Here is a 72,089-nt window from a genome sequence, read left to right as displayed (position 1 = left end):
CCCTTTCCAGAATTTATTGTTTGTAGATTTTTTGATGATGGCCATTGTGACCAGTGTGAGGTGATACTTCATTGTAGTTTTGATTTGCATTTCTCTAATAATTCGTGATGCTGAGCATCTTTCCATGTGCCTCTTGGCCATCTGTATGTCTTCTTTGGTGAAATGTCTATGTAGGTCTTCCAGCCATTTTTAAATTGAACTATTTGGTTTTTTGATACTGAGCTCCATAGGCTGTTTTGTATATTTTGGAGATTAATCCTTTGTCCGTTGTTTCATTTGCTAATATTTTATCCCATTCATAAGGTTGTCTTTTTGTCTTATTTATGGTTTCTTTTGCTGTGCAAAAACTTTTAAGTTTAATTAGGTCTCATTTGTTTATTTTTGTTTTTATTTCCATTACTCTAGGAAGTGAGTCATAAAAGATTTTGCTGTGGTTCACAAATATTCTTAAAAAGAGAAGTAAAATCTATAAATGCAAATGATAGAGGTACTAATAATTTCTTATTCTGGGAGCAAATAACATATATATATATATACATACATATATACCTGTTTACATAAAAATATGACATCATATGTATCATTCTGGAGCTTGCTTTTATCATCTAAAAATATTATATGCAGTTATATCCATTCAAGTAAGTATAGATCACCATCATTATTTTAAATGGTGCACAGATTACATATTATGTGTAACATAGTTTAGCCATGCTCCACTATGGACATTTAACTTGTTCTCGGAATTTCATCATTACAAACATAACTATATATATGCCTCCTTATAGGTTTCTCTAGGGTAAATATTGAAACATAGAAAGAGAATGTTTTTGGCATCCACAATTTTTATTTTTAATAAACAATGCCTAATTGCCCTTCTAAGTGGTTTTACCAATTTTTTCACTGACATCAAGCAGTGGATGGAGTTCTTATAAACCTACACTCTCACCAATATTAGCACTTCAACAATTAACAATCATATGGGTGAAAATTACATAATTTAAGTATGTATTTTTCTGATAACTAGTGAGTTTGAACATCTTTTTTGTTTATTTAATACTACTCATATTTTCTATCATTTAAAAGACCTTTTCATTACCTTTGCTAATTTAGCTGATGGAGATTTAATTCTTTTTGCTGCTGTTCTGTAGATATTCTTTGCACATTCTGTATAATAATCTGCATCAATCTGTTTTTCTTAACAAACGTGAGAACAAAGCTAAAATATAATTAAGCAAAATGGTAACTTACTGGAAGGATATCATAGATGATAATCTACTGGAGGAGCAGGCCTTGAAAGTAGACCAAAAACAGAGGAGCACTGGAAGGCCTGCCAGCAGTAACCAGAGCAAAATTCCAGGAGCAGGACAGACTGTTCCTTAGCTTCTATTATTGCTGCTGCAACAATTATGAACTCCAGATATCTCTATACCCTTGCATCACTCACAACAGATTCAAATTCCTTAGAAAGTATGTACAAATGGCCAAAAACAAATGTAACATGTCTACTTTACTTTGTGCTGTGCTGGGTCACAAAGAGGGAGACTCTTGCCTTTCAGCTTCTACAGTTTCAGTCAGAACTACTGCAGTTTCAGGCAGCTCATAAAGACTATACATATTGTTGAATGTCTCCAACTAGAAATGAGAATCCTATCAAGAAGGTACGGTTGGGAGGAGATGTTGGAGAAAGTATAAAAAAAATCCTACCAACAAAAATAACCTCCTGTACCAATATGAGAGGGGGAGATGGAATTTATTATTGAGTAAGCAATAACAGATTTACATGAATGGAAGGGAGCATGAAAGTGACTGCAAAATATAGATAACATTTAATACAAATTTATGCAATAAAGTGAAAGGAAGATTAAAACCTCTCTTACTTTCTTGAGAACAAATAGATGTACCTTGTATGAAAATTTTACATTAATTTCAGAAGTATAGGTTTACAGTTCCAAAGGTTAGAAAGCCTGTAAACATGCATTTCAAAATCAAAAGTTTAAAATTCACATAGGGCTTATCATATTTTCAATGAGATTCCCTAAGAAAAGTGGAAAGGGGAAAATGGTATATTTTCCCTTTATAAATAAAGGAAATCATTTTAATTTACTCTTAAAGATGGCAGCCAAAAATGTAATAAATATTCACTATATACCCCTTTGTTCTTTTCCCTCCCAGCCTTCTATTATGGATGGATGTTTTTAATCACATATATGGCTTTAATGTTGAAATTCTCAAATTTATTGATCTTTTAATTTTTGTATTTTTCTTTTATTTGTTTTCTCTTTGTATCTAGTTTATGTGGCCTTCTCTATTTCAAGACCAAAAATATATTTCTGATATTTTAAAAAATACTTTTAAAATTTTATAATTTATATTCCATTGCCATATACTATATTCTTAATATTTATTAATGATGATTTATATTATTTTGCAGATAGTGTTATGCAGAATTTATATTAAAATATTTAACAATTTCTTCTTCATCTCCTTCTTCTGTTTCCTTTCTCTTTCTGAACTATTTAATCCTAAAGGTTTTAGGTGGAGCATAGAGAAGCAAAGAGAAGGCACTGGCAGCAAAGGAATATATGGTTATATACAAAGAGACTGATCAAATTAATAAATGTTTTAAGCATAATGAAAATAGGTTTCTTGCTGTTAGGGAAAGGAGTTACAAATGTGGAAAGAGATAAAATTACAATAACTCTGTGTTGTTGAATTGGATTTTGAGGTATCGATGTAAGCTCATATTTTTCAAGATGAATGATGATAGATGATAGATAGATAGATAGATAAATAGATAGATAGATGATAGATAGGCAGACAGATGTTAGATGTGAATGTGTAGACATATACATACATCTATTACTAGATCTGTCCTCTGAGAGGGCCTAAATGTTGTGACCTCCAATAGCAATAAGCACACGTCATGCTCAAATTTCAGTTTCTAAATAGCATTCTCCAGTAAAAGGTAACTAAGTTCCTTGAAGAAGTGGTTGATTCCAAGGTTGGGGCAGGGAAATACAAGATCAGCCTTGCCTGGAGCATCTTGTAGTGACACAAAGCAGGAAAGTGCTCAAAGGAGGATGGGGACTTAACAAAGGAACAATGAAACCAACTTTGAGCACCCACTAGCCATATCTGAAATAATTTGAGCATAAAATGAATATTAGTAGTAATGGATTATAATGTATCAAATAAAATAGGAAGCATGTATACATACTGATATAAATAAATGAATGAATAACTTGAAGTTTTGATGAGGAATAGGGTATTTACATAGTCTAAAATTATTTCCCAACAAAATAACTTTGCGGTTGAGAAGCCTGGCACACACCACCTTAAGTGATCAAGTGAATATTATCAGTTGTGGGACAAATTGAAATCATGTACTCCCAATAGGATGAGATGAGATGAATACAACATAATTTTTGTGATAGTCTTACCAATGAAGCATAAACAGAATCTAATCATGTTTACATGTCAGACATAGTCAAATTGAGGAACGTTCTACAAAATAACTGGCCTTTACTCTTTAAAAACATCAAGATCATAAAAGTCAAGGAAACACTGAGCAATTTTTCCAGTTTGAAAGAATCTAAAGAAACAAACTGAAAACAACACATGGGAAAACTTGAATGGTGTCTGATTTTTTGTTTTAAAAATTTGAAAATTAATAATATTGAACTATTATTATGGCATAGGTATTGTCGACTTAAAAACTGCACAACAAGAGAGTTGTGAGTCAAGTTTTATTTGGGGCAAAATGAGGGCTATCGCCGAGCAGACAGCATTTCAGATAGCTCTGAGAAACTGCTCCAAAGAGGCAGGGGTAAGGTCAGTATATATGTGATTTTGGTGGAGTACATACAGTCAAGCATATATATATATATATATATATATATATATATATATATATATATATATATTTTGCAGAAGGTTTCTGCTAGTCATGAGGTACAGTCATCACCGTGAAGGATTTTAGTGCTTTTCTAGATATGAGGAGATACAAGAATTGGGCTCATAAAATCGGCTTCTGAAAATAACTATCTGAAGACCTTTTCTGCCAGTTTTTCTCCGAGCAGAGTGCCTCATTTCTGCTCTTCACCCTGAACTCCTTTAAGGGGGTGTTGAAAATCAGCAGCACATGATTTAATCCTTTTAGAGGTAGTTGGCAAGTGCCAATTTGTAGTTGACAGTATGGACCCATCAGAATGGACACTGAATGTTAGCAACCAGTTCATGCCCAAAATATATTAGGTCTGGTGTGAGATAGTAATCCATTTTACTGTTCTCTGAATGCACACCCAATTATCCTAATTTCATTAAATAAATAGCCCATCTTTTCCCAATTATGTGAAATGTCATCTTTAGCATATACTAAATATTCATATACATACGTTTATTTATGGATTATCTATTCTGTTCCATTAATGTACTTGTTCATTTGTACACAAGCTGTGTAATCTAGTACCCTGCTTTACTTACTATATGTTCACATATATTCACACAATATATTGCTGTCTGGTTGGCAAGTCTTCCCTCTATTCCTGCTTGTCAAAATTATCTAGACTATCTTTATTTTTTGTTTTTTTTTTTTTTGACAAGTCTTTTTTTTTTTTTTGCGTACGCGGGCCTCTCACTGCTGTGGCCTCTCCCATTGCGGAGCACAGGCTCCGGATGCGCAGGCTCAGCGGCCATGGCTCACGGGCCCAGCCGCTCCGCGGCATGTGGGATCTTCCCGGACTGGGGCACGAACCCGTGTCCCCTGCATCTGCAGGCGGACTCTCAACCACTGCGCCACCAGGGAAGCCCATAGACTATCTTTGAATAATGACTCTTTCTTATAAATTTTAGAATCAGTGTTCAAGGTACATGAAAAATTCTGCAAGTATTTTAATTAGGATTACATTGAAAGTCATATATTTTGCATCCAAATTAAAATGATATTATTTTCTTCCTTGGTGCAGGCATTGCAGGGTGAATCACCTTCTCTTCGATTTCAAGGGGTTGTTTCCACAGGCCTCTTCAATGAGTTTCGAGGTTATGAAATTTTTAATGGTTTTCTTCCAACCTCTGTTATGCAAGTGTCACAATAATAGATGGATAGAAAAACCCATTCTGTGAGGTTTTGCCAATTTTCTCTTAAGTCATCTCAGTGCTTGCTTAGTAGAATGAATGAACATAGCAGCAGTTATGAGAGGTTATGTATAGGCTCACTCAACAGCTTTCCCCTTCTTATTCCTTTGGAGAGGCTTACTGTCACTAATCTCCAGACACAGTGACTTTTACTTGAATATGCCAAAATTATTTCCACCTCTGGGTCTTTGCACTAGCACTCCCTTTGACTGAAATGTTATTTTCTGTTATTGTCATGGTTAACTACTTTTTGTCATTCTGATCTTAGCTAAAATGTCACTTCCTCAAAGAATATTTCCCTGAGCACCCCATTTGAAATAGCCACACAGTTACTCTTATCACATCATCTAATTTATTTGCATAGATTTATCCATTTAATTTTCTATCTTTTCTCAGCTGTAATGCAAGGTCCACGAGATCGTTCTGCTATATTAATTATTTTATGCTCATCACTAAAAAGCAAAAAGCAGATGGTAAGCACTCAGTTATTATTTTTGAAATAAGTGGAGGGAGATACACCTATATCATTTCTTTAGAAAAAGGGAAAGGTGAGGTGTGTGCTTTCACTTGCAGTTGCTAATCAAAGCTTATCAACTGATCATGAACATTTTCTTGGTCTGGAATCTTTTCTTGATCTAACTTTTTGTCTCAAAATCAAAGATAAGTGTTCTCCATAAGAACCTAAAAGGAAAGTGAGAAATTTCAGCACCACTCTGTTTTCCCCTAGTTTCCACAGTGACTCAGATGCTGTGCTTACCTTCCATACCTATAGACTTCAATCTCATCTACTGTATTAGAAAAATAATATAGCATAATTTCAAATAAAATGTTAATAATTGTTAATGACTTTGAGTGTTAACACTACCAGGGGTACTTAAGTTTTAATGAAGGCCTCTTGAAGAACATATAGGCATTAAGATTTATTGTAATGGATCACAACCCATTTATTTTCTGGTTTAGAATGTGCTACCAATTTGTATTCTCAATCAGATTATAGTGAAGGCCTTCTGAAAAGTCCAAACTTTTTGAAAATTATTTTTATGAAAAAGAACTACTTAGAGGCTAATATACATTGAATAACATCCCCTAAATTGTTATCATGTTTGCCCCCAAAGCTTTTATAATCAACTAATATTAACCTATAGTATCTATATAAAGCACTAACTAAAGAGCATGTGTGCAGAATCAAATATTAAATTCACATTTCTGTGGTAAAAAAATCTCTTCTTCTTACTCTATTGCTTCAGATTTCACATCTGGAAAATTAACATGGAGTTAAGACACTGGGTTTCATTCTCTATTCTATCAGTGTTATTTTAACCATGATAAAAGCACTTTACTTCTCTAAATATCATACACTATGTGGCTTAAACAACAAATATTTATTTGACACAGTTCTGGACATTGGGAAGACTAAGATCAAGGCACAGGCAGATTCAGTGTCTGGTGAAAGTCAGCTTCATGGCTCATAACTGTCTTATCTTGTGTCCTCGCATAGTGGAAGGAATGAGGGGGTTTAACAGGGTCTCTTTTATAAGGGCACTAATTCCATTCATGAGCACTCTGCACTCATGACCTAATCATCTCCTACAGGCCCCATCTCCAAATAACATCACTTTAGGAATGGCATTTCAAAATATGAATTTTGGAGGAAGGACCCAAATATTCAGTCTATGGTATTTGATCCCAGGTGTCCCAAAACTGATGTTTTTATTCATGCAAAATTAATTAATTCCATTTCAACAGCTGAAAAAGTCTGAAATTGTTCCAGCACCAACTCAAAAGTCTAAAGTCCAAAGTTGCATTTAAATATCATCTAAATCAGATATGGGTAAAACTCAAGGTACAATTCATCTGAGCAAAACTTCTCTCCAGCTGTGAACCTGTGAAACTATGTAAGTATGTGTTTTCAAAATACAATAGTGAGACAAGCATAAGAAATACATTACCATTCCAAAGGGTTAAATAAGAAAGACTAAGGAGTGACAGATCCCAGGCAAGTCCAAACCAAACGGGACAAACATTAGATCTTAAATAATAATCCTCTTTGGCTCAATGCTCTATCTTCCAGTACTATTGGGCTGGCAACTTCACCCCCAAGGCTTAGAGGAAAGTTCCTGCACAGACTTTCTTCTTGCACCCCACCTCTGCAGGGGTTCTCTTCCTGGATCCTATGTCTCCCCCAGGTTGGGGTCCTGAGCCCATGGGCTCTGTTTTGTAGTCTGGTCCTTTGAAATCTAGGTGAAGGCAGCCATGTCCCAAGGCCTATGCACTCTGGGTACACTTTGTTGACTGCACCCTCCAGAGCAGTGGTCACAAAGGCCTACACTGCACCAGGGTTCACTCGAGCTGCATCTGGGGTAGATGAGGAATGTGATGCTAAAGTATGGAGAGAGGAGCCTGCAATATGAGATAGCACTAGGCAGTGTGTGCCTAAGTCTCACAGGTGGCAGTGGTCTCTCCTTTGAAGCCACTCTGCCCTCCAGGCCCTTGTACTCTGGGTCTGTGATGGGCGGGCAGCCCTGATGATCTCTGAACCAACTACAGGGTCATTCTTTCATTGTCTTAAACAATGAGAAAATTGATCCATACTAATCTCCTTATCAAACAGTTGTTTGGCCACACACTTTGTGTTCACTGCTGAACAGGATTTCTCATTTTTTGAAATATGGATAGCCTTAGAAATTTCCACATCTTCGAGTTCTGCTTCCTTTATGCTTATCAATTCCATCTTAAAGTCATTGCTCTCTCCTTGCTTTCAGTCAGGAACAGCCAAACTATATCTTTAGCACTTTACTTAGAAATAGATTCAGCTAAATATCCAATTTCATCACTCAAAAGTTCTACCTACCACAAAACACTATAACATGAACACAGCTTAACCAAGTTCTTAGCCACTTTATGACAGGATTGCCATTCCTCTAGCGTACAATAACGTATTCTTCATTTCTGTCTGAGACCTCATTAGAATGGACATTACCATTCATATTTCTGTCAACATTCTCTTCAGGATTACTTAGGTATTCTCTAAGAAGACTGAGCCATTTTCTACAGTTTTCTATACTTTCTGAGCACTCACCAAAATTGCCCAGTTCCAAAGTCACTTCCATATTTTTAGACATTTGTTAAAAAAGCATCCTCCTTCTCAGCACCAATTTGTGTCTTAGTCAGCTTGGGCAGTTGTAACAAAAACTCCATAGAATCTGCGGTATTTAAAAAACAAACATTTATTTCTTATAATTCCAGAAGCTGAGAAGTTCAATATCAAGGTGCCAGCATATCCTACGTCTGGTGAGAGACCACTTACTGGTTAATAGAGTTGTCTTTTCACTGTGTCCTCACATGATGGAAGGGGCAAGGGAGCTCAGTGGGGTTTCTTTTATAAAGGCTCTTAGCTCATTCGTGATAGCTCCATCCTCATGAACTAATTCCATCCCAAAGGCTCCATATCCAAATACCATTACATTGGGAATGAGGCTTCAACATATGAATTGTGGGGAGACACAAATATTCGGACTATGGTTCTGTTTCTTCTTTTGTATTGATTGGCCAAAAAGTTCCTTCAGTATTTTTAGTTTTTAAACATCTTTATTGGAGTATAATTGCTTTATATTGGTGTGTTAGTTTCTGCTTTATAACAAAGTGAATCAGCTATACAAATACATATGCCCCCCATAGCTCTTCTCTCTTGCAACTCCCTCCCTCCAAAACTCCCTAACCCACCACTCTAGGTGCTCAAAGAGCACCGAGATGATCTCTCTGTGCTATGAGGCTACTTCCCACTAGCTATCTATTTTACATTTGCTAGTGTATATATGTCCATGCCACTCTCTCACTTTGCCCCAGTTTACCCTTCCCCCTCCCTGTACCTTCAAGCCCATTCTCTAGTAGGTCTGTGCCTTTATTCCTATGTTGCCCAGAGGTTCTTCATGACCATTTTTTCTTTCTTTTTTTTTTAGATTCCATATATATGTGTTAGCATACGGTATTTGTTTTTCTCTTTCTGACTTACTTCACTCTGTATGACAGACTCTAGACCCATCCACCTCACTACAAATAACTCAATATTTTTCCATTTTATGGCTGAGTAATATTCCATTGTAAATATGTGCCACATCTTCTTTATCCATTCATCTGTTGATGGACACTTAAGTTGCTTCCATGTCCTGGCTACTGTAAATAGAGCTGGAAAGAACATTTTGGTACATGATTTTTTTGAATTATGGTTTTCTCAAGGTATATGCCCAGTAGTGGAATTGCTGGGTCCTATGGTAGTTCTATTACTAGTTTCATAAGGAATCTCCATACTGTTCTCCATAGTGACTGTATCAATTTACATTCCCACTAACAGTGAAAGAAGGTTCCCTTTTCTCCACACCCTCTCAAGCATTTACTGTTTGTAGATTTTTTGATGATGGACCAGATGGCTTCACAGGCCAATTCTATCAAACATTTAGAGAAAAGCTAACACCTATCCTTCTCAAACTCTTCCAAAATACAGCAGAGGGAGGAACACTCCCAAACTCATTCTACAAGGCAACCATCACCCTGATACCAAAACCAGACAAAGATGTCACAAAGAAAGAAAACTACATGTCAATATCACTGATGAACATAGATGCAAAAATCCTCAACAAAATAATAGCAAACAGAATCCAACAGCACATTAAAAGGATCATACACCATGATCAACTGGGGTTTATCTCAGGAATGCAAGGATTCTTCAATATATGAAAATCAATCAATGTGATACACCATATTAAAAAATTGAAGGAGAAAAACCATATGGTCAGATCAATAGATGCAAAGAAAACTTTCAACAAAATTCAACACCAATTTAGGATAAAAACCCTCCAGAAAGTGGACATAGAGGGAACTTTCCCCAATATAATAAAGGACATATATGACAAACCCACAGACAACATCGTCCTCAATGGTGAAAAACTGAAACCGTTTCTTCTAACATCAAGAACAAGACAAGGTTGTCCACTCTCACCAGTATTATTCAACAGAGTTTTGGAAGTTTTAGCCACAGCAATCAGAGAATAAAAAGAAATAAAAGGAATCCAAATCAGAAAAGAAAAAATAAAGTTGTCACTGTTTGCAGGTGACATGATACTGTACATAGAGAAACCTAAAGTTGCTACCAGAAAACTACTAGAGCTAATCAATGAATTTGGTAAAGTAGCTGGATACAAAGTTAAGGCACAGAAATCTCTTGCATTCCTCTACACTAATGATGAAAAATCTGAAAGTGAAATTAAGAAAACACTCCCATTTACCAGTGCAACAAAAGAATAAAATTTCTAGGAATAAACCTACCGAAGGAGACAAAAGACCTGTATGCAGAAAAGTATAAGACACTGATGAAAGAAATTAAAGATGATACAAATAGATGGAGAGATATACCATGTTCTTGGATTGGAAGAATCAACATTGTGAAAATGATTCTACTACCCAAAGCAACCTACAGATTCAATGCAGTCCCTCTCAAACGACCACTGACATTTTTCACAGAACTAGAACAAAAAAATTCACAATCTGTATGGAAACACAGAAGATCCCGAATAGCCAAAGCAATCTTGAAAAAGAAAAATGGAGCTGGAGGAATCAGGCTCCCTGACTTAAGACTATACTACAAAGCTACAGTAATTAAGAGAGTATGGTACTGACACAAAAACAGAAATATAGATCAATGGAACAGGATAGAAAGCTCAGAGATAAGCCCACACACATATGGTCACCTTATCTTTGATAAAAGAGGCAAGAATATAAAGTGGAGAAAAGACAGCCTCTTCAATAAGTCGTGCTGGGAAAACTGAACAGGTACACGTAAAAGTATGAAATTAGAACACTCCCTTATTCCATACACAAAACTAAACTCAAAATGGATTAAAGGCATAAATGTAAGGCCAGACACTATCAAACTCTTAGAGTAAAACATAGGCAGAACACTATGGCATAAATTATACCAAGATCCTTTTTGACCCACATCCTAGAGAAATGGAAATAAAACCAGAAATAAACAAATGGGACCTAATGAAACTTAAAAGCTTTTGACAGGAAAGGAAACCATAAATAAGATGAAAAGACCACCCTCAGAATGGGAGAAAATGTTTGCAAATGAAGCAGCTGGCAAAGGATTAATCTCCAAAATTTACAAGCAGCTCCTGCAGCTCAGTATCAAAAAACAAAAAAACAACCCAATCCAAAAATGGGCAGAATACCTATATAGATATTTCTCCAAAGAAGATATACAGACTGCCAACAAACACATGAAAGAATGCTCAACATCATTAATCATTAGAGCAATGTAAATCAAAACTACAATGAGATATCATCTCACACCGGTCAGAATGACCTTCAGTTTCTATGTAACAATAAAAGACACAGGGCTTCCCTAGTGGCACAGTGGTTGAGAGTCTGCCTGCCGATGCAGGGGACATGGGTTCATGCCCCGGTCCTGGAAGATCCCACATGCCACGGAGCAGCTGGCCCCTTGAGCCATGGCCACTAAGCCTCTGTGTCTGGAGCCTGTACTCCTCAACGGGAGAGGCCACAACAGTGAGAGGCCTGCGTACCTCAAAAAAAAAAAAAAAAAGGTCACATTTTTCATTTTCACCAAGAACTTTATAGAACAACATATTTGAAATTTTGTTCCACTACCTTCTGCTATTTTTCACGCAGCTTCATAATTCCATCTTCCCAAAACTTTTTATCTTTTTGTGAAAGAACTATTCCAGGTGCCTTTTACAGTCTTCCAGGGAATTGAAATTTTTTCTATTAAGATAATTTTGTAAGGACAGAAATAAATGGAAATCTGAAGGTGCAATATCTGGTGAATACAGTGGATGAATCAGAACTTCAGCCAAGCCGTAACAGTTTTTGCTTGGTCATCAAAGAAACATGTGGTCTTGCATTATACTGATGAAAGATTATGAGTTTTCTGCTGACTAATTCCAGCAACTTTTTATGGAGTGCTGCTTTCAGTTGGTTTACCTGGGAGCAGTACTTGTTGGAATTAATCCTTTGGTTTTTTGAAAGGAACTCATAATAGAGGACTCTCTTCCAATCCCACCATATACACAACATCACCTTCTTTGGATGAAGATGGCCTTTGGTGTGGTTGGTGGTGGTTCATTTTGCTTGCCCCACAATCACTTCTGTTCCACATTATTGTACAGTATCCAGTTTTCATCACCCATCACAATTTGTTTTAGAAACAGAACGTTTTCATTACATTTCAGTAGAGAATCACATGCAGAAATACAGTCAAGAAAGTTATTTTCACTTAACTTATGTGGAACCAAACATCAAAGAGATTAACATAACCAAGCTGGTGCAAATGATTTTCAGTGCTTGATTCGGATATTTTGAGTATGTCGGCTATCTCCCGCGTGGTATAACATTGATTGGTCTCAGTTAATGTCTCGATTTCCGTGGAGCATCGTCCAGCTATAAATCTCCAGCATGAACCTTCTCAAACCACTTTTGATATGTTCGATCAGTCACAGCACCTTCTCCATACACTGCACAAATATTTTCTTGCATTTCGGTTGCATTTTTACTTTTCTTTAAATAATAAAGTATAATATGCCAAAAATGTTGCTTTTTCTTCTATCTTCAATATTAAAATGCCTACACAAAAATTTACCAATTTGATGTTTTTTTAATGCACACTGATATGACAGCTGTCACAATACAATCTAACAATTGTTTTGAATGAAGTTAAAGACAACTAAGTGCTACTAGAGCCATCTTATGGAAAAACTCAAACGAACATTTTGGCCAACCCAATAAAATAAGAAAGTTAGGTAAAATAATGTGCAACATCCCTTCCAGATAGAAAATTTATGTTTCTTTGACTCTGCACTCATGTCTTAGGTTTGGAAGAACATAGGCCTCATTGGGAGAGACAAACTTTTCATCTCAGCAGATGTGAAGAAGCTAATTAATTACTTGATCTGATTTTAATCCAAATTTGTCTACCTTATATTTGAAGTTTTGACTCTTCCATTTAAAATCTCTTATTTGTATCCAGAGCTAGGAGCAGTATTCTGGGTAATTTGTTCTTTGACCAGTTTCCATCAACTTTATTCTAATTATCCTATTTGAATTTTCCCCAACATTTGTGTTCTCTTAAGAAGACAGAAATTCTATTTTATGGGACCAGCAACATAGGGACTAAGGGACTAATCCATATGGGAATTATTTTTCTTTCTACTAATTGAATATCATAATCACAAAATTTAGACCGTGACATGGTCATACAAGTCACATTCTTTGTTTTGATTTCCAATCAAGGTTTGGTTATCCTATCCTAATGCAGTTACAGATAGAAAATGTTAAATTTTAAACATTTGGTGGAAATATCTGGTATTAAAAGGTAGTTGAATATATTAAAACCAAATGTCTTTACTTCTAATACTACAGTTACAGTAGAAAAAATAGTAAAACATAAATTCTGACTTAGTAAAGTATCAGAAAACATTTCTCCATATCTGCAAATGAAAACTTTCAGATTTATTTGTTTGTTTGCTTCAATGGGATTCAAATGAATTTCACAAGAGTTTGCTTTGTTCCTGTTTGATGAAGAAAAATTGATATTATAAAGATTCAATGCTATTTCTTTCTTCTTCATCACTGGGAAACAATTTTTATCACTATTATGTAGCTATTCTACAAGTAGCTTTGATTATTTTCATGACCATGTCACCACTGAATCCTTGGCTGAATGAATATGTTGATGTTCTGGGTTGACCCAATATTGAAAAAAGCAATAGAAATTTGAAATAATTAGAAATTCTATCATTTTTTTTAAAAAATTGATGATCTAGATATGATATAGACATAGAAGGAAGAAAGAAAGTATAAGATATCAAACTTTAGCTTGACAATTTTGTCCCAGAGAATGCCTTATAAAGCTTACGTCTAAATCACATCACCATTAAACTTGTGATATGAGGCACAAGATTGCTCAAATAGATATGGTAGTATGTTGTTTTTGAAGGCACACTGGATTAGGAGTCAGGAAACCTGGGTTCTATTCTTAGTTCCTTCACTAGGATGAATTTATTAATACTTCAAAATCTGAGCCTGAACTTCTTCTATCTAATGGGTGTAATAATGTCTTTCCTTCACAACAAATAGGTTTAAGAAGACTGAATGAGATAATGCATGTAATAAAAATTTATTTAAATTTATGCAAGTTGGAGGTCATTGAGATTCTTATATATGTAGATTAATGTGCTTCATCAAATTTTGGAAGGCTTTGGCCATTATTTCTTCATTTTTTTAAACAATTTTCTATTTTCTTATTTTGGGACTTTCACTGTGTATGGTAATACTCTTGGTGTTATCCTGCAGATCTCTGCTACTCTGTCATTTTTCTTCTTCTTTTTTTCCTTTTTATTCCTCAGACTGGATAATCTCAATTGGCCAGTTATCAAGTTGATGACTCTTCTACCTGCTCAAATCTGTTGATGAACTCCCTCATGATTTTTTCATTTCAGTTATTGTATCTTAAATGTCAGAAATTATGTTTGGTTTCTTTATTAATTTATATTCCTCTATTAATATTCTATATTTCAAGGGACATTGTGCTTATACCTTCCTGAAGTTCTTCAGACATGGTTTCTTTTACCCCTTTGAAAATACTTAACTTAATTGATTTAATGTCTTTTTGCTAGTACATCCAATGTCTGGGCTTTCTCAGGGATATGTTTTATTGATTACTTTTCCCTATATGTGGGTCATGCTATCTTATTTCTTTGTATATCTCATATTATTTTAAACTATATGTGTCAGTTAATATATGTAGTAACTCTGAAAATCAGATTCTCCCTCTCCCTCCAGGTTTGTTATTGTTGCTCTTTTGTTGTAATTTTTTGTTTGTTTAGTGATTTTTCTGAACTAATCATGTAAGATATGTGCTCTATGTCATGTTTGGCAACGAAGTCTCTATTCTCTTAGCTTTGTGGTAAACTAATGATTGGTAAGGTATCTCTCTAAATGTCCGGAACCAGTAAATCCTCCAGTCTTTGTTAATGGGCTCTGTGTGCTTGCTAAGATGTGCATTCAACATTCTTCTGGGCGGTTCGCAATTCTGCCTTAACCTTTACTTCCTGCTGCATAGAGCTTCAAGGTCAGCCAGAATTGAGAGATTAGGGCCTTCTCAGATTTTTCTGGAACATGCACACAGCCTTACACATTCATGTAAACTTTACATTCATGTAAACCCTCAAGACTATTTTGGCGTTTTCCAAAATCTCACAGACATCTCATCCTGAGCTTTTCCTATTAACTTTTTGATGTGTCTATTGCTTGCCTTTTTCCAACACTTTAGGCAGCTGTGATGTTAAAATGTTCAGTAAATGCCCCTACAGAAGGGCTTTTAGTACTGGATCACTGGAAGAATTAGAGCGAGATCAAATATTAAAAAGCCTCTTGAGAGGGTCTTCCAGGGAACCACCAGATAGGTCAAATAATGGCTATTCTTTGAGAATTATGCGTTAGAAAAGTTCCAGCTCCATTTTGATCTCTTCAATACTGGGAACGTGAGCTGATTTTTTTTCAAGGCTACCACTGTGCTGGTAACTGTGGGATGGGATTAGAACAAATTTGAATACCACAGAACTCACTGTTCTTATTGAGATTCATACACATTTTTTATTTTACTAAATGCTCCACAGGTTGCTGCAAGTCTTTGGTTAATTCCAGAATTCTGAAAATGTTGATTCTGACAATTTACCCCTTATTATTGCTTTTGAGGAGTGGTGAATTGTTGGAATTCACCTTACACCTCCATTTTTGCTGATGTCACTCCTACTTTTTATTCCTTCTTGACTAAATTACTCCTTAGCTACTATTTAAGCTATTCTTTGAGATTTTTTATTTGCTTAATATAATTTTCAGTTCTAGAATTTCCAGATTTTTTTCCCAAATCTGCAAAGTCATTTTAATACTTTCTAGTTCCTTACTAAAATTTTAAATTTTATCTCCATGAATATGGAAATTGTCTGGTAATTCTACTATCTGGTGTACCTGTGGGTCTGTTCCTAGTGCCTGGTGTCTGTGTTGATGCTTATCTTTAGGGTAGACATATATGCTTTCCTCTAGTAACTCAGAACTAACAATCTAGGATCAACTTCAGATTTCAGAACTTGAGATTTTCTGGGCCATCAAAATAATGTTAAGCTAAGCAACAGTCCATGTGAGTTCTGGATTACTTCAGGTTTGTCCTTGCTTCTTGGGTACCATTCTTCAGGCTCCCAATACTAATTGAAGGGTGATTTACTAGTGGCCCCAGCCCTGGCAAAACGTGTGTTCTAAGTTTTGTCTCACTAGTCCTGTGAGGTTGTCTAAAGCTCTACTCAGCCTTTAAGATGCCTCACCAGGATCAGCAGAAGGAGCATCAAGTGCCAGGCTGATTTCTCTGGACTCTCTTTTCGTATATCTTGGCCCAGTAGTTTTGATCCTGTGTGTTGATCCATTTAGGAATATGATGTTTTAAATGAAGACACTCCTCTCTTTGTGTGTTTCTTATATTTAAGAGTTTCAATTACCAAAGTTTAGTTAAACAGTACCAGTCCTACAACAACATTGTTTATATTTCAGTTACCATAGTTTATTAAATGTGAGTACTTGCTTAAAGTAGAAATTTTACTGTTAGTGTTTCAGTCCACAAATCATTACATAAAAAACAGATTCATGTCATGATCAATGACCAATCATATGGCTTTTAAAAGTCCATCAGCAACTGGTCACTTTTCATGTGTTATTCAGTTTATGCACAGACAGAAAAGCATTAAGTTATGCTGCCTCCTTGTCTCTCAGAGATAACTCATATGGTGGTATACAACAATGGAAAATTTAAAGGGAGAACTGGCCAACAAAGATCAAAGTTCAGCAAAGGAACAAAAAGTGATACCACTGCAAGTAAAATTTAAATCAAATGTAAATAGAGTTATAGAAGAAATAGCTGACTGTGGGAATGTTGACATTGCCAGCATTGAGAAAGTCTAGAGCCAGAGAAACTTAGCAAAGGCAAACTTATATACATAAATGAGGAAAGTCACTGTGATAAAAAGGATGAAGATATCCCAGAGAAAGTAATGCTGGCAAATATTTCATATTAAAGAAACTCTGGGAGATATTTCTCAACACTGAATGTACAAAAGGTAAAATATTGGAAGCTGATTCACACTTAGAAATGAGTGTGAGAATTCTCCAAGACAAAAATTACATATCTAGAAGAAGGTGAAAACTGTTCAGACCACTCTAAATACATTTTTGCAAAAAAAGAACACTTTAATTTTACACTATTTAAAACACAGTGCACTACATAAATATTAGTTTTACTATTTTTTTTGTTTTCCTATTTATTTGTAACCAAAAGTAAGAAAGTTTTTAATGCTTTGACAAAAAGTGTTTAAAGGCACAGAAGAATCATGTTTTTCCTATTGATTATTAAGATTGTTTTGCATAGTTTCAGCTTGCATGGCCACTTTTATGGTCCCACACCACCGTGCAATGTAAAGACTGCCTGTATTTTGTTTAGCATTTTCAGTTGTTTTCAGCAGATGGTTTAGTGTAAATTAAATAGTCTGCATTACCGTGTATAATTTTCAAAGGATTTTTTCATACAGAATCATATTTAATTCTCACAATGACTTTGTGAGATACAGTGGTTAAATTTTATTATGTTCTATATTTTATAAATGAAGAAACTGATACCTAAAGATGATTGATGGTCCTGAGATAAACAGCTACTTAGGTGTGAAACAGGGATTCAAACTCAGGTTTATTTGATTCCAATTCCTTGTTTGTTATCACTCTACTATAATGATAATTATGGGAGTAGACTCTACCCTTCTAATTTGAGACATTTTTTTGTACCACATAAGACATCCTCTAACATCATTAGAACTTACCCACTCAAAACCAATTCACTTTTTTTAATTTTTTAGCTGCACCATTTGGCTTCTAGGATCTTAGTTGTTCCCCAACCAGAGATTGAACCTGGTCCCTCCACAGTGAGTACACATGGAGTCTTAACTACTGGACCACCAGGGAATTCTCCACTTTGCAAAATAGATAAAGATGTCTTTCTGGCTAGAATAACTAAATATTTTTGAAATGGTGAAGATAAATCATTCAGTAAATATATATTTATTAAACTCCTAATAAACATGTTGGAGACACTCTAAGAAACACAAAAGAGGAATGGGGTATTTCTTGCTTTCAGAAGGTCTATGAGTTTTTAGAAGACAATACAAGACAAATATTGAAAAGCAAGATTATATGGTTAAAAATATATGACATCACGACAGAAATATCAAAAGGAAAATGATGCATAAAAATGAGACTATGATGAATTTTGAAGAATGATTCATATCATGATTATAAAAGAGGAAGATTATAGTGACTACACAAAAATAGGTGAAGACCAAGAAATAAGCAGAGATGTAGCACTGATCACCTTTTACACAAGGAGACCTACAGAGCTCTCCTTGTTTCTTGCTTTGTTAAAGTTTGTTGCTAGCTCTTGGGAGGTGGCTGGGAGGAAGGAATGTCAGCAATTCTATCTCCAAGACTAGTTGTTTACATTCAACTAATCAGAAGGAGACTCACCTCTGGAGACTATAATTTGTTTAGGAAGCTTCAGGAAACAGTCTTTGAAATGGGATTTCCGTCACTTTGGCTTTAGATTCATATTGGAAAATTCTCAAGAACTGCCTTTCTTCTGGGTCCTGTCAAAACATTCATAACAGAAAAGCAAAGAGTCCTGTAAAGTCATTCATCAGAACATCTTAAAAGCTCTGAGATAACTGAGAAGTTTGACCATTAAAATAGCTTCCAAACAAAATTTAATATACAATATTTTATACAACTGCTAATAATATTCCATATGTCCTAATGTAATCATTTTATAGCTACAGACTAAAAGCATCCAATCAGAAAACTATAAAAAGAATTCTGAATTATCCAAATATCTGTACAAACTTGCTAATGTCACTGTAATTACATTTCTAGAATCAAACATATAATTACAAACATCAACAACCTAATGAAATACGAAGTCCTAAATAATGAATTTAGAAAACAGTTTGGCAACTCTTTAAAATGTTAAACATAGAGTTATCATATGACCTAGTAATTCTATTCTTAAGCACATATTCAAAAGAATTGAAAACATGCTTTTAAATGATTGTAAAAGCAGCATTATACATCATAGATAAAAAGTAGGAACAATCCAAATGTCCATTGACTGAAGAATGAATACATAAAATGTGGTATATTCCTACAGCATAATATCATTTGGCAATAAAAAGAAATGAAGTATTGATACATGCTACAACATGAATGAACCTTGAAAACATTATGCTAAGTAAAAGGAGTCAATTGTGAAAGACTACATATTATATTAAACGATTTACATAAAATGGTCAGAATAGGCAAATCCATAGAAACAGAAAGTAGATTAGTGGTTGCCTAGGGCTGAGGTGTTGTAGGGGAAGTGAGTAACACTAATGGGTATTGAATTTCTTTTCAGGGTGATGAAAATGTTTAAAACTAGATAGTGGTGGTAGTTGCACAACTCTGTAAATATACTAAAAACATTAAATAGTACACTTTAGTATATGTGCTGCCGAAGCGAGCACTAAATAGTACACTTTAAATGGTGAAATTTATGGTTTGAAAATTGTATCTTGATGGAGCTGTTTTAAAAAATATACATAGGATATAGGATAATGAAGGTAAGAGATTCCCTCTCTTTTTGTTTAACATCTTTATTGGAGTATAATTGCTTTACAATGGTGTGTTAGTTTCTGCTTTATAACAAAGTGAATCAGCTATATATATACATATATCCCCATATCTTCTCCCTCTTGCATTTCCCTCACACCCTCCCTATCCCACCCCTCTAGATGGTCACAAAGCATTTTGCTGATCTCCCTGTGCTATGTGGCTCCTTCCCACTAGCTATCTATTTTACATTTGGTAGTGTATATATGTCCATGCCACTTTCTCACTTTGTCCCAGCTTACCCTTCCTCTTCCCTGTGTTCTCAAGTCCATTCCCTACATCTGCGTCTTTATTCCTTTCCTGCCCCTAGGTTCTTCAGAACCATTTTTTTTAGATTCTCTATATATGTGCTAGCATACAGTATTTGTTTTTCTCTTTCTGACTTACTTAACTCTGTATGACAGACTCTAAGTGCATCCACCTCACTACAAAAAACTCAATTTCGTTTCTTTTTATGGCTGAGTAATATTCCACTGTATATATGTGCCACATCTTCTTTATCCATTCATCTGTTGATGGACACTTATGTTGCTTCCATGTCCTGGCTATTGAAAATAGAAAAAAACTAAAAATAGATTACCATATGACCCAGCAATCCCACCACTGGGCATATTCCCTGAGAAAACCATAATTCAAAAAGAGTCATGTCCCACAATGTTCATTGCAGCTCTATTTAAAATAGTCTCCTCTCTTTTGTACTGATCAGACCACCCTTGGAAAAATGTACTCATATCTGAACAGGATGCTTTGAAATGAAATTGATGAAGAGAACTAAAGACATTCTGAGGAGAGTGGCAAAGATGATGAAGGCACCCCAAAATACAGCATACTAATACCTGATCCTGGATTTAAGGAAAATATATCTCTATAAAGAAAATTATTTGGTCAAATACAAAATTGGAATAAGGGTGACAGATTAGATAAAGTTTTGTCATCAGTGTTAACTTTCTTAAAGTTAATAACTGTCCTGTGGTAACATAAGACAATGTACTACTTGTCCACAAATGTACACTGAAGTAAGTGGTGGCTAAAAGGCCTGACGTATGTAATTTTCCCTCAAAGGTCTCAGAAAAATATATTGTGTGCATATGTGTATGTGTGTAAATGTATGTAGTGTGAGATAAAATAAATAAAAACCAAAGAAAAATGTTAAAAATTAGTGAATTTTGGTAAAGGATATATGGGTGTTTTGTGCCCTATTCTTGCAAATGAAGTCTGAGATGAGCATCTTTGGACAGAATCAAGGAGTTAGCTGGGCCATATTACACTGGAAGCTCTAGAGAAGAAACCATTTCTTGCCTTTTCCAGCTTCTCTTAGTTCCCAGATTTCATTTTAAGGTCATGTTTTAACACAAATGCTATCTTACACAGCAAATCAAGCATACACCAAAAGAACTGTTTTTCTAATTACATCCCTTTCAACTGATGTCCTGTCATATCTTGTATACTCAAGAAATGAGGAAGTGGGCAGCAGTAGATGTTACTAAGAGTACTGAAGTAAATTCTCTTCTTGTAATATTTGGCTAAAGATAACTAGGACTATTATGTGAGTTCTCTTTCTCATTTGGTAGCCTGTTGTCAGATTCAGTGACAACCTTCTCATTACAGATTTTTAGGAGATAGAAACTTTTTTCACAGCATTCATAAACCATCATAGCCATGTACTACATGTTTTTGAAGAAACAACTGAGACAATAAGGAGAACCAATTGCAGAGCAGGTTAGTATTCATGGTACTCAGAGGAAAGTATAACGGTTGACTTGGTTACTTCTAATTGCCTTCAGTCACAAGTTCAAATGACTTTTATTTTGTATAGTCCATGATTTGAGTCACCATAAGAAAACTTACCTTTCATTTTAAGAGTAAATAAGGGTGGTGGAAGTAATATGCTGAATTGTATGCATTTCCTGGCATGTAACTGGTATAACAGAGCTTAGACTATCTTAGACAAAAACATTGTATATAAAAATTATATTGGGCAAAGGTTTTATTAGTGTAGTGGTGTAAACAGTTACTAGGAGTCAGAAAACCTGAGTTCTAATAATAATTTTGCCAGTTACTATTATTATGATTTTGAGCAAGTCATTTCTCTCTCTAAACTTCAGTTTCCTCCTCTGTAATACAAGAGGCACCTTTTAACTCCTAAGTCATCAGGTCCTAATATTCTAAGATAATAATGATAAACCTGTTTTATTGGTGTGTAAAATGTCTACCAGAATTTCCTTACTTTGATTTGTATCAGTACACTGTGTCAATAAACTGTGGTTAAAACAACACGTTTTGAAGTCAAGGAGACTTGTGTCCCTGATCTGCCATTTTCTAGCTGCATGACCCTGGGCCAGTTAATTATCCATGCTTCAGTTGCCTCATCTTTAAAATGAGATTAATAATAATACTGACCTCATAAGTTTTTAGTGAGAGTTAAATGTGATAATGCATATATGTGCTTTGCACAGTGCCTATGACATAGTAGGCACTCAATAAACTTAGCTTTACAAAAGGAAGAACATTCCTTAACTTGAGTTTACTCTGATCATACCTTTGTTCTGGGACATGTTGGTACATGGGGATTCCAATTGTATATTTTCTTAACACTTATTTACATGCTACTTGGTAACTGCTACTAAGTCACTTTCATATTTTATGTGATTTTAAGCTATTAAAAGTTGAGAATTAAATTTGTTTCCTTGATCTTTCTGCACAACAACTAATATAGGCTTTGCATGCAAAATTTACTTGGATATTTGGTCTTAACTGGCTAATCGAGTGTCAAACTAAAATCAGAATTCTTGCTGCTCAATTTACAGTAACCTTTTCATAGAAGAAAGCCTGTGGCATATCTCTGAAAGTTGCAATTAGAACCATTTCTTATCAGAATTCAAAACTGTTCACAACTTCATCCAGAGTAAAGCTCAAAAATGGCTCTTTGGCGAGCAGTGCACAATTTCAACAGGAGAAATTGAGCTCACATTTAATTGGGAAATATATTTTCTTTTGTCAATAAAATGTTGATTAACTTAATGGAGAAAGTTTATGGATTTAAGGAAATGGCAATCTTAGTTTACTTTGGAGATTTTATTTTAAGTAGCTTTATTTATACTCTTTGAGGCTGAGGGGTGTGTGTGTGTGTGTGTGTGTGTGTGTGTGTGTGTGTGTGTTGGAGGAGTTGTGTTTAACAGAGTCAAGCATTGTTTAGTAGTGACAGATGATCTTATGAACATTTTACCCAGAGGAAAAAGCAGGCCACTGCCAATGTTGTTAGGATATTCTCCTTTACAAGAAAGCCACATAGTCAGACTTTTAGTCACCTTTTTATATAAACTCTGTAAAATATCGACAGTCACTCCATCTCAGATACATTGCTACTTTGGCCCCTTAAACTAGTAACAGCCTTTAGAGAACACAGAGTCCAACTCTCTTATTTTATAGATGGAGATACTGAAGCTTATCAGAGATAAGGGGCTTGTCTGAGAAGTAGTAAGCAGCAGAGTTGTGTCACATAGATCTGTCTCCCCATTTAACTGGCATTCACATATCACTGACTGTGTTCCCATACTGAGGCCTGAGCTTCTTTTGAAGCAGAATAACCAGTTGTGAAAATATTCCATTGCATTAGGATATATAGCCATTTTATCAACTGGCTATGACCCCCAAGATCTCGTTTTATACAAGAAAACCAAGTATGAGTAGGCTTCACTTCTAGATTTATGTGACAGCTCATGGGAAGAAGATTAAGATGGGAAAAATAAAGATAAATATTTCCATTCCTCCTGCATAAGGGAAAATCCCTGCTTTAATTTCAGCCTCTGCTATTTTAAATGACTCACTTCAGTGACTATAGGAATAAAGGACAAATCATAATGTAACTAAAATTATGTCAACACTGAAGAAGTCTGTGATTAATGATTTACTCTAGCATCTTGCTACTCAAAGTATTATCTAAGGAGCAGCAGTGTTGGCATCACCTAGGAATTTGTTAGAAATGCATAATTTCAGGCCCAACCCCAGACCCACTAAATCAGAATTTGCACTTTAACAAGAACTTCCTCTAGAGTATTTAGAAGAATGCTGAGTTTAAGTGACCTAATCAGTTTGCTCTAGATAAAATTCAGGTGGCAAATCAAATGACAAAATCTTTAGAAAAGAGATCAAATAGATAGCTATTCCCCAAATCTGTATTTACTTCCCATTTCTGCTGCAACATATTGCCACAAAATAAGTGTCTTTAAGAACCACAATTTTTTTTTTTTATTTTTCTGGATATCAGAAATATAAACTGTGTCCTCAGGGAATTATTCCTTATGGAGGTTCTAGGGGAGGATTGGTCTCCTTTACTTTTCCTGATGTAGAGGCCACTTAGTTTACATGGCTTGTGTCCCCTTCTTCTGCCTTTAAAAGCCATCAGTGTAGCAATTTATCTACCATGCTCTTCACACTTCCTTCTGAGAACTTAGCAGCAGCATCTTTAATGTTCATATTTCTACCAATTGTATGTTTATGACTGCATAGGTGTTTCTAAGATGATATAGACCTCTTTCTACCATGTTCTTCCTTTCCTTCTTTTTCAATTTTTAAATTTTTTTATATAATTTTAAATGCTACATTCCATTTACAGTTATTACAGAATATTTGCTGTATTCCCTCTGTTGTACAATACATCCTTGTAGCCTATCTTATACACAATAGTTTGTACCCCTCACTCCCTCACAACTATACTGCCCCCCCTCACTCTCCCACTGGTAACCAATAGTTTGTTCTCTATATCTGTGAGTCTGTTGCCGTTTTGTTATATACATTCATTTGTTTTATTTTTTAGATTCCACATATGAGTGATAACATACAGTGAAAACATACAATATTTGTCTTTCACTATCTGACTTATTTCACTTAGCATAAAGCCCTCCAAGTCCATCCATGTCGCTACAAATGCCCAAATGTTTTTCTTTTTTATGGCTGAGTAGTATTCTGTTGTTTGTGTGTGTGTGTGTGTATATATATATATATATATATAACATTTATGTAGACATATATTATGTATATATATATAATATTTATTGTATGTTTTATATAATATATATATATATATATATATATATATATATAAAACATCTTGTTTATCCATTCATCTGTTGATAGACATTTATTTTGCTTCCAAGTCTTGGCAAGTATAAATAATGCTGCTATGAACATTGGGCTGCGTGTATCTTTTCGAATTAGTGTTTCTGGTATTTTTGGATATATACCCAGGGCTGGAATCATCCACATCTTTTCATGTGTCTGTCAGCCATCTACATTTCCTCTTTGGAATAAATGTCTATTCAGTTCTTCTGTCCCTTTCTTAACTGGGTGTGTATGAGCTGTTTAGGTATGTTTTCTTATCAGTCATATCATTTGCAAATATTTTCTCCTATTCAGTAGGTTGTCTTTTTTTTTAACATCTTTATTGGGGTATAATTGCTTTACAATGGTGTGTTAGTTTCTGCTTTATAACAAAGTGAACCAGTTATATATATACCTAAGTTCCCATATCTCTTCCCTCTTGCATCTCCCTCCCTCCCACCCTCCCTATCCCACCCCTCCAGGCGGTCACAAAGCACCGAGCTGATCTCCCTGTACTATGCGGCTGCTTCCCACTAGCTATCTACCTTACGTTTGGTAGTGTATATATGTCCGTGCCTCTCTCTCTCTTTGTCACAGCTTACACTTACCCCTCCCCATATCCTAAGTCCATTCTCTAGTAGGTCTGTGTCTTTATTCACGTCTTACCCCTAGGTTCTCCATGACATTTTTTTTCTTAAATTCTATATATATATATATGTGTGTGTGTGTGTGTGTGTGTGTGTGTGTGTGTTAGCATACGGTATTTGTCTTTCTCTTTCTGACTTACTTCACTCTGTATGACAGACTCTAGGTCTATCCACCTCATTAAAAATAGCTCTATTTCATTTATTTTTATGGCTGAGTAATATTCCATTGTATACATGTGCCACATCTTCTTTATCCATTCATCCACTGATGGGCACTTAGGTTGTTTCCATCTCCCGGCTATTGTAAATAGAGCTACAATGAACATTTTGGTGCATGACTATTTTTGAATTATGGTTTTCTCAGGGTATATGCCCAGTAGTAGGATTACTGGGTCATATGGTAGTTCTATTTGTAGTTTTCTAAGGAACCTCCATACCGTTCTCCATAGTGGCTGTACCAATTCACATTCCCACCAGCAGTGCAAGAGTGTTCCCTTTTCTCCACACCCTCTCCAGCATTTATTGCTTCTAGATTTTTTGATGATGGCCATTCTGACTGGTGTGAGATGATATCTCATTGTAGTTTTGATTTGCATTTCTCTAATGATTAATGATGTTGAGCATTCTTTCATGTGTTTGTTGGCAGTCTGTATCTCTTCTTTGGAGAAATGTCTATTTAGGGCTTCTGCCCAGTTTTTGGTTGCATTGTTTGTTTTTTTGTTATTTAGCTGCATGAGCTGCTTATAAATTTTGGAAATTAGTCCTTTGTCAGTTGCTTCATTTGCAAATATTTTCTTCCATTCTGAGGGTTGTCTTTTGGTCTTTTTTATGGTTTCCTTTGCTGTACAAAAGCTTTGAAGTTTCAATAGGTCCCATATGTTTATTTTTGTTTTTATTTCCATTTCTCTCAGTGGTGGGTCAAAAAGGATCTTGCTGTTATTTATGTCATAGAGTGTTCTGCCTATGTTTCCCTCTAACAGTTTGATAGTTTCTGGCCTTACATTTAGGTCTTTAATCCATTTTGAGCTTATTTTTGTGTATGGTGTTAGGGAGTGATCTAATCTCATACTTTTACATGTACCTGTCCATTTTTCACAGCACCACTTATTGAAGAGGCTGTCCTTTCTCCACTGTACATTCCTGCCTCCATTATCAAAGATAAGGTGACCATATGTGCGTGGGTTTATCTCTGGGCTTTCTATCCTGTTCCATTGATCTATCTTTCTGTTTTTGTGCCAGTACCATACTGTCTTGATTACTGTAGCTTTTTAGTATAGTCTGAAGTCAGGGAGCCTTATTCCTCCAGCTCCGTTTTGTGTTCTCAAGATTGCTCTGGCTATTTGGGGTTTTTTGTATTTCCATACAAATTGTGAAATTTTTTGTTCTAGCTCTGTGAAAAATGTCAGTGGTAGTTTGATAGGGATTGCATTGAATCTGTAGATTGCTTTGGGTAGTAGAATCATTTTCACAGTGTTGATTCTTCCAATCCAAGAGTGTGGTATATCTCTCCATCTATTTGTATCATCTTTAATTTCTTTCATCAGTGTCTTATAATTTTCTGCATACAGGTCTTTTGTCTCCTTAGGTAGGTTTATTCCTAGATATTTTATTCTTTTTGTTGCAATGGTAAATGGGAGTGTTTTCTTGATTTCACTTCCAGATATTTTATCATTAGTGTGTAGGAATGCCAGAGATTTCTGTGTATTAATTTTGTATACTGCAACTTTACCTAATTTTTTTATTAGTAGTAGGTTGTCTTTTTATCTTGTTGATGGTTTCCTTTACTGTGCAAAAGCTTTTAAGTTTAATTAGGTCTTATTTGTTTATTTTTGCTTTTATTTTCTTTACTTTAGGCAATGGATTCAAAAAAATATTGCTGCCATTTATGTCAAAGTGTGTTCTGCCTATGTTTTCCTCTAGGAGTTTCATAGTATCTGGACTTACAATTAGTTATTTATTCCATTTTGAGTTTATTTTTGTATATGGTGCTAGAAAATGTTCTATTTTTATTCTTTTACATGTAGCTCTCCAGTATTCCCAGCACCACTTATTAAAGAGACTGTCTTTTCTCCATCGTGTATTCTTGCCTCCTTTGTAGTAAATCAATTTACCGTAAGTTTGCGGGTTTATTTCTGGGCTCTCTATCCTATTTCATTGATCTATGTGTCTGTTTTTGTTCCAGTACATACTGTTTTGATTACTCTAGTTTTGTAGTGTAGTCTGAATTCAGGGAGCTCTGTTCTTCTTTCTCAAGGTTGTTTTGGCTATTTGAAGTCTTTTGTGTTTCCATACAGATTTTTAAATTATTTGTTCTTGGTATATATAGACAATGGAATATTACCCAGCCATAAAAAGAATGAAATAATGCCATTTGCAGCAACATGAATGGACATAGAAATGATCATACTAGTGAAGTAAGCCAGACAGAGAAAGACAAATATTGTGTCATACTGCTTATATGTGGAATCTACAATAAATGATACAAATAAACTTATTTACAAAAGAGAAATAGACTCACACACATAGAAAACAAAGTGATGTTTACCAAAGGGAAAAGGGGGGAAAGGATAAATTAGGAGCTTGGGATTAAAATATCACACTACTCTACATAAAATACAAAACCAACAAGGAACTATTGTATACTCAATATCTTATAATAATCTAAAATGGAAGACAATGTAGAAAAGAATATACCTGTGTATGTAATATATATGTACATATTATTTACATATAACTGAATCACTTTGCTATACATCTGAAGCTAACACAACATTGCAAATCAACTAAATTGCAATATTTTTTATTTTTTAAAAAAATTAAAAAATCTCCACACACACAAAATTATTTGTTCTAGTTTTGTGAAAAATGCCATTGGTACTTTGATAGGGATTGCAGTGAATCTGTAGATTGCCTTGTGTATTATGGTCAATTTAACAATAATCATTCTTCCAATCCAAGAACATGGTATATCTCTCCATTTGTTTGTATCATCTTCTCCTTATCTCATTAGTCTTACAGTTTTCTAAGTACAGATCTTCCTTCCCACTAGTATCTTTAACAGCTATATTTATACTAACAGTATATTCAAAGAAATCTAACCTTTTTTCATCTTATTCCTCAAATTTTTTCAGCCTCTATTTATTACTCAATTCCAAAGCCATTTTCACATTTTTTAAGTATTTTTTTTACAGCAGATAAAAATGACCCCTACCATTCACAATTAATTTTCATGTGGATATCATGAACTTCCAAATGCCTAAATTTTATTATAGCATGTAATTTTTCATGAAATATAATAAAGTATAACTAGAAAGCATGTTATATAAACAAGAATTATTTTAATCACTTTGTAATACAGTGAAAAATACTTAATAGAAACTTAGTGAGGTTTTTGAATTTAAATGCAACAGAAATAGCACGGGTTTCAACAGACAGGAAGTCTCTAATTTATTTCTGTCCCTAGATAAATAAGTAATATTGCATAAATCTTAATTTTCCATTTTTGAAATTCAATATTTTCCTGACTTTTCAGGATTGTTGTAATGATTCAGTGGTATAATCAACATTATGAAAAACAGTGTAATTAAAAGGTAGCTCTAATTAGATGACATAGTAACAGAGGAGTTATACCAATAGACTAAATATAAAATGCTATTGTGTACTAAAAGTGTAGCCAAAGCATTAGAAGGTGAAATTTAAAAATTGATCATGTCAATTTCAACTTGTTTTGCTTAGTTTCCTTAGCTATTTGGTGTCTTAGTCCTTCTTGTCTGCATAAATAAAGTAGTCGTTCCTACTGAATTTCTGGATTTAAAATGCATCTCAGTAGTCACCAAGTGTGTGATATGTATAGGAATAGAAATGACACTGGATTAAGAATAAGGTGACCTGGTCTTTAGCTATAAATCTCTTGATAATTTAGATAGAGGGTGTGTGTGTGTGTGTGTGTGTGTGTGTGTGTGTGTGTGTGTGTGTGTATTCTCCAGGGACCTGTCTTACAGGTAGGAAACAGGAGTCTCAATGAAGCCAACTAATCTAAAGACACCTAAAGCAGAAACGAACTGGAAACATGGGGTTAGTCAAGAATCAAGTCTCAACAAAACCAGGATATCTTATTTCCATTTAAGAATTTGTTATTCTGTTTCAGCAGGTAGAAAATCCAAAATCAGAAAGAAACTTGGAAATCCATTCATTTATTTAATAACTATTTTTTACTGCTTACTATGTTCTAAGAAGCACTTAAAAGAGAGACCATAGACCAAATTCTTCTCATAGCTTCAGCTGACTTTGATTTATATTTTCCTCTCAAGCAGGGTTTTCCTGCTCCCAGAATTGTTGCAAAAGTTTTGGGAAGTCTCTGATAGCTAATTATCTGGGTAGACCTTGGGTACATCATTTTACCTCCCCAGTCTTCAATTTGCTTATTGATAAAATAAGGATATTGAAATAAATAATCTGCAAGGTCCCTTCTGGCCCTAATATTTTGTGATTCTATGTTTGTAAATTCACAATCTATAGGTTACTTTGAACTGCTAGGAAAGATATATGGATAAGCTATCAAAATCAGAAGAGTGGGCCTTATGAAAGGGAAAAGAGGCAAGGAAAATTAGATTTCTCCTTTTTGTACAGCAAGAACTGATATTCAATATTTGCAATTTTTATTTCTTTTCATGTTATAAAATATTAAAATGTGTCATAAAAATACTGGATGATAAATAGCAAATAAAATGTTGTAATGAATTGGAGGTGAGTCTATTCTTATAAACAATTCTGGTTTTGTTATTAGGCTGTTTTATTGAGGTAGAATGATAACCACAATTTCTTGGCACATTTTGCTGTCCACATCAATATGTGAATATCTATGTTCTAGAAAACAGAGTATAAATTGTTGTAACATATGAGTAAACATCTAATAATATGTTGGCAGTTGGATAACTCCATTCATGCATATTCTTGTTTATGCAACAAGGAATGTTTTACCTACTGATTTTTCCCCAAGCCTATACTTTGTTTTAATATAAAATTATTGCATAAGTGCTTTATTCTTACCTAATCCTTCTATTTCTAGGTCTTTGTTGTTCTTCTAGAACATACATGAAAATTTTGTTTGCTAATATTCATTCTAGTTGAGGAGTATATCAGTAGCAAGATTAGTCTTAGGTTTAAGCAATTCCAAAAATTTTAAGTTTCATATTCCGCCCTCTCGCTACCCTCACCTTCAACTTTTTCTTTGCTTTGCCATGCCCTCCACTTCCTTGGTTGATTTGGTGCTGTCACTTTGTTTTTGTAACATTCGAAATATTGTAGAAAGGTCAACATAGCTTATTTCTATACCAATGGACTGCCTTTATTCCATTATATTTTCTGTACTGTATCTTGAAGTTTTTGATCAGTATCTCCCTTTTGAATTGAAGAAAAACATGAGAGGAGTCCACCCAGTAGTTATTGCCCCACAAAATGACTTTCCTTGAAAGTCTACTTGTCCTTTACTTTATTTCCATCAAATAAAAAAAAAAAAAAACCTTCTGACAACAACACTGAGATCCATTTCAAAGGAAAGCTGGAAAATGACTGGAACTTGAACAGACTATGCACATAAAACTTGTTTTCCTAATATTTCATCATTCGCTCATTAGTTAATTTGTTAGCTGCCAAGAGATTAAAATATGATAGATCCCATTCCCATCCCCAGGTATGGATTCAATCAACATAAAGATAAGGACTTCCATAGTTTGAGCAAGGAATTCTCTCTCTCTACCCCACTCCCCTTATTGGATCTGAATGACAAATTATGCAGCCCTGGACCAGTAATGAGCTACAGAACATGAAGAGGGACATAAAATAACAGACTGGGTCCTTGAACATATCATTGACCCTCAATATGTCTACCCTATAACTAGACTCTCCATACATGTAAGCCAATAAATTCTTATATTTTTAAACATGTTTTAGTTGAGTAGTTTGCAATTTAAAGCTTCCTAACTTCTACATCTTGCCTTTTAAAAGTCTATTATTAAGCATTTTACATAGTTTTATGTCAGTTAGCCTCCTTCTTACAAATTAGATGTTGAAAATGAGTCTATCTTAGATGCAAGAAAATAGAGAATTCTTAACTGAGGTGAGATGTGCCTCTAATCTTCCTGGAAATGTGAAAAAGCTTTCTGACACTAGAATATTTTAAAAATTGTACTATTGAGAGTACAACAAAGTACCAAGTTTCAAATTAAGTTCAAAAAACTTAATGAAGGATTTGCCATTGGTATTTCACAGCACATTTATCTGTCATAATATTGCAGTTGGGATGATATCTTAGATGATATGTGTTAGAATTGCTTTATATGCAAAGGTCAACAAGAAGCTCTCCCATAGCACCTCTTGAAATTAAAAAAAAAATTACAGGTATAGTGGCTCAATAAAATATCCTAGAGGTCTTTTATTGAACATTCAAATATCATGTCTATCATCCAAGAGATTTTTGATAACAGGGACAGTAGAAAACAGGAAAAGCATGATTCAGAAATATGCATTTCTTAGAAATATTAGCAGTATATATACCATAGAAAGTTACACCATATGTTTCCGTGATTTTAAGGGTACATTATTCTTAGGGAAGTGTCCCTTTGAGAGATCACACTCCTCAAAATCCAACCAAATATACCTCGAGAATTGTTGTTAGAATTTATATCATCTAATCAGCAAATAATATTAATTTTCCCCACGACATTAAAGGCCAGCAGTTTTAGCTTACTCAGAGATTCCAGGACAAGCTCCCTGTAGAAAATATTGTATTTGAAAAATAACTTATAAATGATTTAAAGCAAAAGATGAAATATTAAAACTGCGAAGTCTCCAGTACGTTGTGAATGAAGGAAATAAGGAGCAACCATTGTCCAATTTCCACACCCAATGGGCTGGAATAGTGACTCCCTTCTCTGTGTTCCCATAGCACATTGTTTATTTCCTGAATAATATCATGTTATTTATTACTGTGTTTTACTGTCAGACACAATAGGAAATAGTTTTCTAACTAGAAAAGCAATATTATTTTGGGGGCTGTCTCAAGTGGTGTATATGATAGGCTAAGCAAGTATAATTTTAATTCTGATGAAACATTTCCCATTTTCCGCATAAATTCCTGGTGTATTGAAATGATGTAGTGATTTATAAAGTATTTGGCCTTAGTTTTAACCATAATCAAGAATGTCAATTTTCTCAGTTAACACCATGCTTTGGTATAAAAAAATGTTTATGATGAGAATTCATAAGTAGCTCCATGGGAATCAGAAAACAAAAGTCCTGGAGTGAAGCTGAGTTGAGAACTTAATGGGACACACATATATTGAACACAGTATCTCTAACAAAGTGACATAGATCTATTTTATACAATAATGTCACTGCCATTACAAATTATTTTTGTTGAGCTGTCCACATGGATGGTAGCTCTTCCCCTGAGACAGTATTCAACTTATCACTTGCCTTTTTACAGAAATTATAGAAAAATTCGTATGTAATTCAATTCAACCAACAATTATTGAAGATTAATTTGTGCCTGTGTCAGAAACTTTAATAGTTATAGTAGATGTATAAAATATAAGCCTTTAAAAAGTTCATATCTTCCATAAATTAATAAAAAGTTTATTGATTGTGAACTAGACTTGATATCAAATTATTTGTACATATCTGATACAGATCTCAAAATCTATCTCTGCCCAGACCTTTTGCAGTATGTGTGACAATACTATTTGCCTACAATATTTTTCCTTTGCTCCCCAGACTAGAAAATTACTATTTCTTTGAGAATGTTACTTTCTCTGTTAAGTTTTCCCCAGATATGCTAGTCATTATTTGCAGGTGATTCTACTACAGAGATCCAGAAACTATCATTAATTATGGAGCATTCTGAGTTTGTTTAGTACTTTCCATTTAAAATTTTAAGTATCTCAAAAATTTCCACTGAGAATATGCTTCTTAATAATTTAGATAGGATATTATATGCTAACATCTTGATTATGAGATTAACAGAGAAAGAATGCCAAGGCAGAGTTCATAAATCATGACATTATTTCAATACATCAAGAATCTAATCGAAAAATGGGAAATACGACATCAGAATTTCAGTAATGCCTGGCTTACCTCACCATATCAATATACGGTTATTACACAATTGAGACAACTTCAAAATTGTATGTTCCTTTACATTAGAAAACTGTTAGATATTTCTGATATGTTTATAAAACAGACTTCCTTTTTGAGACTGTCTTAATTGTGTGATAACAGTAGCATAGATATAATGGGCCAAACAGGGCATGATTAGTAGTCTGAAGTCAAGTTTTCCTTTTTTAATTAGATACCTTATGCATTGAAATGATATAGTGATTTATAAACTTCTCAGCAATAGATTTAGACCATAATCAGAAAATAATGAAAAAGAATAAACTAATAACACAGACAACAATATAAATTAATTTCATAGACATAATTATGAATAAAAGAAGTCAGACACAAAGACTATATACTCTATGACTTCATACATATTAAATTAATTTTGAGAAAATTTAATCTATCTTTATTGATGTCAGAACAATGGTCACCTGGGGGTACTGATTAGGAGAAGGCACAAGGGAGTCTTTGGGTGCTTGAAATATTTTCTGTCTTATCTGGGTGACTACACACTTGCACACACATGTAAACTTTCATTGAATTGTAAACAAGATCTGTCTACTTTTCTGCCGGAAAGCTATACCTCAAAAAACTTTTTTAAAAGGAAGAAAACTAGTACCCAGGAGTAAAGTAATAAAGGAGGTGGTATGTATGCCAAAGAGTGGTATTATACAGTGAAAAGTGTATTGATTCTTTTTTTTCGGGGGGGGGTCATCTTAGTAACATACTGCAATGGGTTGGGTTAGGATCAGCTCCACAGTTCCTATAAAGAGCTATTCATCCATGCTTGTTTACTGCTATTCTAACACAATGGTTCCAAATTTTTTTTGTGAGAATAAACTTAGTACCGTCCATGCATTACTGCAGTTTAACTCAAAAGGAATTTTGGAGCACAGGGAGACATTTTGAGATACTGAACAGACCAGTGAGACAGCCATCATCTTTTACTTTGAAATTCTTTAAGAACTTTTTAATATAAATCTATGTATTAGTCAATATATGCCATGGAGAGGGAATGAGAAGTCAAATTATCTTAGAAATTTCTTCTAGTCATGGTTTTCTTGATCAACCATGCTGTGTCTTGAGGTATTTGAAGTATAGAGGTCTGAGGAAGTGGGATCTGTATGTTCTTACATTTCTCAGAAAAAAGAATTTGGGAAGGAACAGAAAAATTTAAAACTTTGGATGGATCCTATTAGCTAAGGCAAAAAGTTTAATAGTTGAATAAATAATAGTAAAGGGAAATTACCCTCTTTTTTATTGTGGTTCATTGAAGAGTTGTTAAACCGTGGACACTGTAAAGGGCTAGGCCAAGAGGGGCCAGAAAGAAAAGAGTGATTGTGCCTATGTGTGTATATGTCATAGTTTGAAATCTTTTTTAGACTGTGTTATTCAAACCTCATTTTTCAATTTGGTGTGATGTTGAGAGATGTCTATATTTTCCTGGTGTATATCACACCTTATTCTATTAATGAAATATCCTTCCCTTTTATATTGACTTCTTATGCAGCTTTACGCTCTTGCATATTTCTATGTATATCAAGCTCTCTTTGAAGTCAAGGGAGAGCATTCAGGGAACAAGATGAAAATCTGCTAGTTTGTTCATGTATATAAACAAACATCTTCTTTTTTATTGTTTCCCTGTGAACTCTTGCACAGAATTTAAAGATCCAAAGAAAAGCAAGTAAGTAGCATGATTCCAACTTGACCTTGAATTTTAATATGTATCAACAACTCCAGAGGTGGGATTAGGGAGTCTCTTCTGGTGTTGGAAAAACTGAAACCTAAAAGAATAAGTGTTAAAGAGAGTGTCACAATTCATTTACTCACTGCATATTCTGAACAGATATCCATGAATTAATTTTTCTTATATATTCTTCATAAAGAAGAGTTTACTGGCACTTGGTGGCAAATTCAAAGAAGTCATCATTATATTCAGTCTTGCTAAAGCAAAGGAGACCCATCTTGAAACAGGGGATGCTTAAAATTTCATTTTATAACAAAACAAATGGACATACTCAGATAGAATATGAGATGACTTAGTTGTTTCCAGAGAACAATTTGTTCATTAGAAAACTGACTTTCTAAAAATTATTATAATAGCCCATAAATTTCTGTACATCGTTATTATTATAGTGTTGTCGATATTATTAAATATGTCATTATATTATTGCTGCCAGTCTTTCTGCACAGGAGATAAACAGCAAGCAGTCGTCAGTCTCAGCAATAAACTCTAGTGGCAGTAAACTTAATCTGGTGTTAATTATGCCTGTGGAAAACTAAATCAAGCATCAAAAACCACAGATTATTTTAGGCTTCCTTTAGCATAAACATAAAGTCTTGAGGGTCCATAACATGTTACTTTGGTTGACAGTCTTCCATTTTTTGACCAATTGACTTCATGTTTCTGATATACTCTGTCTTGATTGCACTTAGCTCTATCTTCTCTTGGCCTCCAAGCAGCAGTTCGTTAATCCTTCCGACCTTTGTGTATTTAAGCCAGATTAAAAACTTCAAATACCTTGTAAAATGAACCTTTATACAACCTTTCAAAACCACTTAAGTGATCCAGTGATGGAAGTACCAGCCTTGTAAGTAAATACAGAACATTTTGGAAATCATGCCAAGTGTTTATTTATGAGCCATTTGTAATTACTAAGCAAGAATGAATGAAAGCTCTGGAAAATGTAAAACGGCAGAGCGTACTGCATTAAATTACTATTTACCCACAATGAGGAAAGGATAATACTGTTTTCTTAAAGCCTGTTCTAACTCAGGAGTGTGATTATGTTCTATAAGATCATTGATAAGTAAATGAAGATTTTTAAACTGCAGAAACTTTGGTAAACTTGTAAAAGAATGTCACTACAAAGAACAAGTAAACAGATATGAACAATGGCCATACGTCTTTACAAGAGTTTCTTAAAGTTTTATACACCTAAATGATGACTGATCAAGTAATAAAATTTTTATTTTGTCTCTTTAAGGTTTTTTAAGTATTCCATAATATACTCCTTGAATTCTCCTCTTTCATTTTTCAAGCAGGGCAGAAACCCTCTATGCTTCTGTGCTTTCTCAGGAGTTACTTTTTCTCTTCCCTCCTTCCCTCCTTCCCTCCCTCCCTTCCTCCCTTCCTTCCTTCCCTCCTTCCTCTTACCTGCTTTCCTGTCTACCTTCCTGCCTTCTTCATCTCCATTCTTCCTACCTTTCAGCTCTCTCTCCCTCCCTCTCTCAACTTTATTTATCTCTCCATCTCCATCTCTCTGCATTCCCATGAACATTTCTTAAGCACCTACTCTGTATGAGGTCTTGAAGTAATAATATCAAGTAAGGTATATTCCTTGCCCTCAAGAAGATCATAACTTAGAGAGAGAAATGGACATGAACATAAAAAAAATACAATGTAGAATTCTATAATTAAAAAAAATAGAGTAAGTTCTATAATAGAAATATTCACTGGTGCTATAAGAAAACAGAGAATGGGCATATAAATCAGACTGACTGGAGGAAGTGATCAAGAAGGATTCTTGGAGATTGTAATGCTTATGATGGACTTTAAAGGACAAATAAGCGTTCATTGCAGCAATATTCACAATAGCCAAGATATATTTATACACACAAACAGTGAAATATTATTCACCCTTAAAAAAGAAATAAATTCTGCAATTTGTAACAACATAAATGCAGCTAGAAGACATTATGTTAAGCAGAATAAGCAGGACACAGAAAGAAAAATACTATGATACCACTTATATGTGAAATCTAAAATAGTCAAACTCATAGAAACAGAAAGTAGGGTGGTGTTTGCCAGGGACTGAGGGAAAAGGGAAATTAGATGATTTTGGTCAAAGACTACAAAGCTTAAGTTATGCAAGATGTATAAGTTCTGAAGTTCTAATGTACAGCATGGTGACATATGCTAAAAGGATAGATCTTAAATCAAGTCTTCTCACCACACACAAACACACACACACAAAAAAACAACAACAACAATGGTAACTATGTAGAGATGATAGATATGATAATTAACTGGAATGCAGTGCTCATTTCAAAATGTATATGTATATCAAAACATCTCGTTTTACACTTTAAATGTATACAATTTTATATTTTAATATCTCAATAAAGTAGAACAGAGAGGAGTTACATATAATGGATAGATGAAGGGCACCATAAGTAGTAAAATGAACATATACAACAGCATGATGTTATCAGGCATTCAAAATGCTTTCTGGAACCTATGTACAGTATACTGAGAGGAGAGCTTGCATGTGGAGTATGGTAGGGTACAAGACCACAGAAACAGACATTAGTCAGAATATGAAGTGCCTTATGTGCTAAATTTAGGAAACTGACTTCAGCCTGGAAGACCTAGGCAGCCTTTGAAAGATTTTCAGCATGAAAATGGCAGAATCATGTTATGGATGTGTAAAAGATCACTTTAGAATTAGTGTGAAGGAAAAGAGGATGAGATAACTTAAGGCAGGAGACCAAGTTGGGGAGTGACGCAACAAGTAGGCAAGCATGGATGAGACTTGTATAAAGAAATGGCTTTGGAAGAACAAAGGAAGGAATAGACTTGAGAGTTATTGAGTATGTGTTCTCTCAGGACTCAGTTGTATCCTGTAACTGTCCTGATTTAGTTATATCCCGTACTTGTTTCAAAGCATTTATGACATATGGAGTTGGTGGTACAGTGGTGAGCATAGCTGCCTTTCAAAGTATTTATGACAGTTGTAGCTATTATTCAATCACACCATATACAGTGTCTTGCACAAAACCTTTTACATAGAAAGTGATCAATAAATGTTTTTGAATAAAATAAAGTGACCTAGAATGTCAAAAAATTTTGGTTCAGAAAACGAGGTGCTGAAGTTTGCTTTTCAGAGATGGAGCTGTTCTAAATTATTGCAAATTCCAGAGTGTATTTATGGAAGTGAGTAGGTGAAGCGAAAGGTGACTGAAAAACAAGTGATCATGAGACAAAGGTGCTGAATGTGTTATCTAGGTGGATATTGACTTGAGCATGTATTAAGGAATCTGTGCTCATGGTGGTTTCTGAGGAGGCACAATCGTGATGAAACTTGGTGTGTTTCTGGCCTCTACAAAATTGGTTTCTAGTAAGGTGTTCATGCATAGGCAATTGTGAATAGCAAATATATGCATACATGAATGCTAATATTAAAAATAAATCAGACTGTGAGATGTGAAAGGTCACTGAGATAATTGCTTAAAATTAAAGCAATAATAATAAAGCAAACAACAATATAATGATATTGGCCAGTTGCAGCCCTTGGTTTATGAGACTTATCTAAATATACGTGTAAGGAAAATTACCTTGCCACAGATAAACAATAATTTTAATAGACGAAATGTGCCTTTTAAAATAGAGGATTAGTACATCCCATATTTACATGTTTTGGAGTCAAACCTTAGCATTTCAAACAACAGGAAAAATATTAATTAATGTCAAATTTTAAAATATTTTCTAGTATATTTAGAAAGACAAATTAACCATGTTTTGTCCTTCAGAGCAGCATTCCCAAACTTTATGTTTGTGGCACATGTACAAAATGATGATATTTGAGCATCTTATTGGAGGAAAATAGACCAGACTGTTCATGGTCACAGGGCCTGGTACTAGGCTGCCTGGCTGTGTAGTGCCATCGTGAAGGCTGAGAGGATCAATGTCTTGGTACTCCTGTAACCCATTTTTGGCTCAGAGAGATCTCTAAAAAGTATTGAAACAATTTAGGTAAAACTTCCCCTGTTTATAGTCTCATTCTTCTTAGAAGGTACGTTTTTTCATGAATAAAAGAGCTCCAGTCAAGTTTTCCCAAATGTCACATAAATTTGTTCTGAAGTAACAAAAGAAATAAAAAAGAATGACAGTATTCCTTTTAAGAGCTACTGCTAGAGTATTAACATCCTATGTTATATAATTGCTTCTAATCACTATTGATTACTAGTTTCCTTTATCCTTAAATAAGTGCTCTACCAATAAGGTTCCATTTCCTTATTTTATTTATTTTTTAATTATTAATTTATTTATTTTTTGCAGTACATGGGCCTCTCACTGTTGTGGCCTCTCCCGTTACAGAGCACAGGCTCAGCGGCCATGGCTCATGGGCCCAGCCCCTCCACGGCATGTGAGATCTTCCCGGACCGGGACACAAACCCATGTCCCCTGCAACAGCAGGCAGACTCTCAACCACTGCACCACCAGGGAAACCCCATTTCCTTATTTTTGTTTTGGTTTACTTTGCATGAGGGGACAGACCCCCCCAAAATATATTGCTATAATTTTGTGTCAAGAGCATTCTGCTTATGTTTTCTTCTAGAAATTTTATGGTTTTCAGTGTTACATTTTGGTGGTTACTCCATTTTGAGTTTATTTTTGTATATGATATGAGAAAATGTTCTAATTTCATTATTTTACATGTAGCTGCCCAGTTTTCCCAGCATCACTTATTGAAGAGACTGTCTTCTCTACATTGTATATTCTGACCTCCTTGTACTAGATTAATTGATCATAGTTCATGGGTTTATTTCTGGGCTCTCTATTCTGCATCATTGATCTATGTGTCTGCTTTTGTGTCAGTGCCATACCGTTTTTATTACTCTAGCTTTGTAATATATTCTGAAGTCTGAGAGAATGATACCTCCAGCTTTGTTCCTTTTTCTCAAGATTGCTTTGGTTATTCAGGGTTCTCTGATTTCCTGTGAACTATAGGATAATTTCTTCCAGTTCTGTGAAAAATGTCATGGGTTCAATAGGGATTGCATTAAACCTGTAGATTGCTTTGAGTAGTATTGAAATTCTAAAAATATTATTTTTTCAAATTCATGAACATGGATATCTTTTCATTTCTTTGTATCATCTTCAATTTCCTTCATCAATGTCTTATAATTTTCAGAGTATAGCACTTTCAATATCTTGCTTAAGTTTATTCCTAGATATTTTATTCTTTTTCATGAAATTGTAATTTGAATTGTTTTCTTGCTTTTTCTTCCTGATAGTTGATAGAAAAGCAACAGTTTTCTGTATATTCTTCTTGTATCCTGAAATAAAATTTACTGAATTCACTTATTAGTTCTAATACTTTTTGGTGGAAAATTTTAAGGTTATCTATACATAGTAACATGCCACCTGCAAATAGTGATAATTTTATTTCTTCCCTTTTAATTTGGATGCATTTATTTATTTTTCTTGTCTGATTGCTGTTGCTAGAATTTACAATACTGTGTTAAATGAAAGCAGTGAGAGTGGTTTTCCTTGTCTTGTTTCTGATTTTAGAGGAAGAACTCTCAGCTTTTCATTATTCAGTATGATGTTAGTTGTGGGTTTGTCATAATGTCTTTATTATGTTGAGATATGTTCTCTCAACACCGACCTTGATGACAGTTTTTGTTTGTTTGTTTTTTGCGGTACGTGGGCCTCTTACTGTTGTGGCCTCTCTTCCCATGGAGCACAGGGTCCGGATGCACAGGCCCAGCGGCCACGGCTCATGGGCCCATCCGCCCCGTGGTATGTGGGATCTTCCTGGACCGGGGCACAAACCCACGTCCCTTTCATCGGCAGGCGGACTCTCAACCACTGTACCACCGGGAAAGCCCAACAGTTTTTTTTTTTAATAATGAGCAGATGTGGAATTTTGTCAAATCTATTTTCTGCATCTATTGAGATGATCACATGATTTTTTTTTTTTTTTCAGTATTCGGGTCTCTCACCATTGTGGCCTCTCCCATTGCAGAGCGCAGGCTCTGGATGTGCAGGCCCAGTGGCCATGGCTTACAGGTCCAGCCACTCCACAGCATGTGGGATCCTCCCGGACCGGGGCACAAACCCATGTTCCCTGCATCGGCAGGCAGACTCTCAACCACTGCACCACCAGGGAAGCCAAATCACATGATTTTTATTCTCTGATTTGTTTATGTGATGTATCATATTGATTGATTTACCAATATTGAGACATTCTTACATCCCTGGAATAAATCACACTTGGTCTTGATATATAATCCTTTTTATATATTGTTAAATTCAGTTTTCAAGTATTTTGTTAAGAATTTTTACATCTATATACATCAGAATTACTAGCCTGTATTTTTTTTTCTTTTTACTGTCTTTGTCTGGTTTTGGTATTAAAGTAATTGTGGTTTCATAGAATAAATTTGGGAATATACCATTTTCTTCAAATTTTTTGAATATTTTGAGAAGGATAGGTATTACCTCTTCTTTATAAGTTTGGTAGCATTCCTCTGTGAAGCCATCCAGTCCTGGACTTTTGCTTACTGGAAATTTTATTTTTTATCACAAATGTAATTTCACTACTATTGATTGCTTTGTTAAGATTGCATCTTTCTTCCTGATTCAGTTTGGAAAATTGTATGCTTCTAGAAATTTTTACATTTATTCCAGGGTGTCTAATTTGTTGGCATATAATTGTTCATAATATTCTCTTATAATTTTTTGTATCTCTGTAATAGTACTTGTAATTTCTCTTCGTCCACTTCTTATTCTGTAAATTTGGGTACTCCATTTTTTTTCCCCTAATGAATCTGGCTAAAGACTAATCAATTTTGTTTACCTTTGCAAAACAACCCTCGGTTTTATTGATCTTTTCTATTTTTTGTCTTTAATTTATTTCCTCACTCATCTTCATTATTTCTTTCCTTCTGCTGATTTTGGGCTTTGTTCATCTTTTTCTAATTTCTTTAGATGGTAGGTTGGGTTGTTTATTTGAGGGTTTTTTTTGTTTGTTTCTTGAGGTAGGTCTGTATCACTATAAATTTCACTCTTAGATCTACTTTTGCCGTGTCCCATAGATTTTGGAAAGTTGTATTTTTATCTTCATTTGTATCAAGGTATTTTCTGGTTTCCTCTTTCATTTCTTCATTGAATCATTGTTTTTTTTTTTAGTAGCATATCATGTATTCTCCATGTGTTTTTATTTTTCACATTTTTCTTATTTTAATTGATTTCTAGTTTCATACCACTGTAGTCAGAAAACAAAATGCTTGTTATAATTTCTACACTCTTAAATTTGTTGAGACTTATTTAGTGGTCTACCATGTGATCTATCCTGGAGAACGTACCATGTGCACATGAAAAGATGGTGTATTCTTCTCCTCTTACATGGAATGTCCTGTAGATGTCTTTCAAGACCAACTGCTCTATTGTCTTGTATAAGACCAGTGTTTCCTTATTGATTTTCTGTCTGGATGATCTGTTCATTGATGTAAACAGGGTATTAAAATCCCCTAATATTATAATATTATTATCAATTTCTCCCCTTATGTCTGTTAATATTTGCTTTAATATTTAGGTGATCTCATAATAGATACATATTGGTAGGGAAAAGATGGCAGAGGAGTAAGACATGGAGATCACCTTCCTCCCCACAAATACATCAAAAATACATCTATATGTGGAACAACTCCTACGGAAAACCTACTGAATGCTGGCAGAAGAATTAAGATTTCCCAAAAGGCAAGAAAATCCTCATATACGTAGGGCAAAAGAAAAAGAAAAAGCAGAGACAAAAGAATAGGGATGGGACCTGCACCTCTGGGAGGGAGATGTGAGGGAGGAAAAGTTTCAACACACTGGAAAGCCCCTTCACTGGCAGAGACTGGGTGGGGTCGGGAAGCTTCGGAGTGCAGAGGGCAAGGCAGAGATTCCTGCACAGAGGATAGGTGCCAACGAACACTCAACAGCCTGAGAGGTTTGTCTGCACACCCACCAGGGAGGGTGGTGACTGGGAGCTGAGGCTTGGGCTTCAGAGGTCACACCCCAGGGAGAGGACTGGGGTTGGCAGCGTGAAGACAGCCTGAAGGGGGCTAGTGGGCCACAGTTAATCGGAAGGGAGTCCAGGAAAAAGTCTGGACTTGCCTAAAAGGCAAGAGAAAATTGTTTCGGGGTACACAAGGAGAGGGGATTCAGAGCACTGCCTAAATGAGCTCCAGAGACAGGTGTGAGCCACAGCTATCAGTTTGGACAGAAGAGATGGGCATGAAATGCTAAGGCTGCTGCCACTGCACCAAGAAAACTGTGTGCAAGCACAGGTCACCACACAGAGTCCATCCACTCCCTCTGGGACCCTGTGCAGCACAACACAGCCAGGGTCCCAAGATCGAGGGACAAAATCGCTGGGAGAAAACATGGTGCACCTCAAGCTGTTGCAATGACATGCCAGCCTCTGCTGCTGAAGGCTCAGCCCACATTCCAATTATGACTACCGTACTCACCACCTCCCTGGCCTGAGAGATCAAGACAGCCCTAATCAGCCGCTGCTTTAACCCCCTCCTGTCTGGGTAGGGAGCAGATGCCTGAGGGTACATGCAGAGGCAGGGCCAAAACCAAAGCTGAACCCCAGGAACTGTGCGAATAAAGAAGAGAAAGGGAAATTGCTCCAGGCAACTTCAGGAATAGCAGATTAAATCCCCACAATCAATGTGATGAACCCTGAATCTGTAGAATACCTGAATAAACAATGAAAGTTCCCAAAGTTGAGTTGGTGGAATTTGGGAGCAAATGTAGACTTCGGATATGCTGTCTGTGACTGATATGTTTCTGATTTTTATGGTTATCTTAGTTTAGATTTTAGAGCTTGTTATCATTAGTAAATTTGTTTATTGGTTTGGTTGCTCTAGTCTTACTTTATTTTTTATTTTTCTTATTTTTTTATTTTATTAATTTAATATCATTTTGTTATTATTTTTTCTTTCTTTTCTTCTGAGCCGTGTGGTTGACAGGGTCTTTGTGCTCCTGCAGAGTGTCAGGCCTGAGCCTCTGAGGTGGGAGAGCCGAGTCCAGGGCATTGGACCACTGGAGACTTCCCAGCCCCATGTGAAATCAGTGAGAGCTCTCCTAGAGATCTCTGTCTCGACTTTAAGACCCAGCTCCACCAAACTGCCAGCAAGCTCCAGTGCTTGATGCCCCATGCTAAACAATTAGCAAGACAGGAACACAACCCCACCCATTAGCAGACATGCTACCTAAAATCAGAGTAAGTTTACAGACACCTATAAACATGCCACTGGACACAGCCCTGCTCACCAGAAAGAAAAGATACAGTCCCACACACCAGAACACAGGCACCAGTCCCCGGTACCAGGAAATCTACACAAGCCACTGAACCAACCTCATGCACTGGGGGCAGACACAAAAACAACAGGAACTACAAACCTGCCCCCTGCAAAGAGGAGACCCCAAACACAGTAAGTTAAACAAAATGAAAAGACAGAGAAAGACACAGCAGATGAAGGAGCAAGCTAAAAGCCCACCAGACCAAAAAATGAAGAAGAAATAGGTAGTCTACCTGAAAAAAATTTCAGAGTAATGATACTAAAAATGATCCAAAATCTCAGAAACATAATGGAAAACTAAAAGAAACATTTAGCAAGGACCTAGAAAAATTAAAGAGCAAAGAAATAATGATGAATAACACAATAAATGAAATTAAAAATTCTCCAGAAGGAATCAATAGCAGAATAACTGAGGCAGAATAATGGATAAGTGACCTGGAAGATAAAATAGTGGAAATAACTACTCCAGAGCAGAATAAAGAAAAAATGAAGACAGTCTCAGAGACTTCTGGGACAACATTAAATGCACCAACATTCAAATTATAGGGGTCCCAGAAGAAGAAGAGAAAAGCAAAGAGTCTGAGAAAATATTTCAAGAGATTATAGTTGTAAACTTCCCTAACATGGGAAAGGAAAGAGTCAATCAAGTCCAAGAAGCAGGAAGATTCCAATACAGGATAAATCCAAGGAGGACCACCCCAAGACATATTAATCAAAGTATCAAAAATTAAATACAAAGAAAAAATATTAAAAGGAGCAGGGAAAAGCAACAAAAAACATCAAAGGGAATCCTCAAAGGTTAACAGCTGATCTTTCAGCAGGAACTCTGCAAGCTAGAAGGGAGTGGCAGGACATATTTAAAGTGATGAAAGGGGAAAACCTACAATAAAGATTACTCAAACAAGCAAGGATCTCATTCAGATTCAATGGAGAAATTAAAATCTTTACAGATAAGCAAAAGTTAAGAGAATTCAGCACCACCAAAGCAGCTTTACAAAAAATGCTAGAGAAACTTTTCTAGGCAGTAAACACAAGGGAAGGAAAAGACCTACAATAACAAGCTGAAAACAATTAAGAAAATGGTAATAGGAACATACATATCGATAATTACCTTAAATGTAAATGGATTAAATGCTCCAACCAAAAGATATAGACTGGCTGAATGTATACAAAAACAAGAACCATATATATGCTGTCTACAAGACACCCACTTCAGACCTAGAGACACATACAGACTGAAAGTGAAGGGATGGAAAAAGATATTCCATGCAAATGGAAATCAAAAGAAATCTGGAGTAGTAGTAATTCTCATATCAGACAAAGTAGACTTTAAAATAAGACTATTAAAAGAGACAAACAAGGACACTACATAATGATCAAGGGATCAATCCAAGAAGGACATATAACATTGTAAATATTTATGAAACCAACATAGGGGCACCACAATACATAAGGCAAATGCTAACAGCCATAACAGAAGAAATCAGCAGTAACACGATATTAGTAGGGAACTGTAACACCCCACATTAACCAAAGGACAAATCATCAAAAAAGAAAAGAAAGAAACACAAGCTTTAAATGACACATTAGAGAAGATGAATTTAACTGATATTTATAGGACATTCCATCAAAAATCAACACAATACACTTTCTTTTCAAGTGCTCATTGAACACTCTCCAAATAGATCATACCTTGGGTCACAAATCAAGCCTTGGTAAATTTAGGAAAATTGAAATCAAATCAAGTATCTTTTCCAAACACAACGTGATGAAATTAGATATCAATTAAAGGTAAAAAAAACCTGTAAAAAATACAAACACATGGATTCTAAACAAAACGCTACTAAATAATCAAGAAATCACTGAAGAAATCAAAGAGGAAATCAAAATATACCTAAAAACAAATGACAATGAAAACACGATGAGCCAAAACCTATGGGATGCAGCAAAAGCAGTTCTAACAGGGAAGTTTATAGCAATACAATCCTACAACAAGAAACAAGGAACATCTCAAATAAACAACCTAACCTTACACATAAAGTAATTAGAGGAAGAAGAACAAACAAACAAACAAAAAAACAAAAGTTAGCAGAAGGAAAGAAATCATAAAATCAGATCAGAAATAAATGAAAAACAAATAAAGGAGACAATAGCAAAGATCAATAAAACTAAAAGCTGGTTCTTTGAGAAGATAAACAAAATTGATAAACGAGTAGCCAAACTCATCAAGAAAAAAGAAAGAAGACTCAACTCAACACAATTTGAAATGAAAAGGCGAAGTAACAACTGACACTGCAGAAATACAAAGGATCATGAGAGATTACTACAAGCAACTATATGCCAATAAAATGGACAACCTGGAAGAAATGGACAAATTCTTAGAAAAGTACAACCTTCCAAGACAGAACCAGGAAGAAACAGAAAATATGAAAAGACCAATCAGAAGCACTGAAATTGGAACTGTGATTAAAAATCTTCCAACAAACAAAAGCCCAGGACCAGATGGCTTTACAGGTAAATTCTATCAAACATTTACAGAAGAGCTAACACCTATCCTTCTCAAACTTCCCAAACTCATTCCATGAGGCTGCCATCACCCTGATACCAAAACCAGAAAAGGATGTCACCGAAAAGGAAAACTACAAAGGACATTGATGCAAAAATCCTCAACAAAATAGTAGCAAACAGAATCCAACAGCACATTAAAAGGATCATACACCATGATCTACTGGGGTTTATCCCAGGAATGCAAGGATTCTTCAATATACGCAAATTAATTAATGTGATACACCATAGTAACAAACTGAAGGATAAAAATCATGTGATAATCTCAATAGATGCAGAAAAAGGTTTGGAAAAAATTCAACACCAATTTATGATAAAACTGTCCAGAAAGTGGGCATAGAGTGAACTTACCTCAACATAATAAAGGCCATGTATGACAAACCCAGAGTCAACATTGTTCTCAATATTGAAAAATTGAATCCACTTCCTCTAAGATCAGGAATAAGACAAGTTTGCCCACTATTATTCAACATAGTTTTTGAAGTTTTAGCCACGGAAGTCAGAGAAGAAAAAGAAATAAAATGAATCTAAATTGGAAAAGAAGTAAAACTGTCACTGTTTGCAGATGACATGATAGTATACATAGAGAATCCTAAAGATGCTACCAAAAATTACTAGACCTAATCAATGAATGGTAAAGTAGCAGGATACAAATTTAATGCCCTGAAATCTCTTGCATTCCTATGCACTAATGACAAAAAATCTGAAAGAGAAATTAAGGAAACACTCCCAACTACCTTTGCAACAAAAAGGATAAAAACCTAGGAATAAACCTACCTAAGGAGACAAAAGACCTTTATGCAGAAAACTATACGACACTGATGAAGGAAATCAAAGATGATACAAACATGGAGAGATATATCATGTTCTTGGACTGGAAGAATCAACATTGTCAAAATGACTATACTACCCAAAGCAATCCACAGGTTCAATGCAATCCCTATTATATGATAAATGGTATTTTTCACAGAACTAGAACAAAAAATTTTACAATGTGTATGGAAACAAAAAAGAAACCCAATAGCTAAAGCAATCTTGGGAAATAAAAACAGAACTGGTGGAATCAGGCTCCCTGACTTCAGACTATAAGACAAACCTACATTAATCAAGACAGTATGATACTAGCATCAAAACAGAAATATATATCAATAGAACAGGATGGAAAATGCAGAGACAAATTCACGCACATATGGTCACCTTATCTTTAACAAAGGAGGCAACAATATACAATGGAGAAAGACAGCCTCTTCAATAAGTGGTGCTGGGAAAACTGGACAGTTACATGTAAAAGAATGAAATTAGAACACTCCTTAACACCATACACAAAAATAAACTCAAAATGGATTAAACACCTAAATGTAAGTCCAGACCCCATCAAACTCTTAGAGGAAAACATAGGCAGAACACTCTATGACATAAATCACAGCAAGATCCTTTTTGACCCACCTCCTAGAGAAATGGAAATAAAAAGAAAAATAAACAAATGGGACCTAATGAAACTTAAAAGCTTTTGCACAGCAAAAGAAATCATAAACAAGACCAAAAGACAGCCCTCAGAATGGGAGAAAACAGTTGCAAATGAAGCAACTGACAGTGGATTAACCTCCAGAATATAAAAGCAGCTCATGCAGTTCAATATCAAAAACAAGCAAACAACCCAATCTAAAAATGGGCAGAAGACCTAAATAGACATTTCTCCAAAGAAGATATACAGATTGCCAAAAACACATGAAAGGATGCTCAACATCACTAATCATTGGAGAATTTCAAATCAAAACCACACTGTGGTATCACCTCACACCGGTCAGAATGGCCAACACCAGAAAAGCTACAAACAGTAAATGCTGGAGAGGGTGTGGAGAAAAGGGAATCCTCTTCCACTGTTGGTGGAAATTTAAATTAATACAGCCACTATGGAGAACAGTGTGGAGTTTCCTTAAAAAAGTAAAAATAGAACTACCATATGACCCACCAATAACACTACTGGGCATATACCCTGAGAAAGTGGTAGTTCAAAAACAGACATGTACAACAATATTCATTGCAGCAATATTTCGAATAGCCAGGACATGGAAGCAACCTAAGTGTCCATCAACAGATGAATGGATAAAGAAGATGTGGCACATATATACAATGGAATATTACTCAGCCATAAAAATAAATGAAATTGAGTAATTTGTAATGAGGTGGATGGGCATAGGGTCTGTCGTACAGAGTGAAGTGAGAAAGAGAAAAAGAAATACTGTATGCTAACACATATGTATGGAATCTTTAGAAAACATGGTTCTAATGAACCTAGGGACAGGACAGGAATAAAGATGCTGGTGTAGTGAATGTACTTGAGGGCACAGGGAGGGGCAGTTGTAAGCTGGGACAAAGTGAGAGAAAAGCATTAACATATATACACTACCAAATGTCAAATAGACAGCTAATGGGAAGCAGCTGCATAGCACAGGGAGATCAGCTCAGTGCTTTGTTAACACCTAGAGGGGGGGATAGGGAGGGGGGGAGGGAGACACAAGAGGGAGTGTATATGGGAATATTTGTATACATACAGCTGATTCACTTTTCTATACAGCAGAAACTAACACAATATTGTAAAGCAATTATACTCCAATAAAGATGTTAAAAAGGTGCATATTTATATATATTAATGAATATTATATCCTCTTATTGTATTAATCCCTTCATCATTATATAATGCCTTTCTTCAAATTTTGTTAGATTGCTTTATAGCATACTTTGTCTGATGTGAGTATTGCTACTCCAGCTTTCTTTTCATTCCCATTAGCATGAAATATCTTTTTACATCCCCTTTCAGTTTGTGAGTTTCTTTAGATCTGATGTGATTTTCTTGTAAGCAGGTGTTGTTTTTGTATCATTTCAGCCACTTTATGTCTTTTGATTGGAGCATTTAGCCCACTTACAGTTAACATAACTATCAATATTTATTTTCTTATTGCCATTTTGTTAATTGTTTTAGGTTTATTCATGCAGGGTTTTTTTCTTTATTTTAAGCAGCATATAGAGTAGTCTTCTTTTATTCATTGAGCCACCGTATGTCTTTTGATTGGAGTATTACATAAATTGAATTTAAAGTTATTACTGATATGTATATACTTACTGCTGTTTTAAAACTTGTTTTATGGGGTTTTTTTGTAGTTCTTCTCTTTTCTTTTCTTTTAATTTCTTCCCTTGTGAATTCATGATTTTCTTTCATGGTGTGCTTGTGTGCCTTTCTCCCTGGTTGTGTATCTATTGAATGTTTTTGCTTTGTGATTACCATGGGGCTCATATATGTTCACCTATGACTATATCTACTTCTTTTAGGTTAGAGTCATTTAAGTTCAAACACATTCTTAATAATCTACATTTTTAAACTCCTCTCCCCCACTTTTTATCTTTTATATATCATATTTTTCTTCTTCATTTTTATTTCAGTTTAATGCAGTTATAGTTTATCTTATAATTTTGTCTTTTAATATTTGTTCTAGGTTATTTAAGTGGTTGACCTATACCTTTTCTATATATATATATTTCTTTACTAGTGGGATTTTTTCCTTCCTATAAATTCTTAATCTTTGTCATAACTTTTTCTTATCCACTTAGAAAAGACCCCTTTAATGCTTTATTTTAGGGTTGGTTTAGTATCGATTAGTTCTTTTAGCTTTTGTTTGTCTGAAAAAATATTTATATCTCCTTTGATTCTGAATGATAGCATTGCTGGGTAGATTATCCTAGGCCGTAGGTTGTCCCCTTTCAGTGCTTTAAATATATTATGCCACTCCCTCTGGCCTGCAATGTTTCTGCAGAAAATTTAGCTGATACATTTTGGGCATTCCCCTGTATGTGACTTTTTTTTTTCTTTTGCTGTATTTAGAATTCTCTCTTAGTCCTTAATTTTGCCATATCAGTTATGATATAAGTGGTGTGGATCTCTTTGGATTTCTCTTATTTGGGACTCTCTGTGATTCCTGCACCTGGATAACTGTTTTCTGATTTGTATTGGAAAATTTTTCAGCCATGATTTCATCAAATATATTTTTGACCCCTTTCTCTCTCTCTTCTCCTTCTGGGACATTTATAATGCAAATGTTAGTACTCTTGATGTTGTCTCAGAGGTCCTTTAAACAGTCCTCGTTTTTTAAAGTTTTATTTTTGCTGTTCTGATTGTGTGATTTCCATTTTTCTATCTTCCAGATCACTCATTAATTCTTCTCTACCACCTGGCCTGTTGTTAAGTACTTCTGGTTTGTTTTTCATTTCAGTTATTGTATAGTTCAGCTCTGATTGTTTCTTTTTAATAGTTTCTTGCTAAAATTCTTTCTGTGTTCATCTATTATTCACAAGTTCAGTTATATTCTTATTAATAATGCTTTGGACTCTTTATCTAGTAAATAATTTATCTCTGTTTCATTATTTTGTTTTAAGTTTTGGTTTGTTGTTCTTTCATTAAAACAAATTCCTCGGTCTTCCCTTTTTTTTTTTTTTTTTTTTTGTGGTACGTGGGCCTCTCACTTTTGTGGCCTCTCCCGTTGCAGAGCACAGGCTCCGGACACACAGGCTCAGCAGCCACTGCTCATGGGCCTAGCCACTCTGCGGCATGTGGGCTCTTCCCAGACCAGGGCACAAACCCGTGTCCCTGCATCGGCAGGTAGACTCTCAACCACTGTGCCACCAGGGAAGCTCTGTCTTCCCATTTTGTTTAACTTTCTGTGACTTTGTGAAATTGGGTGAAACAGTTACTTATCCCAGTCTTAAAGGGATATCCTTGTGTGGGAACCTCCCTATGCAGTCTGCATGTGGCAAGTGGCTTTAGTGGAAGAACTGGATCTGAAGTTAGTTAGCATAAGTCACATCTTCCCCCAGGGTGTGCTGTCACCTATCACTTTATTGTGTGCTGGGGCTGGAGGTGAATAGGATAGAGCCATAGCCACATGTGAACCAGGGCTTCTCCTATACTCAGTGCCTATTGCTGCTCTATCAGGAACAGGGGTCGGTACCAAGGGGCTAGAGCAAAACCCATGAGGTTCGAGTCCTAGCTGGCTCCATTCTCACTAAATGTGCATACCCCCCCATCCCGACAACATCTTTGCCCTGAGGGGAGCAGCATTGAAGCAAGAGGGGCAAGAGTGGGTGCCTGGTGTGGGCTGGGGCATGCACTGGGATGGTTCTTGCATGAGAGTCAGAGCTCCAAACATCTTCCAATCCACCATCTCTGCAAGTACCAGTAATGGATGCTCAGACCCCATTCAGGTGCAGTGCCAGATCTGAGCTGGCTCTGCCCACACACACACAAGTGTACACTCCTCAGCAATGACATCCTTTGCCCTAGTAGGGAGCTCTACCAGAGCTAGAAGGGATGAGGTGAGTGTATGTTGAGGGTGAGTACATGTTGGTACAGTCATAGGAAATCTGCCAGAACCCCATTCAGTTTCAATCTGCCTCCTCTGTCTTGTTCCCAGGAGTAAAAAAGCATGTGTGTGCCCTTTGAGAGCATAGTCTCAGTTTCTTATATCTCTCCTGTAAGTCCTACTGGTTTTCAAGCCAACAAAGTGTACCCTTCTTCCTGGCATTGAACCCCAAGTCTGAAGTGTCCAATATGTTGTTCAAACCCTCACATCCCAGGAAGGATTTCTGAGCACATAATAGCCCCCTTTATTTCTGTGTCCCCTCCTAGAGTCATGGGTCCTGACATGATCACTTCTCCTCCCATTCTACCTGACTCCATGTGTATCTTTCATTACAGCCTTGGTTGTAGAATACTCTTTCTGTCAGTCACCAGTTTTTTTAGTGAGAATTGTTCCACATGTAGATGTATTTTTGATGTTTTCTGTGGGAAGGTGAGCTTAACTTCCTCCTACTCTGCCACTTTGATCTCCTCTCCTCCGTTTTGTCTAGTTCATATATACTTCTATCTGTTCTGTTATTGTGACTATGAAAGTAAGCTACTAAAATACAACACAATTAAATCTATGTCAACAATTTTTTCTTCGTTCTTATAAATAAGCTAAAAGGAAATAGATCCCCATCAGCAGAACTGATGGTTTTGTTTCACTAAAAATTGTAAATAATAATATTTATTCTATTGCCAATTAATTTTCAAAAAGTGTATCAGGACCTCTCTGGCCACCCAGTGGTTAAGACTCCATGCTTCCACTGCAGGGTCACAGGTTTGATTGCTGGTGGGGGAACTAAGGTCTTACATGTCCATTGGTGTGGCCAAAATAAATAAATAAATAACAAAAACAAAAATCTATCACGAAAAATATCTATGTTGATGAGTGTTCTAGGGTTTTCGCCTTTCTTTCATTAGCTACAATGTAGGACATAGATTATTAGATAGATAGATTGGTAAATAAGATAATAGAAGACACCTATTTATCTCAAGTGAGGCTAAGCAAACATTGGCCACTAGAGGGCAGTAGAAGATCAGAATGGGCAGAAACGGGCTGGCTACAGATAGGATCAATAATTTGACTGTGAGAGCAACTGAAAGAAACTTCCTGACACATCACTTTGGCCCTGAGGAAGAGCCCTGGACTGGCCTGAAGCACAGAACATGGTGGTGTCACAACTCAGAGACATAATAATATCGCTATACCTCAAAAATTCTGAAATAGATAAGGAATTGAGCAATGTATTTAATGGTTTTAAGAAACAAACAGGAACAAGACTTAGGAATCCAAATCTCAGATTAAATTAGTTTTTAAATCAGGTTATTAATGATAAAATCAAAGTTGTACTGAAATCCAAGCACAGATGAGGAAAGAATGAAATCAAGGTGAGTAAGTAAATAGATTACTGGGCCATGCAGTGTTTTTCCAACACATTGTAAAAGATGCCACCTCTTTTTGAAGCATTACCATGTCTAAATAACATCTAGATAGATACAGTTTAAAGAATGCAGCTCCTAAAGAAGATGTGGCACATATATACAATGGAATATTACTCAGCCATAAAAAGAAATGAAATTGAGCTATTTGTAATGAGGTGGATAGACCCAGAGTCTGTCATACTGAGTGAAGTAAGTCAGAAAAAGACAAATGCCGTATGCTAACACATATATATGGAATTTAAGAAAAAAAATGTCATGAAGAACCAAGGGGTAAGACAGGAATAAAGACACAGACCTACTAGAGAACGGACTTGAGGATATGGAGGGGGGGGAAGGGTGAGCTGTGACAAAACGTGAGAGAGGCATGGACATATATACACTACAAAACGTAAAGGTAGGTAGCTAATGGGAAGCAGCCGCATAGCACAGGGAGATCAGCTCGGTGCTTTGTGACCGCCTGGAGGGGTGGGATAGGGAGGGTGGGAGGGAGGGAGACGCAAGAGGGAAGAAATATGGGGACATATGTATATGTATAACTGATTCACTTTGTTATAAAGCAGGAACTAACACACCATTGTAAGGCAATTATACTCCAATAAAGATGTTAAAGAAAAAAAAAAGAATGCAGCTCCTAGACATTTTTAGGCAGCTTGATACTCTTCTGTCCTCAGGTTCATGTCTAAGGAATAGTGAAATCTTTAAAGGGGTATCTTTTGTGAAAAGCTATAAAGAAGATGGACAGAACCCCATTGATGTGGGTTGCTAACCTAGTGTTTCCACATAAATGTATCTAATGTTAAAGCTATCCCCACCCCAATAATCAAACTATTGTGTTCAACTCCAAAAGTACCAGGAACACAAAACTACAATATTAGTTTATATCAGAAAAGTTTATGTACATTATCAGGAGTAAGCAGCAGGTAATGTGAGTGGAACCCATTACTGGCACCGGAAGACCGTTTATAGTAGACATTGGACAGCCTGAGGTATTTTTTAGCTGCCAGAATCCACATCCATCCTAATAATATCCTAGTTTCTTTCTAGAGATTTACCTCTTCTCCACTATATTTAGTTTTTGCATGACAATGCTAAATGCACCCATCTCCCACTGCCCAAATCCATACCTCTGACTATGAGTGCTGAGAGCATCAAAATGTTGGGCACATTACTTAAACTCTGTCAATCAAAGCTCTTTTCCTGGACTTTAAATTTTGAAGAAAATAATAAATTCAGAATTCATATTTAGACATAATAATTTTTTTAGAGCTGCAGCCGAAGTGGTAGCAGAAATAGAACTGGCAAACTGGCAATAACTTTTGAATACGTGGATCCTTCTTAAAAGACACGTGCTATAATTTTTGTTTCCTGTTTCTCCCTTTTTCAGATCTTCCTAATCTATTAGCTTCTCATTAATATTTTGAGCCTTCTGTACCATTTTGCTAAATTTCTTTTTGCTAAAGTTTGCCAAATTTGTTTTCCGTTGTTTTTCATAAAGGACCTTAATAGAAGAATATTCTGAATGGAAGTGTCTAACACATTACTATCAACAAATTCCCTTGTGGAAAGAGAAAGCACTTTATTATCTTTGTTTCTTTTTTACATCTTAATTAGAGTATAATTGCTTTACAATGGTGTGTTAGTTTCTGCTTTATAACAAACTGAATCAATTATACATATACATATGTTCCCATATCTCTTCCCTCTTGTGTATCCCTCCCTCCCATCTTCCCTATCCCACCCCTCTAGGTGGTCACAAAGCACCGAGCTGATCTCCCTGTGCTACGTGGCTGCTTCCCACTAGTTATCTATTTTACATATGGTAGTGTATATATGTCCATTCCACTCTCTCGCATTGTCACAGCTTACCCTTCCCCCTCCCCATATCGTCAAGTCCATTCTCTATTAGGTCTGTGTCTTTATTCCTGTCTTACCCCTAGTTTCTTCAAGACATTTTTTTCCCTTAAATTCCATATATATGTGTTAGCATATGGTATCTGTCTTTCTCTTTCTGACTTACTTCATTCTGTATGACAGAATCTAGGTCCATCCACCTCATTACAAATAGCTCAATTTCATTTCATTTTATGGCTGAGTAATATTCCATTGTGTATATGTGCTGCATCTTCTTTATCCATTCATCTGATGATGGACACTTAGGTTGTTTCCATCTCCGGGCTATTGTAAATAGAGCTGCAATGAATATTTTAGTACATGACTCTTTTTGAATTATGGTATTCTCAGGATATATGACCAGTAGTAGGGTTCCTGGGTCATACGGTAGTACTATTTGTAGTTTTCTTTCTTTTTTACATTTTTTTTTTTTTTTGCGGTATGTGGGCCTCTCACTGTTGTGGCCTCTCCCGTTGCGAAGCAGAGACTCTGGACGTGCAGGCCCAGCGGCCATGGCGCACGGGCCCAGCCGCTCCACAGCATGCAGGATCCTCTTGGACCCGGGCACAAACCCACAACCCCTGCATCGGCAGGCAGACTTTCAACCACTGTGCCAAGAGGGAAGCCCCCTACTTGTAGTTTTTTAAGGAACCTCCATACTGTTCTCCATAGTGGCTGAACCAATTCACATTCCCACCAGCAGTGCAAGAGGGTTCCCTTTTCTCCACACCCTCTCCAGCATTTATTGTTTCTAGATGTTTTGATGATGGCCATTCTGACTGGTGTGAGATGATATCTCACGCTAGTTTTGATTTTCATTTCTCTAATGATTAATGATGTTGAGCATTCTTTCATGTGTTTGTTGGCAGTCTGTATATCTTCTTTAAAGAAATGTCTATTTAGGTCTTCTGCCCACTTTAGGATTGAGTTTTTTTTTTTTTTTATTGAGCTGCATGAGCTGCTTATAAATTTTGGAGATTAATCCTTTGTCAGTTGCTTCATTGGCAAATATTTTCTCCCATTCTAAGGGTTGTCTTTTGGTTTTGTTTATGGTTTCCTTGGCTGTGCAAAGGCTTTGAAGTTTCATTAGGTCACATTTGTTTATTTTTCTTTTTATTTCCATTTCTCTAGGAGGTGGGTCAGAAAGGATCTTGCTGTGATTTATGTCATAGAGTATTCTGCCTATGTTTTCCTCTAAGAGTTTGATAGTTTCTGGCCTTACATTTAGGTCCTTAATCCATTTTGAGCTTATTTTTCTTTATGGTGTTAGGGAGTGATCTAATCTCATACTTTTACTTGTACCTGTCCAGTTTTCCCAGCACCACTTACTGAAGAGGTTGTCCTTTCTCCACTGTACATTCCTGCCTCCTTTATCAAAGATAAGGTGACCATATGTGCGTGGGTTTATCTCTGGGCTTTCTATCCTGTTCCGTTGATCTATCTTTCTGTTTTCTTGCCAGTACCATACTGTCTTGATTACTGTACCTTTGTATTATAGTTTGAAGTCAGGGAGCCTGATTCCTCCAGCTGTGTTTTTCGTTCTCAAGATTGCTTTGGCTATTCAGTGTCTTTTGTGTTTCCTTACAAATTTTGAAATTTTTTGTTCTAGTTCTGTGAAAAATGCCCATGGTAGTTTGATAGGGATTGCATTGAATCTGTAGATTGCTTTGGGTAGTAGAGTTGTTTTCGCAATGTTGATTCTTCCAATCCAAGAACATGGTATATATCTCCATCTATTTTTATCATCTTTAATTTCTTTCATCAGTGTCTTATAATTTTCTGCATACAGGTCTTTGGCTCCTTTGGTAGGTTTATTCCTAGATATTTTATTCTTTTTTTTGCAATGGTAAATGGGAGTGTTTCCTTGATTTCACTTTCAGAGTTTTCATCATTAGTGTGTAGGAATGCCAGAGATTTCTGTGCCTTAATTTTGTATCCTGCTACTTTACCAAATTCATTGACTAGCTTTAGTAGTTTTCTGGTAGCATCCTTAGGATTCTCTATGTATAGTATAATGTCATCTTCAAACAGTGACAACTTTACTTCTTCTTTTCCTATTTGGATTCCTTTTACTTCCTTTTCTTTCCAGTTTGCTGTGGCTAAAACTTCCAAAACTATGTTGAATAAGAGTGGTGAAAAGGGGCAACCTTGTCTTGTTCCTGATCTTAGTGGAAATGCTTTCAGTTTTTTACCATTGAGGACGATGTTGGCTGTGCGTTTGTCACATATGGCCTTTATTATGTTGAGGAAAGTTCCTTCTATGCCTACTTTCTGCAGGGTTTTTATCATAAATGGGTGTTGAATTTTGTCGAAAGCTTTCTCTGCCTCTATTGAGATGATCACATTTTTTTTTCCTTCAATTTGTTAATATGGTGTATCACATTGGTTGATCTGCATATATTGAAGAATCCTTGCATTTCTGGAATAAACTTCACTTGATCATGGTGTATTATCCTTTTAATGTCCTGTTGGATTCTGTTTGATAGTATTTTGTTGAGGATCTTTGCATCTATGTTCATCAGTGATATTGGCCTGTAGTATTCTTTCCTTGTGACATCCTTGTCTGGTTTTGGTATCAAGGTGATGGTGGCCTCATAGAATGCGTTTGGGAGTGTTCTTCCTTCTGCTATATTTTGGAAGTGTTTGAGAAGGATAGGTTTTAGCTCTTCTCTAAATGTTTGACAGAATTCGCCTGTGAAGCCATCTGGTCCTGGGCTTTGGATTGTTGGAAGATTTTTAATCAGTTTCAGTTTCAGTGTTTGTGATTGGTCTGATAATATTTTGTATTTCTTCCTGATTCAGTCTTGGCAGTTTTGCATTTCTAAGAATTTGTCCATTTCTTCCAGATTGTCCATTTTATTGGCATAGAGTTGCTTGTAGTAATCTCTCATGATATTTTGTATTTCTGCAGTGTCAGTTGTTACTTTTCCTTTTTCATTTCTAATTCTATTGATTTAAGTCTTCTCCCTTTTTGTCTTGATGAGTCTGGCTAATGGTTTATGTATTTTGTTTATCTTCTCAAAGAGCAAGCTTTCAGTTTTATTGATCTTTGCTATCATTTCCTTCATTTCTTTTTCATTTATTTCTGATCTGATTTTTATGATTTCTTTCCTTCTTCTAACTTTCGGTTTTTTTTTCTTCTTGCTCTAATTGCTTTTGGAGCAAGTTTAGGTTGTTTATTCGAGATGTTTCCTGTTTCCTAAGGTAGGATTTTATTGCTATAAACTTCCCTCTTAAAACTGCTTTTGCTGCATCCCATAAGTTTTTGGTTGTTGTGTCTCCATTGTCATTTGTTTATAAGTATTTTGAGATTTCCTCTTTGATTTCTTCAGTGATCACTTCGCTATGAAGTAGTGTATTGTTTATCCTCCATGTGTTTGTATTTTTTACAGATCTTTTCCTGTAATTGATGTATAGTCTCATTGCGTTGTAATCGCAAAAAGATACTTTATACAATTTTAACTTTCTTAACTTAACCAAGGCTTTCTTTGTGATGCAAAATATGTTCTATCTTGGAGAATGTTCCCTGAGCACTTGAGAAAAATGTGTATTCTGTTATTTTTGGATGGAATGTCCAATAAATATCAATTAAGTCCATCTTGTTTAATATATCAGTTAAAGTTTGTGTTTCCTTATTTTCATTTTGGATGATCTGTCCATTGGTGAAAGTGGGGTGTTTAAGCCCCCTACTATGGTTGTGTTACTGTCGGTATCCCCTTTTATGGCTGTTAGTATTTTCCTTATGTATTGAGGTGCTCTTATGTTGGGTGCATAAATATTTACAATTGTTATATCTGCTTCTTGGATCGATCCCTTGATCATTATGTAGTGTCCTTCTTGTTTCTTCTGATAGGCTTTATTTTAAAGAGTATTTTGTCTAATATGAGAATTGCTACTCCAGCTTTCAGTTGGTTTCTATTTGCCTGGAATATATTTTTTCATCCCTTTATTTTGAGGCTGTATGTGTCTCTAGGTCTCAAGTGGGTCTCTTGTAGAAAGCATATATAGGGGTCTTGATTTTGTAACCATTCACCCAATCTGTGTCTTTTGGTGGGAGCATTTAGTCCGTTTACTTTTAAGGTAATTATCGATATGTATGTTCCTATTCCCATTTTCTAAAGTGTTTTGGGTTCATTATTGTAGGTCTTTTCCTTCACTTGTGTTTCTTGCCTAGAGAAGTTCCTTTAGCCTTTGTTGTAAACCTGGTTTGATGGTGCTGAACTCTCTCAGCTTTTGCTTGTCTGTAAAGGTTTTAAATTCTCCATCAATTCTGAATGAGATCCTTGCTGCATAGAGTGATCTTGAATGCAGGTTTTTCTCCTTCATCACTTTAAATATGTCCTGCCAGTCCCTTCTGGCTTGCAGTGTTTCTGCTGAAACATCAGCGGTTAACCTTATGGGCATTTCCTTGTGTGTTATTTGTTGTTTTTCCCTTGCTGCTTTTAATATGTTTTCTTTGTATTTAATTTTTAACAGTATGATTAAGGTGTGTCTTGGCGTATTTTCCTTGGATTTACCCTGTATGGGACTCTCTGTGCTTCCTGGACTTGATTAACTATTTCCTTTCCCTTATTAGGGAAGTTTTCAACTATACTCTCTTCAAATATTTTCTCAGTCCCTTTCTTTTTCTCTTCTTATTCTGGAACCCTTATAATTCGAATGTTGGTGCATTTAATGTTGTCTGAGATGTCGCTGATACTGTCCTCAGTTCTTTTCATTCTTTTTTCTTTATTCTGCTCTGCAGTAGTTATTTCCACTATTTTATCTTCCAGGTCACTTATCCGTTCTTCTGCCTCAGTTATTCTGCTATTGATCCCATCTAGAGTATTTTTCATTTCATTTGTAGTGTTGTTTATCATTGCTTGTTTCATCTTTATTTCTTCTAGGTCCTTGTTAAATGTTCCTTGCATTTTCTCTATTCTATTTCCAAGATTTTGGATCATATTTACTATCATTATTCTGAATTCTTTTTCAGGTAGACTGCCTATTTCGTCTTCATTTGTTAGGTCTGGTGGGTTTTTATCTTGCTCCTTCATTTGCTGTGTTTTTTTTTTGTCTTCTCACTTTGCTTATCTTACTGTGTTTGGGGTCTCCTCTTTTCAGGCTGCAGGTTTGTAGTTCCCATTGTTTTTGGTGTCTGTCCCCAGTGGCTAAAGTTGGTTCAGTGGGTTGTGTAGGCTTCCTGGTGGAGGGGACTAGTGCCTGTTTTGTGGTGGATGAGGCTGGATCTTGTCTCTCTAGTGGGCAGGTTCACATCTGGTGGTGTGTTTTGGGGTGTCTGTGGCCTTATTATGATTTTAGGCAGCCTCTCTGCTAATGGGTGGGGTTGTGTTCGTGTCTTCCTATTTGTTTGGCATAGGGTGTCCAACACAGTAGCTTGCTGGTCGTTGAGTGAAGCTGGGTGCTGGTGTTGACTTGGAGATCTCTGGGAGATTGTCACCATTTGAAATTATGTGGAGCTGGGAGGTCTGTTATGGACCAGTTTCCTGAAGTTGGCTCTCCCACCTCAGAGGCACAGCTTATAATAAAGACTGTGCTTATTATAATGTATGTGATCAAGATATGTGATCAAGATATGATCAAGGGAGTCCCCATAAGGTTATAAACTGAGTTTTCAGAAGAAACTCTCCAGGCAAGAAGGGAGTGGCACAATATATATAAAGTAATGAAAGGGAAAAACCTACAAACAAACTCATCGACCTATAGAAACCCTGATTTTGAAACCACCCATGAATAGGAATACTTTTTTGGGTACCTGGGAGTCGAGTAGAGAAGTTCCAGCATGCAAATGAAGCAAAAAGTCTGAAAACAGACATATTGAAGAGGGTAAGAAAAACAGCTTCACTTTACCTGTGTCACTCTCTCCCCCAGGAAAGCACAGTGTATTGCCAAGAGAGTCTTACTTGGCCTGTGATAGCTCCCACAGGATAGATGAATGTGAGAACACAGTAGGTTCCTGACTTTCCATGCTATGCAAGACACTGCCAAGTGACACAGTTCTTTCTCACTCAAATAAGAATACTGAGAGGATTGGCAAGACTGGATAGCTTAAGGGAAGCTAGGAGCAGCAAAAACTGTCAGGGTTCACAGTAACTGGGCACAAGACTCAACAAAGGAGAATGGATTCTATTAAAATCTTTGCAGACTCCATCCAAGAGACCGTCTCGTAAACCTCATAAAATGTATCACTAGCAGATCCACCTCCAACAAGGCTATGTGAATCTTAACTACTTCTTTTCCATAAATACTGCTCCACATATGTCAGCATCTGCAGATCATGCATGTGCATTTGCAGACACTGTCTAGGAAAAATAAACAGAATGTTCTCATCATCTGACCTGGATTTGGAACATCAAGAAAAAGTGTAAAATTTTAAGACTTAACCCTCAAAAGGCAACATGAAGAAGAGAGGATGTATCCATAGAAAGAGTCTGAGAGAATTCCAAAATTCCTAGGTGACTGGTGAAGGTATTTTGTTCCTGAAACCAGTTGGTAAACTTTGGAACAGGTAACTACATCTTCAAATGTAAACACAGCAACTTAGGATTTAAAGAAACAGAAAAAAAAAGGAAACATGACAACACCAAAGGAACACAATAATTTTCCAGTAACCAAATTCAAAGTACTGGAGATCTATGAATTACCTGACACATAATTCAAAGCGTTGTTTCAAGGAAGCTCAGCAAGCAACAAGGAAGCAAAGATAAACAACTCAAATAAATAAGAAAAAATACATGAAGAAAATTATAAGTTCAACAAAGAGATGGAAATTATAAAAAAGAACCAACAAATTTCTGGATCTGAGGAATAAATGATCAAACTAAAAAATGGAGCAAAGAGCTTCAAAAGTAGACTCAATCAAACATAAGAGAGAATCTATAAACTCAACAAGAGGTCATTTGAAGAGGTTGGAGAAAAGATTGCAGAGTAGAAGGACTTGAGCTCACCTTTTCTCACAAAACACTAAAGTCACAACTAACCGCCAAACAACCATCAACAAAAAGAATGGGACCTAACAAAAAATATATTCTACTTCCAAAGACAAAGAAGAAACCACAACAAGATGATAGGTGGGGTGCATTCGCGATACAATAAAATCCCATACATGCCAGGTGGGTGGCCCACAAACTGGAAAATAATCATGTCACAGAGGGTCTCCCACAAGAGTGAGAGTTCAGAGCAGCACGTCAGACTCCCAAGCCTGGGAGTCTGGAATCAGGAAGAGGAGTCTCCAGATCATTTGGCTTTGAAGGCCAGCAAGGCTTGATTTCAGGACCTCCACAGGTCTGGAGTAAACAGAAACTCCACTCTTTGAGGGTTCACACAAGGTCTCACGTGCACCAGGAACCCAGGGAAAAGGCAGTGATTTCAAAGGAGCTGCGGTCAGACATACCTGCTGGTCTTGGAGGGTCTCCTGGGAAAGTAAGGGGTGGCTGTGGCTCACTAGGAACAAGGACACTGGTGGCAGATGTACTGGGAAATATTCATTGGCATGAGCTCTCCTGGAGGCCACCATTTTGACACCAAGACCTGACCCCACCCAACAGCCTGCAGGCTCCAGTGCTGGTACGTCTCAGGCCAAACAATCAATAGGGTTGGAACACAGCACAATGCATCAGCAGACAGGGTGCCTAAAATCATCCTGAGTCCACAGACTCACCTAAACACACCTCATGACACAGCCCTGCTCACCAGAAGTACAAGACCCAGCTCCACCCAAGCAGTGGGTAGGCATGAGTCTCTCACACCAGGAAGCCTGCACAAGCCTCTTAAACCAACTTCACCGACCAAAGGGCAGCAACCAGAAGCAAGGGGAACTACAACACTGTAGCCTGTGGAACAGAAACAGCAATCACAGGAAGTTAGCCAAAATGATATGGCAGGGGAATATGTTTCATACCAAGAAACAAGATAAAACACAGAACAACAAAGTGAAGAGGAGATATGCAAACTATCTGAAAAATAATTCAAAGTAATGATACTAAAGATGATAAAAGATCTCAGGAAAGAATGGAGACAGACCAGTAAGATACAAGAAATATTTAACAAAAAGCTAGAAGATATAAAGAACAAACAAAGATGAAGAATACAATAACTGAAGTGAAAAAATACACTAGAAGGAATCAATCAATAGGAGAATAAATGAGGCAGAAGAATGGGTAAGTGAGCAGGAAGACACAGTGGTGGAAATCACTGCCATGGAACAGAATAAAGAAAAAGAGAATGAAAAGAATGAGGACTTTTTTTTTTTTTTTTTTTTGCGGTACACAGGCCTCTCACTGTTGAGACCTCTCCCGCTTGCAGAGCACAGGCTCCGGACGCGCAGGCTCAGCGGCCATGGCTCACGGGCCCAGCCGCTCCGTGGCACGTGGGATCCTCCCAGACCGGGGCACGAACCCGAGTCCCCTGCATCGGCAGGCGGACTCTCAACCACTGCGCCACCAGGGAAGCCCCAAGAATGAGGACATTTTAAGAGACCACTGGGACAACGTTAAATGCACCAACATTCACATTATATGAGTCTCAGAAAGAAAACAGAGAAAGAATGGGTCTGAGAAAATATCTGAAAACATAATAGATGAAAACTTCCCTAACATGGGAAGGGAAAGAGTCACCCAAGTCCAGGAAGCTTAGAGAGTGCCATAAAGGATAAATCCAAGGAGGAACATGCCAAGACAAATATTAATCAAATTGACAAAAATTAAAGACAGAGAAAATATTAAAAGAAACAAGGGAAAAGCAACAAATAATATACAAGGGAGTCCCCATAAGGTTATAAACTGAGTTTTCAGCAGAAACTCTCCAGGCAAGAAGGGAGTGGCACAATATATATAAAATAATGAAAGGGAAAAACCTACAAACAAGAATACTTTAACCATCAAGGCTCTCATTCAGATTTGATGGAAAAATCAAAAGAATTACAGACAAGCAAAAGCTAAGACAATTCAGCACCACCAAACCAGCTATACAATAAATGCTAAAGGAACTTCTCTAAGTAGAAAAGAAAAGGACACAACTATAAAAAAGATAATTACAAATGGGAAAGCTCACCCATAAAGGAAACCATACAGTAAACGTAGAAAGTCAAACACAAACAAATACAATATCAAAACCAGCAATTGTGAGAAGAGAAGGGTATAAATGCAGGATATTGTAAATGAATTTGAAACTAAAAAAACAGCAACTTAAAAGAATATTGTGTATTTAACATGCCATAACAAAACATTCTGCTAACCACAAACCAAAAATCTACAATAGCTACACACACACAAAAGAATAAGGGATCCAAACGCAACACTAAATTTAGTCATCAAATCACAAGAGAAGAGAACAAACAAGGAAAGGAAGAAAAAAGACATAAGAACAAATCCAAACAATTTACAAAATGGCCATAAGAACATACATATTGATAATTATCTTGAATGTAAATGGATTAAATGCTCCAACAAACAGACATAGACTGGCTGAATGAATTAAAAAAAAAAAAGACATATATATGCTATCTACCAAGGACCAACTTCTGATTTAGGGACACATACAGACTCATACTGAGGGGATGGAAAAAGTTATTCCATACAAATGGAAGTCAAAAGAAAGCTGGAATAACAATAATCATATCAGACAAAATTCTCTTTAAAATAAAGATGGCTACAAGAGACAAAGGACATTACATATGATAAAAAGGATCAATCCAAGAAGGAGATATAACAATTATAAATATATATGACCCCAAAAAAGGAGCACCTCAATATATAAGGCAAATGCTAACAGTCATAAAAGGAGAAATTGACAAGACAATAATAGTAACGGATTTTAACACCCTACTTTCATCAATGGACAAATCATTCAGACAGAAAATCAATAAGGAAACACCGTCCTTAAATGAAACATTAGACCAGATGAACTTAAGTGATATTCATAGAGCATTCCATCCAAAGCAGCAGAATACAGCCATAAAATGAAACGAAACTGAGTTATTTGTAGTGAGGTGGATGGACGTAGAGTCTGTCATACAGAGTGAAGCAAGTCAGAAAAAGAAAAACAAATACCATATGCTAACACATATATATGGAATCTAAAATTAAAAAAAAATTGTTATGAAGAACGTAGGGGCAGGACAGGAATAAAGACCCAGACATAGAGAATGGACTTGAGGCCATAGGGAGGGGGAAGAGTAAACTGGGACAAAGTGAGAGAGTGGCATGGACTTATATATGTTACCAAATGTAAAATAGATAGCTAGTGAGAAGCAGCCACATAGAACAGGGAGGTCAGCTTGGTGCTCTGTGACCACCTAGAGAGGTGGAATAGGGAGGGTGGGAGGGAGATACAAGAGGGAGGAGACATGGGGATATATGTATATGTATAGCTGATTCACTTTGTTATAAAGCAGAAACTAACACACCATTGTAAAGCAATTATACTCCAATAAAAATGTTTTTAAAAAAAGGAGCAGAATACACAATCTTCTCAAGTGCACATGGAACATTCTCTAGGATTGATCACATACTGGGCCACAAAATGAGCTTCGGTAAATTTAAGAAAATTGAAATCATAACAAGCAACTTCTCCAAACACAATGCTATGAGATTAGAAATAAACTTCAAGAAAAAAAATGTAAAAAACACAAGCACATGGAGGCTAAATGCAACTAAACAACCTATGGATCACAGAAGAAATCAAAGAAGAAATCAAAAAATACCTAGAGACAAATGAAAATATGACAATTCAAAACCCATGGGATACAGCAAAAGCAGTTCTAAGAGGGAAGTTTCTAGCAATAAATTCTTACCTCACGAAGCAAGAAAAATCTCAAATAAACAACCTAACTTTACATCTAAAGCAACTAGAGAAAAAAACAAAACCCAAAGTTAGTAGAAGAAAAAGAATCATAAAAATCATAGCAGAAATAAATGAAATAGAAATGTGGAAAACAACAGAAAAGACTAATAAAACTAAAAGTTGGTTGTTTGAGAAGAGGAACAAAACTGATAAACCTTTAGACAGACTTATACAGAAAAAAAAGGGAGAGGACTCAAAGTAAAAAATATATGTATACAAATGAAAAAGGAGAATTTACAGCTGACTCCAAAAATAAAATAAAATAAATTACAAAGGATCATAAGAGACTACTACAAGCAACTATATGCCAATAAATTGGACAACCTAGAAGAAATGGACAAATTCTTGGAAAGGTACAGTCTCCCAAGACTGAGCCAGGATGAAATAGAAAATATGAACAAAGAAATCACAAGTTCTAAAATTGAAAGTGTTATGTAAAAACTCCCGACAAACAAAAGTCCTGGGCCAGATGGCTTTGTGGACAAATTCTATCAAACTTTTAGAGAAGAGTTAACACCTATCCTTCTGAAACTATTCCAAAAAATTGTAGAGCAAGGCACACTTCTGACCTCATTCTATGAGGTCACCATCTCCCTGATACCAAAACCAGACACATACACTAAATCCCCTACATATGAACGAGTTCCATTCTGAGAGCACGTTCTTAGGTCCAATTTGTTCATAAGTCCAGCAAAGTTAGCCTAGGTACCAAAGTAACAGTATCAGCTATATAGTACTGTACTGTAATAGGTTTATAATAATTTTTACACAAATAATGCATAAAAAACACAAAAATAAAACATTTTTAATTGTACAGTACAGTACCTTGAAAAGTGCAGTAGTACAGTACAACAGCTGGCATACAGGGACTGGCATCGAGTGAACAGTCAGGAAGAGTTACTGACTGGAGGACGGAGAGGAGGTGGGAGTTGGTAGAGCTGAAGGATCATCAGCAATAGGAGATGGAGGGCAAGCTGCAATTTCACTCACACCTGATGTTGATGGCACATGTCCAGGTTCCTTGCTGCATTCAATTCAATCTACCCACTTGAAAAAAATAATCCAGCAATGTCTGGGTAGTAGCTCTGTTTCTCTTCTCATAAATGACATGGTAGCAATGGATTGCATTCTGAATGGCTGCTGCAACTTTCGTGTACTGTTCTATATTCGGATCTTGTGCCTCAAAACCTAACAGTGCCTCCTCAAATAAAGAAAATCACCTTGCCACTTCCTGCATCATGAATCTCTTCAGTCCTTCAGTTACTCCTTCTCCTCTTGTCTCTCTTCATCCTTTTTCGGGGCCTCCAATTCCATCAGGTCTTCATTAGTAAGCTCCTCGTGTTGCACAGCAAGGAGTTCAACATAGTTATCCTCTTGCAGATCTAGCTCCAGCTTCTCATTGAGGGTCGCTAAGTTGCTGAAGACCTCTTTGGACTCCTCATCCACCTTCTCAAATCCATGAAAATCATGAACAAACTGCAGGCAAAGGTTCTTCCAAACCCCATACATGGTGATGGCCGTAACATCATGTCAAGCAAAGTCAATGATTTTTTATGGCCTTGTAGATGTTATAGTCTTTCCAAAAGTGTCACAAGGTTGTTCCTGATTTGTCACTCACCTTTACCGCCTGACAAAAAAAGTGTGATGTAAATAATATTTCTTGAAAATCGCTATAACTCCCTTGTCCATAGGTTGGATGAGCAACATAATATTTGGTTGCAGATATACTACTTTGATGTTGGGATAAAAGTCATCCATGAATGGGGGGTAGCCTGGAACATTGTTGAGAAGCAAAAGAATGTTAACGGGACGTCCTTCTCCAAGAAGTATTTATCTACCTCCAGGAAAATGTGGTGGAAAAACCAGTCCTGGAAAATGGACTGTGTAACCCAGGCTTTAGGGTTACACTTACAAACAACAGGAAGAGAGCCATTACCTATGTTTTTAAGGGCTCTTGGTTTCTCTGAATGATAAACTAAGATAAACTAAGAGAGGCTTCAGCTTCATATGCCTGGAATCATTGTCACCAAACAAAAGGGTTAGCTTATCCTTTACTGCTTTATAACCTGGCATCAACATTTCCTCCTTACTGATGTTTTTCCTGAAGTGCTTCAGGAAATTCCTGGGCAGCTACGATATCTGCACCCACCGCCTCACCACTTACTTTCGTGTTGAGATGGTTGGTCCTAGCCTTGAACCAGTGAAACCAGCCGTGGCTGGCATTAAAAAATGTGCCTTCTGATTCTTCACCTTGTTTATTCTTCAAGTCTTCATAAAGGTTTTTAGCTTTCTCTTGAATCATCATTAAGTGGAGTGGGACTTGACAATAATGCTGATTCTGAATCCACACACTGAGAAGTTTCTCCATCTCCTCCATCATTTTCCCACCCTTCTTTGATACTACTGCTGATGTCATCAGCATAGCAGACATCACATATTCAATGATCTTCTCCTTGTTCTTTAGAATCATGCTGATGGTTGAACAATTCATGTTATAAGAACAAGTGATGGGAGGATCTTCAAGATGATGGAGGAGTAAGATGTGGAGATCACCTTCCTCCCCATAAATACATCAAAAATATATCTACATGTGGAACAACTCCTCCAGAACACCTACTGAACACTAGCAAAAGACCTCAGACTTCCCCAAAGGCAAGAAATTCCCCATGTATCTGGTTAGGGAAAAAGAAGAAACAGGACAAAAGAATAGGACAGGACCTGCATTGCTGGGAGGGAGCTGTGAAGGAGGAAAAGTTTCCACACAGAAGGAAGCCCCTTCACTTGTGGAGACGGGTGTGTGTGCAGTGGGGGGCGAATCTTTAGAGCTATGGAGGAGAGCACAGCAACAGGGGTACAGAGGGCAAAGTGCAGAGATTCCCACACAGAGGATCAGTGCCGACCAGAACTCACGAGCCTGAGAGGCTTGTCTGCTCACCCGCTGGGGTGGGTGGGGGCTGGGAGCTGAGGCTTGGGCTTCAAAAATCAGATCCCATGGAGAGGAGTGAGGTTGGCTATGTGAACACAGCCTAAAGGGGCTAGTGCACCACAGCTAGCTGAGAGACAGTCCGGAAAAATCTCTGGACCTGCCTAAGGGAAAGAGACCCTTGTTTGGGGGTGCATGAGGAGAGGGAATTCCTTCCCTGTCTGCCCACAGAAGACAGAGCACTGCTTAAATGAGATCCAATGACGGATGCAAGCCACGGCTATCACTGTACACTACAGAGAGGGGCATGAAACGCTAACGATGCTGTTGCAGCCAACAAGAATCCTATGTGCAAGCACAGGTCACTATCCACAACTCCTCTCCTGAGAACCTGTGCAGTCTGCCACTGCCAGGGTCCCATGACCCAGGGAAAAACAACCCTGGATAACACATGGCATGCCTCAGGCTGCTGCAATGTCACACTGGCCTCTGCTGCCATAGACTCGTCCCACATTCCGTACCCCTCCCTCTCCCCAGCCTGAGTGAGCCAGACCCCCTAATCAGCCGCTGCTTTAACCCCCTCTTGTCTGGGGGAAGAACAGATGCCAGAGAGCAACCTACACGTAGAGGCAGGGCCAAATCCAAAGCTGAACCCCAGGAGCTGTGCGAAAAAAAAGAGAAAGAGAAATTTCTCCAAGTGGCCTCAGGAGCAGCAGATTAAATCTCTGCAATCATTTTGATGTACCCCACATCTGTGGAATACATGAATAGACAACGAATCATCTCCAAATTGAGGTAGTAGACTTTAGGAGCAACTGTAGACTTGGGGTGCTGTATGCGACTGACTATTTTCAGATTTATATGTTTATCGTAGTTTAGTTTTTACAGCTTATTATCATTGGTGAATTTGTTTCTTGGTTTGGTTGCTCTCTTTTTTCTTAATTACTTTTTAATTTTAATAATATTTAAAAACATTTTTAATTACTTTATTTTTCGCTTTCTTCCTTTCTTTCCTTCCTTCTTTCTTTCTTTCTTTCTTTCTTTCTTTCTTTCTTTCTTTCTTTCTTTCTTTCTTTCTTTCTTTCCCTCCTTCCTTCCTTCCTTCCTTCCTTCCTTCTTTCTTTCTTTCTTTCTTTCTTTCTTTCTTTCTTTCTTTCTTTCTTTCTTTCCTTCTTTCTTCATTTTCTTCTGAGGTATGTGGCTGACAGGGTATCTATGCTCTGGCCGAGTGTCAGGCCTGAGCCTCACAGGTGGGAGAGCCGAGTTCAGGACATTTGATGACCAGAGACCTCTTGGCCCTACGTAGCATCAGTTAGCAAGAACTCTCGCAGAGATATATGTCTAAACACAAAGACCCAGCTCCACTCAACAGCCATCAAGCTACAGTACTTGACACCCCATGCCAAATAATTAGCAAGAAAGGAAGAGAACCCCATCAATTAGCAGAGAGACTTCCTAAAATCAAAATAAGTTCACTGACACCTCAAAACATACCACCAGACTTGGTCCTGCCCACCGGAAAGACAAGATTCAGACTCATCCACCAGAACACAGGCACCAGTCTCCTCCACCAAGAAGCCTACACAACCCGCTGAACCAACCTTATTCACTGGGGGTAGAAAACAAAATAGAATAGGAACTATAAACCTGCAACTTGTGAAAAAGAGACCTCAAACACGGTAAGGTAAGCAAAATGAGAAGACAGAGAGATACACAGCAGATGAAGGAACAAGGTATAAAACCAACAGACCAAACAAATGAAGAGGAAATAGGCAGTCTACCTGAAAAAGAATTCAGAGTAATGATAGTCAAGATACCCAAATCTTGGAAATAGAATGAAGAAAACAGAAGGTTTAAAAACGACCTAGAAGAACTAAAGGGCAAACAAACAATGATAAGCAACACAATAAATAAAATTAAAAATTATCTAGAAGGAATCAGTAGCAGAATAACTGAAGCAGAAGAAGAGATAAGTGACCTGGAAGATAAAATAGTGAAAATAACTACTGCAGAGCAGAATAAAGAATAATGAAAAGAATTCAGGACACTCTCCAAGGTCTCTGGGACAACATCCAATGCACCACCATTCGAATTA

This window comes from Phocoena sinus, chromosome X (assembly GCF_008692025.1).
Source record: "Phocoena sinus isolate mPhoSin1 chromosome X, mPhoSin1.pri, whole genome shotgun sequence".
In the NCBI taxonomy this organism is placed as follows: domain Eukaryota; kingdom Metazoa; phylum Chordata; class Mammalia; order Artiodactyla; family Phocoenidae; genus Phocoena; species Phocoena sinus.
This window is presented reverse-complemented; position numbering follows the sequence as displayed.